Genomic DNA, 72,089 nt, shown 5'->3' with positions numbered 1-72,089 from the left:
AGGTCATGAATTAGGTTGAGATTACACTGAGTTTCTTGTCCACTATTGGTGGGAATGTAAATTAGTATATCCATTGTAGAAAACAGTATGGAGATTCCTCAGAAATCTAAAAATTAGAACTACCATATCATCTAGCAATTCCAGTCTTGGGTGTATATCCAAAGAAGAATAAATCATTATGTCAAAAATAATATTTGCAGGCTGGGGATATAGCTCAGTTGGTAGAGTGCTTTCCTCACATGCATAAGGTGCTGGGTTCAATCCCAGCACCACACACACATACCTAATAATAGAAATAATAATATTTATATTCCTATGTTTATTGAAGCACTATTCACAATAGCTAAAATATGGACTTAACCCAGATGATGTGGTGTATTTACACAATGAAATGTTATTCCGTCACCAAAAGAATGAAATATCGGCACATGAGGCAGCATAGATGGAACTGGCAGTCATTATGTTAGGTGCACAAAGCCGGATGCAGAAAGAGACATACTGTATGTTCACACTCATTTGTGGAAACCAGTAAGTTAAGCTATAGAAGAATGTAATTGAACAGTGGTCACAGGAGCCTGGAGAGGAAGGGACGGAGAGAAGGAAGTTCAGTAAGGGCTGGGCTAGGTGGTGCACACCTGTAATCCCAGCGACTCCAGAGTGAGGCAGGGGAATTACAAATCGAAGGTCAGCCTGGGCAACTTAGCAAGACCCTGTCTCAAAGCAAAATTTTGAAAAGGGGTGGGGATGTAGTTCAGTGGTGGAGAGACCCCAGGTTCAATCCCGAGTACAGGAAGAAAAAGAAACAGGAAGAGGAGGAGGAGGAGAAAGGAGAAGACATTGTGCAATAAGAGGCACCGAAAACAGAGTGGAAGAATCATCCCTGGTTCTTCTGTAGTAACTACTGGGCAAGACAACCTTTGATATATTTCAAAGCAACTAGAAAAGGAGAGTACAAATTCCCAACACATACACATGATTAATGGTTGATGAGACAGAAACGCTTATCACCCCAATTTGATTATCACACATTATGTACATGTATGGGATTACCATAATGCACCCCAGAAAGACATGTACAAATTAAAACAAAATAAAAATGACAAAATGACTAATAAAGGGGAGGGCAAAGAACACACCGAGTTTCTAGAGCTTTCCTGTGTACTCTGAGGCCTTGGTAAAGTCCTTTAATGTCTCTGAGCCTCAGCTCCCTCCTCCATCATAGGTGATGTTGGAATCGCATGGTGTTTGATGTTCTCAGCATGTGGCTAATGCTGCCCAAAGGGGAAACAAACACACTAAGCACCTACTTAGATTAGGAGAGTATTATCCCTGTGAACCCTGCTGGTCGGGCCCAGTCCCTACTGGGAGAGCTAAGATGATATAAAATGATTCTTTACAAGAATCCTGGGTAACTTCCACCACTGGGTAACTTGGTCTCTTGCCTTAGGACGTGTTCCAGGAACAAAAAAAAGCATAACAAAACATCAACAAGAAAATAAGCCCGGGAGACAGGGAGGACCTCGCCTCCACTCCCAGGGTTCTCTTGGGTATTTGGGTGACATTGACTGCCTGGGTGTGGTCTGCTGCCACAACCAACAAAGGAAAACACAATTCTCTCTGGGTTGACAAAGAGAGATTGGAAGGCTTCCAGGCCCTTCTTCAACCACAGCTGTGCAGGAGGTCAGTTGCTGTCCCCTGCGCCCTCTCAGGTCCTGCTTTGCTCTGGAAGGTCAGTTTCGGGCTCATTCCACTTTTCTGCCCAGCTCTTCTCGGAATGCTACAGGTCACAATGCTGCACCTTGGCAGAGGTGTGTTCTCCTCTCTGGTTTGGAAGCTTGGTGGACTCTTCTGATTTCGCAATTCGAGTCCTCACGTTCATTCAAGAAGGTGCTGGAGTGTCCAGTCGTGGTCCCCCCTTCCCCTGGCTCTTCTCTCACTGCTGCTGTTCTCTCTGGACCTTGTGAACAGGGGGTCCCTTTTAGTTCAGTTCTCTCATTTTCTTCTCTGCCTTATTTTCCAATGTTTTTTTCTGTCTATCTAACTGATAAAATTATTTTGTGGACCTTAATTTTTCATTTCCTCTATAATTTTTTTTTATTTCAAAAAATAATCATTTTTAGCTAACTACCCATTTTTTCTTTTTTCTTCTTTTTTTTTTAAAGAGAGAGAGAGAGAGAGAGAGAGAGAGAGAGAGAATTTTAGTATTTATTTTTTAGTTTTCAGCGGACACAACATCTGTTTGTATGTGGTGCTGAGAATCGAACCCGGGCCGCACGCATGCCAGGCAAGCGCGCTACCGCTTGAGCCATATCCCCAGCCCTCTTTTTTCTTCTTAAAGCCAGCATTCTGCTTTTTATTTCTTCATTTATTTCGGTCCTCACATTTCAGACTGCTTTCACGACAGCTTTGCATTTTTTTGAGTTTTCTTCTTGTATCGCCTAACTTCCTCCAGACTGTTTTCCTGCTTGTTTGGATATCTAATGTTCATTCCAGAGAATCTCCTCAGATGCTTAGGGACCTTAGTTATCTTCTTAATCCATCAGGTAATCATGGCTGCAGTCAGAATAAACTGGAACTTTCAGTAGCTTAAAGTCACCGTGCTGGTGATTCGCTCCAGGTTCGCATCCTTCATGGATGGGTAAGCAGGTTCCTGCATCACCCTCTCTGGAGGGTCCGAGTGCTGTTCGTTGCCCAGCAGCTCACACCTCTGTGCCCCAAAGCGCAGGGAAGGAGCACAAACTGATCCTTAGGGCTTCTTTTCTGAAGTTTCCCAGCACATCTAAGTTCACCAGAGCCAGCGTCAAGGCTCCACATGACAGGGATGGGTTCTCCTCCCTCAGGACCGGCACAATGCCACCACCTATGGCACCTGCTCCTGTTACAGATTGAGGCACTGACAGGACAACTGGGAGTCTCCAGCACAAGAAGGTGGGCTTCACCATGGTGTGACCTCCCCAAGCTGTTTCATAGAGAAAACCCCACGTCTTAGGCCTCCCAAACTCACTAGAGAAGACTCTTCAAATCTCTCTTGATGATGTCAATAATCTGAAGTCCACACTTCAGTGCCCTGGAGCCGGAGTGAGCAAAGAAGGAGCCAAGACCCAGCTTTAGCTTGGAAGTTTTACTGATCCCTTCATTTTGTGTTTTCTTGTACTGTTGCTCTTTTAGACGTTCTCTCTATTTTATCCTTTCTTAAAAGGATAAAATCACCTCCCAGAGTGGGGAGGGTAACTTTAAGGACAGGGTAGGGAGATTTCAACTGCTTCTATGGACGGGTAAGCGTACCACTCTTCCTCCACTCCAATTTCTTCCAAGGGACGGGCAATGTATTTGTTTTCCGGGGCTGTCATAACAAAGTATCCCAGACGGGGTGGCCACCATAGCAGTTTGTTTTCTTATAATTCTGAAGGCGGGAATCCAAGATTGAGATTGCAGTAGGGTTGGTTTCTTCTGAGGCCTCTCTCCTGGGCTTGTAGATGGCCACCTTCTCCCTGTGTCCTCACATCATATCTCTGTATATCTCTGCAACCTAATCTCCTCTTTTCTCCTCAATTATTTAAAAACAATACAAATAATCATAAAAAATAGGAATAAGTTTAAGTAGGACCCCAGTCCTGTTGGGTTAGGGCCCACCATATGACCTCAGTTCAACTAAATCACCTCTTTGAAGATCTTATTCCCAAAAAAAAGTCACATTCTGAGGTACTGGGGTTAGGACCTCAACATAGGAATTTGGGGGGGAAGGAATTCAGACCATAAACAAGCAGTGGAGTATCAGGCTATTTTGGTTCCCTACGGGCTAACTTAAATCTAGCTTTTTAAATTTAAGATCACTAAATTGCTGTCCACCTTCCCAAACGTGCTTATCTTTAACTCTTCTCAAGTCTTTGACCTGAAGGGATTTATGCCTTTTCCTCATATGCCTGCTTATTCTCATTTTGGGGTGGTTTCACAAAGCAGAACAAATAAACACTGTATTTCCTCCACCATCTCTCCTCAGGTGTCTCTAAACTACTCTATTTCTTAAAGCAAAAAGACTTATATTTTATAGATTGGAACTCCTTTTAAAGCTAATATTTAGAACTGTATAACAAAAGCCGTTTTCTCTTTTGCAGTGCTGGGGATGAAGGCCAAGGCCTTGTGCTCAACAGGCAGCTACACTGCTCTAAGCCACAGCCCCAGACCCTAACTTAATCTTCTAACATGAAGGAATCATGCTTTATTTACCAACTTAGTTTATGGATTTTTTTCCTAAGTTTTTAATAAGCTCATGCTTTGGTGGTCATCAAAACCAAGAATGTCAACTCTTGAAACCTTGTGTTGTGGTGTGAACTGATAAATACAATCAATAATAGTGTAAGTTATAAGTTATAGATTAGTAAAAAAAAAAAAGATAGATTATAGATATAAGATTTTGATAAGATACTATAATTATGAAGCAAGAACTGTCATAGACAGACCTAAGACTCCATTTTGCTGCCTTCTACAAAAAAAAAAAAAAAAAAAAAAACTGTTGAAAAACTGAAATAAAAGCTGTTTTCTTATAAAAATTGTTTTCATGTACTTTGTACCCCACAAATTGTTCCCTACTCAGGATGCAGCAGTGGTCGTGATGAGCTACATCCTGGGTTTAGGTGCATTTGTGGGTCTACATGACTTTGATATAGATTCTTGCCCTTGCCGACCCCTGCTCAATCTCAGGATACGGTTGTCTAGCACCTGCTTGAACCTGGGAATGTGGTTAACTGAAGTGCAAAGCTGATTGCCCCTTTTCTAGCTTCTGTACTTGCTTGCTTGCTAACTGGAAAATTCCAGTCCTGCTTAGGGCTCACAGGTCCCACTTACTATTGTCTTAATTTCTGTGATTGGCTTGCTTGCATGACGCTAAGGAAAGCCCCTGAGTTGTGGTTTTTGTCTTTAAGTTCCCAGGATACAGGCCAGGAAATTGCTGTTCTCCCACAGAGCTTCAGTCTCTACAGGTGGGTGACAGTCCCTAGCCAGGTAAATAAAGCTCTCTTTGATTTGAATTCGGATGTAGAGTGTTTTCTGAAGCGACTCCCCATAACACTTTCTTGATACATTCCTCAGTTCACCAACTTCAAGACACCGTTCAATGTAAAGAACAGCAGAAGGGCAGAGAGAGTTTGCTTCTGTACCAGAGGAAAAGGAGGCTGGTGAGGTTGAGATGGTGGCTCTTTCCAAGTCTTTCTAAACAATTTGACTCCATAGGCATCTTGGAGATCTGATAGAAAATTAAAAAAAGAGGTGGAAGAAAGATCAAGCCAAGGTTAAGTGTGCAATGTGACTTCAATGATTTAAAAATAGTCATGGGAAAAATAAGAATAAGATTCACAGGGCAAGCTTAAAAGTGAAGTTATTTGCACTATTATGTATTTCTGGTTTTTTTGCGGGGGGGGGGGGTGGTTTGCGGTAATCAGCTAGTTTGTAAAAATGAAAAAAGCTTACTTTTTTTTTTCCTAAACTTTGTTCTAAAACAACAACAACAACAAAAAAAAAATGAACAGAAGGAAACCTACCAAACTATGGCACTTAGATAGAGAAACTATGGATACAATTTCTCATTTGGGCTTCTACAAGTTTACAAAGTTCTTTTAAGCATGTTTTGGGCCTTTAGGAGCCCAAGACACACTGGTTAAGAAATAGACAAAGAGGACACATGGAGATATGGTTGTCTAGTACCTGCTTGAACCCAGAAGATGGGGAAGGATTTCCATTGGTAAACACTAAACTGGGAGACTGGCTTAAAAGTCACGTTTCTGGGCTGGCTAACTAATTAATCTAATTAAATGGAAATTTACCAAGCATGAGCTCTACTTTGCCTTGAGGACCAAAATGCACTTGGAATTGGCTACTGAGATATGACAGACTGGAGCTTTGTAGTCCCTAGCACCCAGAGAGTTACCCCAGCCATGTCCCCTGAGGCCCACGGTGTGATCCAATGGCATCGTATTCCTGCTGCTAAGTGACAGTGTCTAGTTTTGAGGCAACCAGGGATGGAAAATGGAAACTTGCTAAAGGAACTGACTAGGAAGTTGCATGAAAGGTTGTTTAAGTGCTTGAGCAAAAGTGAAATTAGGAATAAAAATGTAAATGTGCATAAAGGAAATCTGGGTAACCTCCGGAGCACACTCTGAGGGGTAGCTAGAATTTTCTCCAGGTTTCTGGAAATCGTGTCTTGCTGCCAATCAGGGATTGTGTAAACGGTAGGTGTGTGTACCTGTTTCAAGATGAGTACTTGATCCCGTCAAAGAAGGGGCCCTGCTCTGGGATCAGGGATAAAAGGCGTCTCAACCCAGAGCAAATCTCTGTCTTCTCATCATTGTCTTCACTGTTAACAAACCATAAAGGCCTCTTTGTCCCTTCTCATTAAATGTGATCCCTTTAAATGCAATAATGTTCCCTGAACATAATCCTATTTAATATTTACCAAGACAAAGATCCACATAAAAAAGGAATAGCATAAAACAAACCTTCATCATCCTTGGATGGGTGGACCCAAATTTATTCATTTTACCCAAGGTTCATTTTACCTCATCTGTTTAAAGAGGGACTGTTCTCTGTTTAAACAAACAGAGTGACTACAGGACCCTGGGACCAAGGCTCACTGTATTAATGATGCTTTGCAGTGCTACAGAGATTTCTAGAAGTTCTTTTCTGCGTTTTACAAGCATTCAAGCTTTGGCCATTAGAGTCAGCATTCATATTCCTTCAGAATCATGCCCCATTCTTCTATTGGTCTGAGTCCAAAATAACACCTTTCTTCTTTAGCACAGAAGGAGTAAAACAACTTACAAAGATCATATTCACAAAGGATAATAAAAAGAGTGAGCCAGTATCAATTGCAATACAGCAACAAATAGAAGAAGACAAGGCCAGTAATTCAAAGGCAGGAAAAAAGAACTAATCAACTCACACCCTACCTGCTGATGCACAGTGTCAGAAACCCAAGGTACTAGAAAATAGAAAGCCAAAAGAAATTAAAGCTCAGACTGACCCACAGAAGCGCAAAGTCAATGGGCTGAAACTTCCTGAATTTCTGCTTTTTCCCAGGCAGAGGCTAGGCCTTATAACCAAAAATATAAAAATGGTGGTAAACACTGGGTGGTGGAGTCAGAAGTGATTTTAACTTTCTTCTTCCTCTTTTTAGAGTAGTTCCCAAATTTTGTTTTTTGTCAGATACAAAGTTAGAAAAATGACTTTACAAATCAATATTAGATAGATAAATTTGCATTTCATCAAGCATTTCAATGAATATTTCCTGCAATTTTCATAGACAAGTTTTTTTCCAAAACTTCTTTCTTCAAGCTCTGAGAAAGTCTGAGATCTACAAAAATAAGAAATGTCATTTCGATAGAAGTGGAAGAACAAGTTTTGAGCATTTGGGGATCTGGGATCTTCGGAGTTGTCAGTAATTCCCTAGTACGAAAAGCAAAATCCTCCTGAGTCTTCATGATTCATTTGCTTGTTGAAGCTGGGGAAAGGAGACTGGGGCACTTCCCAAGAACCTCAGATTGCATGAAAGCAGGCACCTAAGAGTTTCCCAGCCCTGAATATTTAAGGAGGACACCATAGACTTCAAGAAGACAGAGCCTAGTCTCATGGGTGTGAGATCAACCTCGAAACACCCTTTCCCTGTTTATCAGCCCTATCTGGAACCTGCCACCCAAAGATAAGATTCATATATTCTCCTTTGCTCCACATTGACTTGGAATATATTCCTCCCTGACTACATTTGGTCTTCAGGTCAGAGAGGAAAAGAAAATTCATATATTGTCATTGTAAGCTTAAAAAGGCAAAAGAGAGACAAAATGTTCTGGAGTATTATTCCTTTCCCCAAATGTATTTGTTTTGCTTTTTTTTTTTTTTTTTTGTGGTTGTTGTTACTGTTCTGGGATTAAATCTACTTATTTAATTATTACATCTCCCTGGCAAAAACTTGTGACTGTATTCCGCAAGGTTAACCTGAAGGTTAATGAAAATGTGGACACTTTTATAGAAACTCTTACAGTTGCTAATGAATTTCTGCCAAGTCAGGATAGAAAATAAGATGTAAAGATATGTCCAAATTGGGAGTCTGGCCATTATACCAATTCCATGCCAAGTCACATCCTGGGTGGCGCTGTCTGCCCTAATTGAGCACGGTGTAACCAAGGAGGTCAGAAGCAAGAAGCCAGGAGGGTCAGCCCCTTTAACAGCTTTCCCAGCTTTACCCATCTCCAGACAAGTGAAGGTACAGTGAGAACTTCTGGGACTCAACATTTCCAGGGCTGACGTGGAGTTCTCATTGGAGAATTGCCTGGGTCAGGCCTGTGGAGGACAGGCTACGCCCTGCCCCAAGTCACTCCATTTTATAAAGCAGCAATTTGCCCTGAGCTGCTCCATTTTGAGTGCAATGCTAAGGCAGGATGACCTGGTAACTTACCCAGGCAAGTAAAAAAACACCAAGGGTAGACATACAGAATCTCCTGAAGAGAATAACCCCGGCTACACAGCACAACCATAAGGCATGAACTGATAAATAGTTCAGTCATGCTAACAAAAATGACCACCTGTGAACTTATCAAATTAAATCAGAAGCCCACGGACGCATGGGCATATGAAACCCACATCAGGGAAACCAGACCCAGGAACATATCGGCACACCAGACCACGCAGCAATGCGATTCCTTCCCAGCTGTTGTGAGTGAGCTATGTCATTGACACAGACCAAGCACATGTGTGTCTTTCCACAATGTCAGAATGTACTGAACAGCAAAAAATTCCCAAGTAGACCACTTTCAGCCATAGCAGTTTATAGAACACTCGTGGATCACCTGACAGTCATACACTGGGCAACCACAGGTCTTTTATCCAATCTTAACTACTAACATCTATAACACTCCAATCACATATCACACTTTATACAAATAAATATCTACATGTATATAGAGGAGACAGAAAGGCTAAGCAAGGGTTAAGGTGGCCACAGGGGTTCAGGGGGCTGAACTAAGAGCAAAGGCAGGGAGCAGGTACTGTAGGTGGACAGAGATTAAGACTAAGTATAAGAACCAGCTGGAGAACTTGCTCAGGGTGCAGAGCTGTCGGAGCATGATACTCCTTCAGGCCAGGGTCCAGACGGATGGCAGGTTCAGGGTGTCAGCTTAGAGCATCAGCTTGAGGTGTCAGCTTGGAGCGGGTTGTGTGTCACTATCACGGGCAGGAGAGGCTGTGCTGCGCTGACACCTGAGGACACAGGATCAGAGGTTCTTGCTGTGGCAATTTTCTTGCTAAGTACTCTGACATTTTACTCTGAGTATTTGCCATCGCTTTCCTTTAGATATTCGGGTTTTATAAGATCATTCTGAACAGGGTCCCATTTATAAACATTCTTTGTGTGTTCTAAATCCAAAGTAGATAATTGAAAAGTCATGTAACATTATCATGGTCACACCGACTGTTCACCTTTGTCCCACTTTTTTGTTTTGTTTTTAACGTTTTCTCGTGCATGACTTCATTAGGTCTCACCTCCTCTGCAAGGTGAGAAAGGCATTATTTCCATTTTATACAAGAGAAAATATCAGAACGGTGATGTGACTTGCCTGCTCTAGGACTCCTTCTTGTCCCTGGGAAATATGCCCCAATGACTAAGAAGCTTGGTGACATGAAAGCAAACTGGGGGCCACCACAGCATTTCTTTACGTCTTGGGTTGTGTTTCTCTAGTGGCTCCTGACAAGGAGGACTCTCCATGTGTCTACCCCGGTGCTGAGCCCGGCGTGAAGCACGCTACACCAGGCCCTTTAATATCCTCAGCATCTGTAGAGTAGGTGCCGCTCCGCACCCCACTTTACGTGTGAGCTCCCTGAGGTGTGGACAAAAATGACTGGCCCATGGCCCTGGCCTCCCAAGGAAATCCCTAGCTCGCATTGGAAGCTAGGTCCTGGGTCCACACCACTTCCCGCCCCTCTCTGGCTTTCTCTGCCCACCTGGGCAGCTGGCCTACAGCTATGCTGCCCACGGAGAGCTTGATCCGGGACATTTTTCCTGGGATGCTGTAGCACCTTTTGTGTCCAAAGGGACAGCACCTGCCACAGGACAGGGTCTGCTGCACGTTTGGGTGGACTCCTGGGCCTTTTTGTCTTTAGTGCTTTCCCTGAGCTCTGGGGTGTGTTGTACCCGTCAGGCAGGGAGAGATACAGGGTTTGGACTGCACTGTCCCCACTCCACAGGTGAGGACTCTCTCGGAAGCTCATGCAATGGCGGGGAAATCTCTTTTGACTAAGCACCAGAAGACTCACATTTAAGATCTAGACTTTACTATCTGTTGACTTCAGGCACTTTTCCTCTCTGGGCCTCTAGTTTCTCATGCGTAAAATGGGAACCAACTGAGAAACAAAGGACACCATGCACCTGAAGGTCCACTGGCACCTCTGACGTGCTGCACACACATGCCATGGCTCCTGTGGATCCACTCCTCCAAGATTAAGGATGAGGCTCCGGATTAGAACCAAGCTCCACCGGTTCACAGTTGTGTCTCTGGGCACTTGGTCTAAGTTTTGTCCCTTCTTTATTTCCTTTTAAAGGGAATCATAGTAGCAGCCACCTCACAGGACCGTGGTGAAGATTAAGGGAGATAATGGTTCTCTCAACAACGGCCATCGCTTCTCAGCCTTTTGACCAAAGTCCTGCTGTAAAAATGTCCATCCCAGGGCCTGGCACCAAGTGGCCACAGATATCTGCCCTTGTTGTTGCTCTTGTGTTGCAAGTAGTAGGATCATTGTTTCATTTGGTTTCAGGGGAGAATTTTTTGTTTGTTTTTATTCTTCAAGGCCCTTCATCGGACCATATGAACAAACACATTTCCTGGAAATGTTCCCAATGTTGGGTGACAGTGAGAAGCGCCTGCATTGGCAGACAGAGGAAGGGAGACAGTGTTTTCTGAACGCCTCCTCTGAGATGTTTCTGGGCTAGATGCTTTGGACTCAGAATAACTGGGCAGGGAGATCTTACCCTGCTTGCAAGTTTTAAAAGTTAACATTTCCTTTTGCCACTAAGGACATTTCTGAGCCATCCGTTAAAGTCCTGTGTGGGGTGTTGCTGGTAAGTGTCTTGCTCAGAGAGCTCAGATCTGGGTGAGCCATGTTAGTTAAACTCCAAATAAGTGACTCGATTTGACCCACATCACACAACATCCAGGAGACAAATCCAAAAGTCCTCGAGCCTGGTAAAGCCCATGTCCTCCGCTCCCACCTCCCCTAAAAATGATGACCACCTGTTATATTTTTTTCTTTTACCAAGCTGTATACATTTTGTTGTGCTCTGTTTTTTCTTTCATGTGAAAATGATGGACTTTAATCACCACTGAGGATAAAAGTAGTAAGCACTGGGATATTAGGATGGAAAGGAACAGATTTTCCTGAGCTGTAAATGGCCATTTTGTTTATTATATCACTGATGTCATCATCACCAAAGAGCCACTTTCCAGAAAAAATTTAAAATACATCAATTTTTATAATGCTCCCTATTTTTGAGATGTGAGGATGTGAAACAAATGAGCTTCTTGGATTTGAAGAAATAGGGTAGAAGTTTGTCTTAGTTGGGCATTTTTTTTTTCCTTTCTAGAATGTTCATATACCCATCCATTGAGCTCACCCACTCAGCAATATATGTCCTCTCCGGTGCTGGGTTTTCTCTCACTTGCTTTTACTGAAAGACAATAATCAGTCTTCAGCAAAGAAATGGAACTAAATACAGAGCATACAGGAAAACTGACCAATCGCCCCTCCATGGCAGCCCCAATATTTGTCAGTATTTGCAGCAGAGCCAGCAAGTGGCTCCCAGGTTATGTGTCTTTAATGACTGGTTTGAGCCCAGGTCAATGCCTGTAGTGAATCAGAAAATGGAAAAGCCTGGGTTCCTTGATCAAGTTCAAACTTGGCCTTGCTTCTCCTGACTTTCTTGAAAATCAGGTGACACCCATGTTGTAACACAAAAACATGGTTTTCTGCAAATGGATTTAACATCAGTAGCCTATCTTATAAATCTCCCCCATATGACAATGAATACATTAAAAACTCAAAAATATGTGACAGCCTTGCAACCAGCCCAATCAGACGTCGGGCCTCAGGTTGGGTAATATCTTGAGCTACCACGGCTCAGAATTTTCTTTTATTAAGTAAGGAAAAGGTGTCTGAGTTTACAAGTGTCTGAGGGGTAGAAGGTCCCATCTCCCTGAATGGCAGACCATTGCAGTCCCAGGAGTGAGTCCTGCCCTGACACCAGAAAGCAGAATGAAGGTAATCTAACCATGAGCCCCTGAGCACTCTGAGTTCCAGGCACTGCTCTCCTATGGGATCCTCACCCCAGGCTTGGGAGAGAAGAGCCACTTCCTGTATTTTGCACACAATGAAACAACTCTGAGAACTGAAGTGACATGATCAAATTCTCACAATCAGTTAATAACAAAATTCTATCTCTAACTCCAAGTGGGAATCACCAATTGTCCCACCGGCCTGGGTCTGAGAGGGATCTTTGATGTGGGACTTTCAGTGTTAAAATTGGGACAATCTTGGGCCAACTGGGAAAATTAGCTGCCCTGTGTTCAACCCAGTGCTCTTTCTACAGACAACTCTATTTAAGAGGTTGCATGGCCTGCTGTGAAATGGTCTGGTCATCTGACCACTGTGTATAACAGGAGAATTTTAAGTGGCCAGTTACAGACTAGCTAGTTCCATCATGCTTTATGCTAATCTCATCATGGTGGCCCTGTGTCACAATTAGTGATGTTGAACTGGGCTTTGACCTAGATTTATTTTGTATTTCCAGTCTTTACACTAAAGGTTTAGAAAAGGTACCTATTCCTCACAAACTAATGGCCAGGACAAATGGGCTGCCACTGAAATTCTGTGAAAGAAATGGGAGGCAATCACACTGCAGCTCTCTGTGCACTCAGGGGCCTACATGTTCCCCACTGATTTGCTGGATTAGAGCAAAGCACTAACACATACATTCCATGACTGCAGATTGCATCAGACAAGAGCTACTGCAACGACCACTCAACTGGGGACATAAACGTACTTCGTAGAGATGATCTTACAACTTTAACTGGAAAGAATGTCTTGATTACAAAAGATGCACCTGAGACTGGGAAAACAGTAAAACCTGGCTTCCTTTGGTGAAGCAGCACGATCCAAAATGGTGGACACTGCTAGTTGGCAGAGACCGGTTCTGCTGGATTTAGACCATATTGTATTGGATGCAAAACTCCAGACCAATTTGTTGTAGGATATATCCTTGACTCTGATTAATACTTCAAGGGTTTGAATCATGCTTGTGTCTTTTAGCAAAAGTGGAAAAACCAAAGAAAAGGCCTAGAATGAGAGTCAAGTTGAGGAGTTTGGGAACGTGGGAAGTCCCATTGACACCAACAAAAAATAAATGGTCAGAGTTATAGTTCTGTGGTCATCTGCATAATAGACATTTTTGCATGGGAATTCGGAGTATTTTTTCTGTTTTTGTTTTTGTTTTTTAATATTAGAAGTGATGCTTTGGCCATCCTGAATTCACCATTTACATTATGAGTGGATAGACCATTAGATTCCTATAGGATGGGTTGTTTTTACTTGTGAATAAAAGAAACATCCTTTAAAAAAATAATGAGAATGTTCTTAGGTTCAAAGAGAAGATATACTAGTTTATTAATTGGTACATTAATATATAGATATTCATGAATTCATGAAAAGCAGTAATTGAATATTGTCAGTTATTGCACCAGTAAAAAAACATAAGCAGCACTCAATTTTTTTATGAAAGTATCTAAAAGGTTTTATTGCAAATTTTGTTGTAAATTTTATTGTATTTGTGAACCATGTCTCCCTGACTCATGTTAGCCATGTTTCCATAGTATTAACTAAATTTTCCTATTTTTTGCAATTATTTTCCTCAACCCTGAGAGAGATGTCTCCTTAAATTGCGTGCCCTATGCTTTTCCCATTTACTCTTCTCCTGGCTTTGCTGTATAAAATGGACTTGGAAATACTCTCACCTGGCTCTCAAGTTTCATATTTGCTCTGAAGTTTCTGATTCACAACATACAAGCCCACCCCATTCTGGTGACATATGAACTTAATGTCTCAGTTGTTTCAAAGTAACTCAAGGGGCAAGCCCTGTGTTGACATCTGCGTCTTCAAACACTCTATCTTTCATGCAGTTTTTCATATAATTCTACAACATAATTTATTCTGATACAACATTTCTATCAGGTGTTCTTTAACCTGCATGTCGAACTCCCTATTCCACTGGAAGATGAGACTCTGTTTTAAACCATGAAAACCACAGACATTTTCATTCCAAAATATCATTCCAAAGAGTGCATGTCCCATATTATAGCAATAACATAATTTTGTTGATCTTCAAATAATTTAAAAGCACTGGGTGAGGCTCTTGGGCGGGATGCTTCCATGAGTGCCCCTTGACCCACAAGCACAGGGACTGTGACCCAGAACAGTGAAACCCAGGAACCTCAGCGCTGAGAGAACTTGTTCTGGGAATCCACGCTGGTCTTTAAATGAGTGAAGTGTGTGTAGATGGAGGATGAAGGTGAATGATTGTTGCACACTTACCCTGTAACCAGGATTAAATGGCAGACATGTGCCCCAGCCAATGGCTGTTTCTCCAAAGCCCATTCTCACCTCCACCTAAAGGAATAGCATATTTAGTCGGTTCATAGCTGGCCAGAATAAAACCTTCATTTTCTAGCCTCTTCTTTGGATGGGTGCAGTTATGTGAGTAAGTTTTAGTCAAAGGGTGTTAGCGGAAGAGTCATTCTTTCCTTCTTCTTGCCACTTAGAACATGGGTATGAAGACTGGGGAGTCATTTTGGGCCAAGGAAACCAAAGGATGACCTTATAGAGATGAGGAAGGTGGCTAGGTCTCTGCAGACCTTGCAGCACAGAGCTGCATAGACCACTGACGTCAGAACTTCTCCATGACAAAGAGAAATAAGTACCTTTCAGACTTAGCCCACCCTGACTATGAGTGTTCCAACACTTACAGGTAAATCCAGTTTTCACTAAGCCTCACAGCGACAAGGTAAGTTCTGGTTATTGTCTCATTTTAGAGATGAGCAAAGTGAAGCACAGAAGAACTTAGAGCCAATGGGTGAGTTAGAATTCTCACAGTCTGACCTGTTCCACCCCCTGGGGCCTTCAGCTCTCATACATTTCTGTCTCAAATTGGGTCTCTGCAAGGCAGATCAAGGTCTAGAAAATAATAAGAAATTAAAAGCAGCCCTTTGATGAATCCTTACAGAAAGCTGGACACTGGTAGCCAAGGACCTAGGAAGTTAAGTACCTTGGCCAAGGTCACATAACTCACAGCAGGTGAAGTGGAACCCGTGCCCAGGGAGCTGGCCCAAAGCCTCACTCAACCACTAAGTCTGACTGCCAGACAAGAGGATTCCAGCCAGAAAACAGCGTGTACTGAGCAGGGATGGCAAGAGCCAGCACTGGGAAGCGGGAAGACCAGGGCGGAGGGGGTGGGGGAAGGTGGCCTGAGAGTGGCTGCAGGGGACAGGGCCTACAAGTGTCTCCCAGTTGCCACCAGCGGTCTTAGGCACCTTTCTTCTTTCTGCTCAAGATAAAGGGTGGGGGCTTCTCATTTCCATCAAGGAGAGCTGCTCCCCTTTATTGCCAGAGCAGGGGGTCCTGGCCAGGACAGCAGGGGACTGGACCGGCAATGCCAGGAGAGAATACTGAACTCCATCTGCTTAAAGGATGAAAATGGCAGATGTTAAATTCTTAGGTGGGGTGCAGGGAAGGTTCTCTTGCCACATTTTGTCACAGGTAGAGGGGATGGGATGGGAGACAGCTCTTAATCACAGGTCCTAGGATACCTGGTTCATTTCCTTCAGGGGGGAAATTGCTGGCCTTCTAGGGTGATTCAAAGCTTGGGAGAGACTGTGGTTGATCCTGTGGGTAGGCAAGAAGGCCATTCCCCGCCCTCTTCTCCACTACCCCCAGGTCTCAGGGTCTCAGCTTCTAATCAAGTTAGTTTGTCAAGCAATTTCCTCCATAATAAAAATGGACTCCAATAACTTTCTAAAAGCTAACATTGATAGAGCTATTTATATATGCTCAGCACTCTTGAAGAATTTTACATGCATCATCTCATTTAATGCTCCAAGCAATGCTTACAAGTGGGTATTAGTATGGCTCCCATTTTACAGACAGAAAGGCTAAGTTCTGTTCTGAAAATTTTACTTATATCAGCTCTTATACGCCAGACAGATCTGTGCAACTGTGTATTTGAGGCTGGCACAGCAAGAAAACAGTCACCAGGATCCCTCCATCATCCATGTTGGTGGCTTCTATTCCCAAGAACAGCCATGGACATGTTCTGGCACAGCCAAGGGTCCACAGGCCAATCAGTGTAGTAACTGGTGGTGTTGTTATTGGTTAATTTCCAAACTGTTTTCTTGCCCTCCTGGAGAACCTGTAAGCTCCTGACCGTCTTTAGTAAATTTGCTTTCAGTAAAAGTTGGATTCCGTGGTTGCAGTGAGATCGCTAGGTGGTGTGACTTATTGAGGTACCTGATACAATGAATGTGAGTTTCCTTTTCTTGACAGGTCTGCATTTTGTATCAAGCTTTTAAATGTTTTTGACCTGCTAGTACACTAAATTACCATGTCATTTGCTAATAACCACACATTTTGCAACATCATTACATCACATCCTCTAAGGCTACGGGTGAATTTTCTTAACAGGAAACAAAGACGGATCAGTGTGTGATTCTCAGCCTGAGACTCTTACTAGAAGAGCAAAACAATAATCTTCCTTCTTTGGTGTCTCAAAGGAAAAAGGAGTGAAGATTTCCAGGTGTCCAACAGGGTGCAACTCTGGACTCCTCTCAACATCCACTCCTACCTCCCTCTGATCCTGTGGGCAGGCAAGAAGGCCATTTTGACTCACTCCACCTTGGGGCAGGGGTGGGTGGGAGATCCTCTGGTCTTTGGCACTGTATTAATGGTTTAATATGTTCACTAGTGCTTCCTCTAAGCCCAGAAGCAACTGTTTTTAAAAGAAGAATTGTATGAAGTTGTATTATTTTTCTATTATTTGTATAATTCTTTTTGTGTGTTTTCAATATATTCAAGACTAGAGAGTCACAAGTGTTAATGAACTAGCCCAGTGGGTCATCCGCCCCTTGATTATGTGGTTCTCCCCACCTTGTGCTACTTGCATTCTGAGCAGGGAATGAGAAGGGCAGTGTATCTACTGAATCAAGTTCAAGGGTGCTCTGTCGGGAAGCAGTTCAAAGCCTTCTGTGTTTTGTGCGTGGGCTGAGGGCCAGCTAACACTGCTTCTCAGGTCAGCCCCCTACTACTGAGTTCTTGATGGACTGTTAAAAATTATATATTAAAATGATGACTCAGTAGTAAATTCTTTGCTTTTAAAAACGGTAGAAAACATTTAGTTTAAAACTGCTTTTATAGAACACCTTTAAAGTTACATAGTCCTTTAGGTGTACTTCACCATTTTACTTTAAATATTTTTTTATTTTTCCTACATATAAATTATCCAGTATGTGTAACTACTTGCCATTTAAAAACCAACCAAAACAGTATCCTGTGCAGTCCAACTGAGATACTCAAGCTACAGATTTAGGGATTGTTGTAAGGAGAAATGGGCGCCCAAGAAGTCAGTCTACACTGCAGTACTAGAGACTATCCTTTGCAACAGAAAATGCGTAGCCCAGGGTTGAGCTGGTTTCAAACAACACTAAGAGGCACAAGGAGCTGCCAAGACAGAGCCAATGAAGTAACATGTTTTGCCAAATTATTTGATAGCTTTGTTAGTCAGTTATATAAGAATGCTGAATGCTGTAATTACTGGGCACTGACAAACACTGTTCTTGTAACAGGGCATACACAGAAGTGCACGCGCGTACACACACACACACACACACATTCTCATGTGCTTACCTGTTCTTGTAATTATTCAGCCTCAAGTATTCAGCATCAAATTTCAGAAAGGTATTTGAAAGTGTGCCTTAAACATTATAAGGTTGGGAACCATCCCAGCCTTAGGAAGTCAGAAAAGCGACATTCTGGCATAGGTCATTTTGACCGCCTTGGGGTAACTATGAAGGTGGGTACAAGGAGGGATGGTAAGAAAATTTCCTAGTTCAAACAATAATGGAGTATGAAGACAGGTGATAACACGTTCATGAGTATAACAGGGAGTTTACAAGCAACCAGTGATCCAGCTGTCACTTATAAGAAGAGGAATGTGAGGCATCTATTTGCAGGAGCAGGTCCTCAGGTCTGGAGATGGCTGCTTAGTCAACAGAAAGAAACTCAAAGTCAGAATTGCAGGGAGTGAGAAAAGCAGCAGGGATGGGGCACCTGGGTAATGAAAATACAGATACGAAAGGTGGTGAGAGGAACGATACCCAGCCCTTGAGCCACCTCTGAAGCTCCCCAGTGCCCTCGGCAACTCTGTGTGAAGACCTTGTGGCCAGCTTCCTCTGAGGTCTCCATTGGCTCTGAACTTGACCACTAGTGTGGCTCTTCTTAAGGGACGTCTCATAAATTGGTTTCTACAGTACTCATGTCATCTTTGGAAGGAGATGTGAAGGAGAATATCTTTCTGACACAGGCAGCCACTTCAGGGTTGTGCTGGTGAACAATGACTCTAGTAAGTCCACAAATCAGACACCAGACTTGATGATGTTTTCAACAAATCAGGCAAATTACTTAACAGTTTCTCAATTTTCTTTCAAGTTGTCTCAATTGAGTTTATTAATTCTGATTCATTACATATATTTTTTAAAAATTCAAAAATCTCCAGATGTTGATATTAATGTCTGGTTGATTGGAAAGGACCTGTTTCTGAAGACCTTCTGCAGGTGGGTCTCATTGAAACTTGGAGCAAGTCTGACTTTCAGTCAGAACTGGTTCCAAACACCACATTCCTGTCCAGTCAAGACCAAGTTCCCATTGAGGACATGCCTATGTGGAGAATGGGCTCTTGAAGACTGCACTGACCACAATGGCTGTAGCTGCGAGGACTCATGAAGTAAACAGGATTGTCCACTAGGGGGAGGCAGAGAGCAGCCCACCTTGCCTCGTGGTTGGGTATATACAAAATTCTAGGCTTTTCAATTTTTGTTCTAGGCTTGTCAATTTTTGTGCTAGGCTGCCAATTTTTGTCATAGTCTTTAGTACTCACCAATTTTAATGGGGTAAATTAATAGACTTTAGCAAGAAAGTTGAAGTTAAGAGAGGAGGTTAGGTAGGTTGCTTAAGATCACAACATTGTGCGAAAATAAAAACCAGAAATGCCTGACCCCCTAATTGATACTGTTTTCAACAAATCAGGCAAATTACTTAATGGGTTCTCAATTTTTTTCCATGTTGTCTCAATTTAGTTTATTAATTCTGATTCATTACATATATTTTTTAAAAATTCAAAAATCTCCAGATGTTGAAAATTCAGCAGCATATTTCTAAATCACTGTGAAATCAGAAAATATTCTTAGTGGAATAATAGTGAAAGGAGACATATCAAAACTTAAGAACTATAGCTAAAGCAGGGCTCAGAGGAGAATTTGTAGTACTGAAACATGTATTAGAAAGCAAACTGAAAATCAGTGATCTAAGGTTTTGTTTAAGAAAATGAATAGAGAAATTAGAAGGAATTTGTATATTTCTAAAAATTAAGAAAAGAGCAAAAACAATTAAATAGAAAAAACAAATCAACAAAGCTAAAGATTAGTACTTTGAGAAAGTAATAAAATTGGTAAATCCTAAGCAAGACAGATCTAAGAAAACATAAATTGCCAGTATCAGGAACTAATATATTTTATCTACTACATGTATGAGACACTAAGCATGAGGGGGAGGAGATTTGGGGGGAAAAAGTTAATCTGTTTTGAAGCCACCCAGAGAAATTGCATTCCAGATTCTATTATATTCAACTTAATCCAACACACATTTGTTGGAAAAGAACATAAATCATTGCCAATTTGATCTTAACAGCTAGACAGAAAGAGAATATATACTTTGGAGTTAGAGAGACCTGAGTGCAAATCCAGCCTCTACCTTGATACAAAATGTTTGACTTTAAATAATTATGCAACTTCTCTGTGCTCCCATTTTCTCATCTCAATAAAGGAAGATAATAATACCAATTTATGGGTGTTGGGGCTGTGGGAGGAGTTAGAGATGAAGCACCATGTACACCTGAGACTTAAATCCTTCTGAGCACTTTCCTCACTATGACCCAGCACCACGGGGTCTAGAGTTGACCTATCAGAGGGAAGGGAACAAAAATAGATCATGAGACAATGGCATCCATTTGGAAATGTAGTGTCTCTGAGAAGCTTGCCCATTTATTTTCTTTATTTTTCCCGGTCTAATAGGAGAGGTTTGCCGCAGTCACTATTCAATAGCAAGGAGGGGCTGAGGTGTAGCTCAGTGGTAGAGCACTAGCCCAGCATGTGCTAAGGCCCTGGATTCAACCCCCACAACCACCACCCCAAGATAGGGAAAAAAGGATGTTACCAATATCAAAGGATCACATAACATTAAAAGGAAATAACTTAATATAAAATTTTCATTCTGATTTTATAACACAGTTTTTTTTTTCTTGATTATTAGTAGAACACAATAAGAACTATGCCTATAACAGAAGTTATTTTAAGACTTTGGGGGGAAAGGTGCCCATCTCCCACGTTGACATAGTGATAGAGGATGCTCCCTCCCCATGGCTTCGGCTCTCCTCCAGTGTGACTTCTGAGTCCCGCACAGGGTGTCTACTGCAAGGAGTCACAGATCTAAAGCAGCCGTGGCTCAGATCTTAGAGAGATCTGCAAGATGGGTGTTCAGGGTTTTTCACACACTGGACAAACCTGGCGGGCCTAGGAGAGGAAAGCAAGACAAGAGATTAAGAGGCAGTTGAATACAACAATGAAAGAAGCCCTGTTCCCAGCAACAGAAGTACACACAGACCACTGAGCTTCCACACACGCCCCTCTCTGCAGGGACACAGAGAAAGGCCCAGTCCTGGAGTGAATGACTGGAGAGTGTGGCCCAGTTGAGTTTCCTTTCACTTGTAAAGCCATAGAATAAATACCAAGAGGGGGTGTTGGATGGTAACAAGTGGAAGCAAAAACAAACACCTGGCTCTAGTGTGTCCCAGACATGTACTTTCAATGTAGCTGATGCTCAAGAAACCACAGAAGCAGCCACTGGGATCAGGGAAGTTCAAAGTTTCTAAGGATGATGGGGGGGTGGGGGGCTTGGGAAAAATGGAGGAAATGTGATTGTGAAAGGGGGAGGCATGGGGGCAGGAAAGATGGTGGAATGATGAAGCCGGATTTAAAGTTAGGTAGTTAGTGTAGTTAGATAAATCGGGTCTAATACCCAGTGAAATCTAAAATGGAGGCCATGCTGAGAATGATTCCAGGAAACGCAGGACAACTCATGGAATGTTAATGAAGTCCTGAAAAGGCCCTAGGCCAAAGTCCATCCCAGAGAAGTGATAATCCCATCCCAAAAGGTGATAATTAAGCCCACCTGTGTCCCACCCCTCGGGCCTTCCAACCTACATTCCATCACCAAAACTATAAAAAAGGGAAACAACCGCACTTCCACAGATTCCACCTCTTGGGTCCCCTTCTTCCTCCGGGAGAAGTCTTTTCTGCTGTCCTTTAATAAACTTCTAATTTCTACTCTGACCTTGCCTCGGCGTGCTTCTTTGGTGTTATTCTTCAACATTGGGGAAGCAAGGACTCGTCACCGGTCAACAGCGGTAACAATGAGATGGACACGTCATTACCCTGGGTACATGTATGACCGCACATATGGTGGGACGCTACATTGTGTACAACCAAAGAAATGAAAAGTTGCACTGCAATTGTGTACCGTGAATCAAAATATATTCTGCTGTCAAATGTACCTAATTAGAGTAAATTAATTAAGATTAAAAACAACCTTGATTCTATTATGCTTTCTCTACGCACATACCTCGAACCATTTAGTTTTATTTAAATAAAATTTATTTGACTAAATAGGGAAAAAAAAAGTTTCTAAGGATGATTTGCTTTCTTCTCTTCAGAAGCTTCCAGAGCTACTGTTAGGTCAAAGGACCAGAGGCACCACAGGAGTCATGGGCCCCCTGGGAGAGGGCTGGAGGCCACTGGCAGAGGACCACCCTTCCTTTGCATAAAGCAAACTTTCGATAAATGCGTAACAGGTAAATGACGGCCGTTTTCATAAATATGAGCTAATGAAGCCACAGGATGCAGGGAGAGTGGCTGGCACCTGGCTGGGTTGGGATGGACAGAAGTACAAAGTGGTTCATTCAATTACAGCTAAATTTGGTTCTGCTAAATGTGAACCAAGGAAGTCAGAGATCCTCGAGATCAGCTGCCAGAGTCCCAGGCCTTCTAGAGCAGAGACTTGCCCTTGTGATGGGACCTCTCAGGTTCATCTAGAGCCAATTGTCATGACCAGCTGGGCACAGTGGCTCTAACTGTGGTCACTCCATCCTCACCAATATGGTAGCTGGGACTCCCCCACATAGATACATCCTAGGGAACGAGATAGTCTGCTTCCTTAAAGAAACCCTGCTATGGACAGGGAAACTTTTTAGGACATTTAGGATTTTGGAAGCCACCTCTGTTTTTTTTTTTTTTTATTAATGATAATATGAATATTATGATACTATGAATATGGTTCTTAATTATAGTTTCTGATTTGGGGAAATTCAACAGTGGAAAAGAAGCAGCAACTATTCTGTTAAGGTGATCTCTCTCCATAAATACATATATATTCAGATCTGATGTTCCAATAAAATGCACACATCTCTCATAAGTTGGGCAGCATTTGGATGGACACAGAATATGTTCTGAAGTTACAGAGGAGTGTGCCCTGAAGGTTGTTTGTTTACTTCAAGCCACTGGGGACACCAACCAGAGGAAGCATGCTGAGCATTTACTGTCTTTATAGTATTCCAAAAAAGTCGTCATCTCTGTTCACTCACTGGTTGAAACATATGTTAGGAAATTCCGTCTGTAGGACTGTGAATGTGTGTATGGAAAGAAAGGGAAATTCATGAAGGATATACAGCCAAATGTTAGTAGTGTTTTCTCTGTGGGACTTAATAAGGGGGTAATATTAGAACCATGAAGAAATCTCATCTCTGTAAATGTAACTATACTCCTGTTTGTTTATTAAATAACTATACAGAAAAACCTAGACAAAAGTTTACTAAAATCAGAAGGTATATTTGGGATGGAGAGATTTCAACTACAGTCTGTGTACCTCTGGGACATTCATATTGGGTTCTCCTAGAAATAAACAGCTGTCTTCCAAGTCACACAGCTCTTAGCCACAGTGAGGAGTCCTGCAGGTCTGTCTTTCCAAGAGTTATGCCAAATATATTAGATCTCTTGGAATTAAATCTCTTGGATGGAGAAGACAAACAGTGGTTTTGAATATGATCCCCCAGTTGAAGGTCCCAAGATCTGATGCTCCTGTCTGCAAGAGTCCGAGTGGGAGTCAGGCCTAGACCTTCTCTCCAGAGGCAGGAGAGAGCTCACCCGGAGCACAAGTGAGGGGAGATGATGAGTCTTAACAAAGAAGACTTCTGGCCACTAAGGTCAGAAAGGGAGAAAAAGACAGAAGAGTACAGGGGTAAGACTTGTCTTCTTTCCCCATTTTCTCCTAGGCTCTCGGACTCCATTTTCTTCGTGCCAAATGCCTTGAGTAACTGAGCCTGGCCGGGGGCCTGTGGGCTTCCTTCATGGTTGCTCCTTTGTTCTTTCCGTTTAACAGCTGCCACGTGCTCATGGATTTCCTTCTTTCCAGATAGGAACCAGCTGACCGATGGGGAATTCGCACCATTTGGGAAACCAGAGCCATCAGCATGAATCCCTTAAATCTGTCCTTCGGCTTTTATGATGTGGTTGGTGACATGAAGACACAGTAAAAATATTCTAACACTCCAGCTTCTACATTCTTTGAAAACCTTTTTATCCCTGCTTTAGTCTTGCTCTAAGCTATGACACCAGGAAAATCGCCAAGGAGGCCTCTATCACTGTATCCCTACCTATGTGATTGGCCACAACTACTTAGAAATGAATGAGGGGGGTCCCGGTTTTGAAAAGAGTTATAGGTCACTTTAAAAATACATACCTAGGTGAAATTTAAAACTTTTCTCCAATAAACATGGATCACATAAACTTTCTTTTAAGATTTTTACATTTCTTAATTTTAAAAGGACAAATCTGGGTAGATTGCCATGTGGAAGCTTACCAAGGATCAGACATGTACACCCAGACCCAACTAAGGAAATTTCACAGGTAAATTTGTGCCAAATCACAGGGATTTTACAACTTAGGAGAAAGGTCTTGGCAAAAACATGCTTCTGCTCCCTGACATCTAGCAGGTTTCCAGCCCTGGACCGGGCGGCTTGCTCCGCAAACCAGAAAATGTGCCTCCAAGGCTGGGTCAGCTTCAAGAGCAAGTCACTGCTTCAGGGTGACTTGCTTCAGGGTGACAATGAGGAAAGAGGCCCATGGGGGTAGTGACCAGGTGAAGGCAACTGGCTAGAAAATCCTCCAAGTGAGGCTAAGAAGAGAAGGAGAGATGGCCAGATCCCCTTAAAGCCCCAGGAGAGACTCCCCAGCCTCCTAGCTCAAAAGAGAACAGGAAAAGATGAAATGTCTGCAGGAGGTAAGCAGCCCTTTCTTCAGGAAGAAAGACAATTACCTGTAGTTATTCTGACAGACAAATGTCATATTCTTCTTGTTCACAATCAATTTCAGCTCATTCAAGGAGGACCCTGAGCATGAATCACTGAGGAAGAAAGAAGAAAATGTTAAAATAACGAGACTTCCTGTTATTTTCCTGAGTCTCTTAGTTTCTTTTCTAAAACCCTGGATAAAGAGGAGAAGCAGAAGTCCACCTCTAAGTGGCCCTAGTTGAGCAGGTGGGAAACTGCTAGTTACCATTGTTGGAGATAAAATTAGTTGTTGGGATGAGCTAAATGTAGAATACGGCCCCGTTCCTTGAGCCAGTCTGTTCCCAAAGTATTCGTGAGACTGTGAATTCTTCTGTTGGCCGACATGTAAAATATCCCTTGGGTACAAAGTAATAAGATGTACCTGGGACCTTTTCCAATATCTTGCATCACCCAGGCCTGTACCGTATGAACTTTCTCTGGACGCAAATTAAAGATTTCCACACTTCCAAAAATGCTAAGAGAGAAGAGACAAAGAACATTGTCAATCCTAAACTCAAATTCAAGGACATCCCTACCTCCTGTCAAAAACCAGAAAGCTGGACACATTGGGTGGACTCCACCCTTGGAATTGCCTTAGAGACAGTCACCATTTCTTATTAACATGACCCCCAGTTAACAAAGATTTTCAAGATAAGATTTTTAGCCTGCATTTTCATGCTGATTTTTGAAATTAGTTGCTACTCAAGAGTGACTCTTGATCTACTTTGTGAACATCACCAGAAAGCTGGTGAGAGCTGCAATTCAGCCCCCTCTTGCCTGGTTAATCTTATTCCTGCTTTCGCCTGGAGGGTGATTCACATGTTCAGCCAAATCTGAGAAGCCCTGCTTTGAAAGAGGCTGATAATCTGCTTAACCACATTTCTAAATTCTTCTGTATTAATTTCTGACAGATGCCACTCCTGTTCTGAGTAGCTGGATCCCTAAGATCAGATTATAAAATCTTGGAATGTTACCAGTTTCACCCAAAACCCCACAGAAGAGGAAGTCAGAAGAAGACGAAAGCATAAACATTCCTTTGTAGAATTAAATATAAAAAAAAAAAAAAAAAAAAGAAAGAGAGAGTAAAAGTAATTTAGGTCACTTATGGTGCCCAGGGCAAATTAACACAAGCTCCTGTCTCTCCAACAACCACACCAGGGCAAGATTAGAGAACAATGGCCAAAAGGTAACAACCCGTCAGAGAAGGAAGGCCCGTCACATCACCATCATCTTTTCAAATCCGCATATGAGGGTCTCACAGAGGTTAGGTGCCCTGCCTAAGGCCACACAGGTCATATGGAATGACCCCTGGAGTCCTGGCTATTAACCACCGGTGTCATGCTGGCAATGTCTACAAAGAGACGATGAAGGTCAGGAGCCCAAGCCAGTGACCCATGTGCCCAGTGGTCGTGAATTAGGATTCAAACTCTTCATGGAGTAGAGAGGAGCCAGGCCATTCATGGATGGTGAGGATTTGGACAGGGAGAAGCAGGGAGGGGAGGCAGGTGTCCATGCATCCGAGAGCAGCATGGACACAGGTGGAAATCGGGAGGTGGAGGATAATGATAGAGGAGGCTGAGAAAATGGCGCCCGGCCTTGAAACATCATGAGCAGGGGCTCTTGACAGTGCAGTGGCCGTCAGGAACATTAGAAGACGTCAGACAGAAGAGAAGTGAGACAAAAGCAGTGACCCAGAAAGACAAATATGTTCAGAGAATACCAAATATTTGCCTTTTTTAGCCCAAATCTTCAGAACTGGTCTGAAACATAAAAAGCACAATCGTTCTAGCGGTGGAGTATCTCACAGGAGGCCATGGCCAACCATTGCAAATAAGATACAAAGAAACGATTACCTGTTCTTGTCAAAGGGTTCAGTGAGGGATCCATTGAGCATCACTTGGACCACACCACAGGCAGCTTCTGCAAACTTAAAACAGTAATAATAATGCTCCCCCCACTCCTCAGCATGTAAACTTAGTCCTCAGTCCCCAGCAACTCCCTCTAAAACCATGCATGGTATTTATTAGCTGGCTAGGGAGGGAACAGTCTCCCTGGTCCTGAACAGGATGCCCAGTCTATAGGATTTCCACTCCACGCCACTGGAGGTGTGAGGCTTCCTTCACAGCGGGGTTCTTCAGCCATTTGAACAAACTGTTGAACAATGAAGTTTCATGCTCACAGGGTTGCTAAATTCAGCAGTGCCGAATTTGGAAGTCCAGGGGAGAAAGAAGAATGTCCCTGGAGGAGAAAGATGAGGGGGTCTTCGTAGTATCCGGCACTGTGACTGTGTCATTTTACTTAGCAGGAGCAATGTGGGCGATGCAGGAGGAAAGGAAAGGGGAACATCAGGGAAAAGAGAACCAAGAGAGAGAAGATGATTCTGAGGCCTGACAAGGCACAGAGAGAAAGGGGGTTTGGACAGATGGATGTGACTGAGCAAGGAGGTGGGTCTCTCCATGCAGCAGATGCTCAGCTGAAAACAACATGAGCACAGCAACCTCTATGCTTTCCCAGGAGACATGGCGGACCTTGGCACCGGCTCAGATGCCTTCTCTGAACCCTGACCCCATTGATGTCCCTTCACATTATCACGCATTGTAATAATGAGCTCAGTGTCATTTAGCTCCCAGTACTGAGTGCTCCATGAGAACGGAGAGCCAGCTGTCCTCTACAGCCCTGGGTGCTGTGTACCTGCTGCATGACACAGAGTGGACACTCAGTAAAAATCTGAAGAAGGAAAAGAGGGAGGGAAAGAAGCAGCCAGCGCTTGGTTGCTCTGTGGAGGAGACTAGGAAATAACAGGGTTGTGCAGGTCAGCGAAGTGGTGAACCAAGGAGGAGGGGACATCAGCAGGTGAAGGCAGCTGAGAAGGGAAAGGCCTAAGGGTCTAAGAGCAGTTGTGGACACTGACATTGGGTATAAAGTTAGTTTGTGAGGCACCATGCATGCTTTGCCAAGGAATCTGGACCCTGCTCTGCGGGTGACCTTGGCTCCTGAAGGATCTGAAACTGGACTGTGAAATCCAGTGCTGCTCTGTCTTGCCACCATGAGCAGAGGGACAAAGGCCCAGTGGTTGTGACTAATCACAAGTACCAACTCAAAAGCATGCTCACGGGTACGAACCCTGGACCACCCAAGATGGAATTCTCAAGGTATAATTCTCAAGACACCCCCCTCCACCACCCCACCAGGGAAATGTTGGATCAATGTGCCTCAAAATCACATTACTTGGAAATAAGGAGATGAGACAAAAATTTGAAGTACCAAGAAGTGTTGCTGCTATTGTCAAAAAGAAAAAAAAAAAGAAAGAAAGAAAAGAAAGGTACAAAGGGCCATCTACACACACCCATGAAAATTTGGCAAAGATAAAGGCACAGGTGTCTATATGGTTCACCAGGTGCCTCTAATCCTCTTCACCTCTGTACTCCTGGCACCAAGGACTGAGTGGGAACATAAGCAAGTACTCAAAACATAACATGGCTTTGGGAGTTTTTAATATTAGCACTGTCCTGAAACATATTAAATAGCAATGAAATAAAAAGAAAGTATTCTCAGAAAAATTAAGCAAACAAAAACTCTGCAGGGCCCTTTATTTTGTTATGGTATGTAGTAGGTCCTTAACAAATATTTATTAAGTGGATGAATTCCAAGTTACTTAAAAGTTCAGTGGTATTTTATTTAAATATGGCAGCAACCCAATGGAACAGGCTTATTTTGACCTCCATTTGACAAATGAGAAATCTGAAGGTCAGAATAATTAAGGATGCACCCAAGTTGAAATGTTTTCCTTCTCATACTTCCTTCTGGGAGAACTAGATGGGAATGACATCAAAAAGACACATCAGGGATTTTCACAAATATAGTGCTATGCTTTGCATGTTTGTCCCTACCTAAACCCCCCCCCACCCCACAAATCCATATATTGGAAACTAAGACTCAGTGTATAATATTAAGAGGCACGCCTTTAAGAGGTGATTAGACCATAGAGCTGTGCCCTCATGCATGGGAAGACAGTTCTTTTAAAAGGGCTCAAGGAAACTAGCTAGTGCTTTCTTGTCCTTCTGCTTTCTGCCATGTGAGGACACAGCAACAAGGCACCATCTTGGAAGCCAAGAACAGCTCTCAGCAGATATCCATTCCACTGGACCTTGACCCTAAACCTCCCATCCTCTCGAACTTTGCAAGATAAATGTGTGTTCCTTATACATTACATACTCTTTGGTATTTTGTTACAGCAGCATAAATGGACCACAACATGTGCACTTAACACATACAAGTCTCCATTTTCCCTAGCTCCTCAGATGTCTATGTTTAATTCTGAAATATTATACTTAGTTTTAATTCCTCTCTTTTTTATTTCTTATTTTTCCTTTCCTTTTTTCCCCCTTCTTCTACTTGCAAAGAAGTTTTTCCTTGTCCAACTTGCAAAGAAGCAACTTATAGAAAAAAAAAATAAGCCCAGTCAGCTTCAAGTGAAGTCAGAAATAGGGAGTGAGGGTGGTGGTGAGTGTTTCTTAAGCCAGGTTCTGGATCTAAAGTCAGAAGACTTAGGATAAATGCTCAATCTATCATTTGCCAACTGTACATTTAGTAGATTACTTATGAACTTGCATTTCTGTTTCAATGTCTGTAAAATGGGCTCAATACTCATGGAACTTACTCCACAGGGTTCTTTTTTCCCTCCATAGGGTTTTTGTGAGAAGGAACATTTTAATTCATGTAAAGAGTTAAGCACAAGGCATGTGGTCTATAAATGTAGATTATTAAAACTGTTCTAGGAATCTAATCATTATGTCAGAGGATTAAACCAACCCCTTGCTTCCTGGCACCCACAGCCCCAAATTGGATAAGATCAGGAACTATTCAACTGGAGCCCCCATAGACCCTCCATGAATGTTCTAAAATTGGGTGTGAAAATCTACTGGCATGTGTTTCTGAACCCTTTCCTCAGTAAAGAATCCTACAATTTCAGTCCTAAAAGGATCTATGACCCAAAAAGTGTTAAAACCAATCACTGTCTGGATGACATCTTCAAGTTCTCTGATCTCAAAATTCTAGAATTTCATGACTGGGTACTCACCTTCTGGGAAACTGCTTTCCAGAACACTGAACCAGGGTTGTTACTGCAGTCATTCCTCCAATGAGGGCAAGATTGATAGTTCAAGTCTAAAATCATAGTTTATAGAAGATCATTAAAGTGGAGAAGGAAGCATATCAATCAGTTCCTTTCCTCTCTGGTCAGTCACTGCGGAGCACTTTTCCAACAGCATCCCTGCCAAATAGAGGCTTGGAGAATGGACACAACTCGACCTAATTTAACTAAGTGTCCCCTGAATCCCTTCCAAGTTCTTACCTTACTCTCCAAATTCCAGACGGGAACACAGTGACAGGTTTTGAGTCATTATTCTGGGAAATGGCCGTGAAAGTTCACCCAGCAGAGAAAAGCCCCCATTGCTATCCCCAAGTTCAGGAAGAATGAGAGGGGATACCAGGCCTTTGGGGGTCGCTCTCAGCAATCACTTCTCTGCTTCCTGATAACTCTCTTTTGTTAGAGCTTCCTTCCCTGCCTCCGTAAGTCCTTGCACTTTTGGGCTCAGATGGCCTCAGAGGCTTTCTCTATGCACCCCATCAAGAGAGGCCGAGGCCTCAGTGAGGCAGGAGACACAGGGCAGGGGATGGATGCACAGTGCCTGTGATGCTTCTCTCAAGGATGTCTTCCTTAATGCACAAACATGTAACGGGGATGAGGTTCTGGGGACAGAGAGGTGAATTAGTTAGGAGTCCTGCCTTCAGAGAGCACAGGATGGAGTGACATCCAACAACCATGCCTGGTTCAGAGACTGCGCATCACCCCCAGGAAGGTTAACATTGAACTTTGTTTTGAAGGAAGAATAGGCATCTTCAGACAGGCTCCACGCAGAGAGAACGTGTGCAGAGGATCAGAGCTCTAAGGCAGGACAGCCCAGTGGGTTCACAGCAGTAAAGGGACCTGTTATGGCTTGGATCTGGAATGTTCTCCCAAAGCTTCTGGCTGAACACCTGGTCCCCAATGCAGCAATGTTCAGAGGTGGAGCCTTTGGGGTGTGATTGGGTCACGAGGCCTCTGACCTCATCAGTGGATTAATCCACTGATGTCTGAACAAACTCCCAGGAGGGGGTGGAAACGGTAGGTGGTGGGCATGGTTGGAGGATGCAGGTCACTAGGGAAGGGCCATGGAAGGCTATTTTCTGCTCTGATGCCCTTCTTCTCTCTATCCTCCTCCCCACTCCTGGCTGCCATGGGCAGAGCCACTTTCCTCCTCTATTCCCTTCTGCCATTGCTGTTCTGCTACCCCTCAGTCCTAAAGCAACGGAGCCAGCTGACCACAGACGGAAACCTCTGAAATTGTGAACCAACATAAGTCTTCCTCTTCTAAGTTATTTACATCAGGCATTTTGGTCATAGCAATAAAATAACACAGGATGAGAAAGGGAATGAGGGAGGACGAGGCATTTTATACAAAAGTACATACAAGAGGAAGTGAGGGGAAAGGGAAAAATAATACAAGGGGGAGAAATGAATGACAGTAGAGGGGGCAGAGAGAGAAGAGGGGAGGGGAGGGGAGAGGAGGGGGGATAGTAGAGGATAGGAAAGGCAGCAGAACACAACAGACACTAGTATGGTAATATGTAAATCAATGGATGTGTAACTGATGTGATTCTGCAATCTGTATACGGGGTAAAAATGGGAGTTCATAACCCACTTGAATCAAAGTGTGAAATATGATATATCAAGAACTATGTAATGTTTTGAACAGCCAACAATAAAAAATTAAAAAAAAACAAAACAGAGGTCAGTCAGGTCATGTCAAGGAATTCAGACATTACCTGAGAGGAAAAAGAGAACATTTTAGGCTTCCAGTAGGAGACAGATACAATCACATTTTTATTTTAGGAAGAACCCTGTGGTTGCCAGATGGAGGCTGACCTAAAGTTTTTCTTTTCTTTATAAAGCACCCATCCTCAGGTACTTTGCTCTAACAATACAAATTGAACTATGACAATTAGGTAGGGAAATTGTATGAAGACAGGATCTAGATCCCTTTCTTGTGTCCCAGAAGTCAGGAATTGTGGTATTTGCCTGTTCCAATCTGAACTTGAAGAAACACAATTCTACTTCCACCTTCTGATGGGTAGACTTTTGTTTCCCTATAGATGTGTTACTTCTACCTTTTTATGGTTGAATTATGTCCTCCCCAAAGATATGTCGAGTCCTAACCCCTGGTACCTGTGAATGTGACCTTATTTGGAAACAGGATCTTTACAGTGCAATTAAGATGATGTCATTTGTGTTACTGGGAAATAATCCAGTTATAACTGATATCATTATAAGAAGGGGAAGTTTGGACAGAGAGAAGAGAGAGATACACAGAGGTAAGGTGATGTGAAGACACAGAGAGAAGATGGCCATGTGTGACAGTAGCAGAGCTAGGAGAAGTATATCTTTAAGTAAAAGAAAAAAAGATTAGAAGCTAATAAAGTAAGAAGACTATTGTAAAGCAAACAAATGAAGTAAAACTATATTAGGTTAAAACATTTAGAGAAAAAACTGTCAGAATATGGAAAATTTTTTAAATTTCCCTTCTTCTTTCTACCATGTGGAAATGCACCAACAAGGCACCATCTTGGATTTAAGGGGAGCTCTCGCTGGATGCTGAGTCTGCCAGTGCCTGGATCTTGAACTACTCTGACTCCAGAACTACTGATGGCCAAGAGACAGCAGCAAGGAAGCAGGATAAGAAGTCTCGGGCTCCACTCCCCCATCCAGAAAGTTCAATCACTCTAAAGACCACAACATCTTCTTGAAGGCTCCAGTACTTGGAAACAAGCCTGCAATGCCCACATTGTCCTCAGAGCTGAAGGAAAACTGCATTGGAAGGGTTCTAAGAAGAATGATCTCACTTCAACTATGCCACCCCTCTCACCTCCCAGTTCAGCACAACAGATGAAGAGCTTTGTCCTGGGCTAATGGTTTCTACAGGGTAACAAAAGAACTAGAAGCAGTCATCAGCTTCCCTAGCACGGACACCATTCTCACCTCATGGGTAACACTGAGGGTAAAGGCAGGGGTGGATCATTTGGGGTCAAGTGGAAACAAAGAAAGAAGACAGAGTCATTGGCTGACACATGAGTCTCGGTGGCACCTCGGTATTTCTACCAACTGTTTCCCAGCCAACTTCACTGCAAAGCTGAGCTGCTCACCTTCTGAATCACACTGGGAAGTCTAACCTAGCTTGAAGCATTTTCCCACCTGGCTGGTGTTGTTGGTGTATGCTCTGAGGCTGGGTAGGGGAATGCTTTCCCATTTTAGAGAAGCAGAGTGGAGCTGCTTGACCTAGAAGTCAAGCCGTGGTTCCACTCAGTCAAGAAGCCTCTCAATAACCTCACCCAGACGGGGAGGCTCCCACCTCTGTGCATTTTGGAGAAGCACTGACACTAGACTTGTTTGACCTGGAGGACAGTCTTTCTGAACATAGTGATATGAACTAGATATCAATAGCAGGAGAAAATACATATGTATTCACAACTATGTAGAAATTAAACAACATAGAAATCAAACAACATGGTCCTGAACAACCCATCAAACAATGAAAAAATTAAAAGGGAAACTAAAAATATCTCAAGATGAATGAAAACAGTAATACAACATGCCCAAACTTAAGAGACACATCAAACTGAGTTTTAAGAGGAAAATTTACACCAATAAATGCCTAGATCAAAAAGGAGAAAGGGCTGGGGATATAGCTTAGTGGATAGAGTGCTTGCCTCCCATGCACAAGGCCTTGGGTTCAATCCCCAGCACCACAAAAACAAAACAACAGCAAAAAAAAAAGGAGAAAGGTTTCAAATAAATAATTTAGTGTTATGTCTCCAGGAACTAGAAAAAGAATTAACAAATTAAGCTCAAAGTTAGTAGAAGAAAGGAAATAAAATAAAGAGCAGAACAGAAATAAATGAAATAGAGAAAATCAATAAGACTGAGAGTTGGTTTTTTAAAAAGTTAAATGAAATCAACAAACATTTATCTACACTAAGAAAAAAAGAAAAGACTCAAATAAACAACATCAGAAGTGAAAGAGGAGACATTACAACTGTTACCACAAATATAAATGCTCATAACTGACTACTAGTGACAATTACACACTAACAAAGTGCATAACCTAAAAGAAATCAATTCCTAAACAAATACAAACTATAACAACTGAATCATGAATTAATAAAAATTCTGAACAATTGTGGCACCTTTGTCTAGTATGAGATAACTGTGTTTATGTGAGTTTGTCTCTGTGTCTTTTATTCTGTACCATTAGTCTATGTGTCTGTTTTGGTGCCAATACCATGCCATTTTTATTATTATGGCTCTGTAGTATAGTAAGGTCTGGTATTGTGATGCCTCTGGCTTCACTCTTCTTGCTAAGGATGGCTCTGGCTATTCTGGGTCTCCTATATTTCCAAATGCTTTTTCTAGTTCTATGAAAATGTCATTGGGATTTTAATAGGAATTGCATTGAATTTGTATATTGCTTTTGGTAGTATGGCCATTTTGACAATATTAATTCTGCCTATCCAGGAGCTTGGGAGGTCTTTACATTGTCTAAGTTCTTCTTCAATTTCTTTCTTTAGTGTTCTGTAGTTTTCATTGTAGAGGTCTTTCACTTCTTTTTTTTAGATTGATTCCCAAGCATTTTATTTTATTTAGGTTATTTTGAAGGAGGTATTTTTCCTAATGTCTGTTTCAATGAATTCATCACTGATGTATAGGAATGCATTTGATTTATGGGTGTTGATTTTATATCCTGCTACTTTGCTGAATTCATTTATTAGTTATAAAAGTTCTCTGGTGGAATTTTTTGGATCTTCTAAATACAGAATCATGTCATCAGCAAATAGTGATAGTTTGAGTTATTCTTTTTCTATTTGTATTCCTTTAATTTCTTTCTTCTGACTAATTGCTCTGGCTAGAGTTTCAAGGACAATGTTGAATAGAATTGGTGAAAGAGGGCATCCTTGTCTTGTTCTAGTTTTTAGAAGGAATGTTTTCAATTTTTCTCCATTTAGAATGATGTTGGCCTTGGGTTTAGAATAAATAGCTTTTACAATGTTAAGTTATGTTCCTACTATCCCTAGTTTTTCTAGTGTTTAGAACATGAAGGGATGCTATGTTTTGTCAAATGCTTTTCCTGCATCTATTGAGATGATCATAATGATTCTTATTTTTAAATCTATTAATATGATGAATTACCTTTATTGATTTCTGTATGTTGAACCAAACTTGCATCCCTGGGATGAACCCCACTTGATCATAGTACACTATCTTTTTAATAAGTTTTTGTATGCAATTTGCCAGAATTTTATTGAGAAATTTTGCATCTATGTTCATCAGGAATATTGATCTGCAGTTTTCTTTTCTTGATGTGTCTTTGTCTGATTTTGGTATCAGGGTAATATTAGCCTTCTAGAATGAGTTTGGAAGGGTTCCCTCCTTTTCTATTTCATGGAATAATTTGAAGAGTATTGGTGTTAATTCTTCTTTGAAAGTCTTGTAGAACTTGGCTGAGAATCCATCTAGTCCAGGGTTTTTTTTATCTCATACTAGATAAAGGCACCAAAAACATTCATTGGAGAAAAGATAGCCTATTCAACAAATTGTGCTGGCAAAACTGGGACCCATATGTAACAAAATGAAATTAAACCCCTATCTCTCACCATGTACAAAACTCAATTCAAGTGGATCAAAGACTTAGGAACTAGAACAGAGACCCTGCGACTAATAGAAGAAACAGTAGGCCCAAATCTTCCCCATGTCGGCCTAAGATCTGACTTCCTTAACAAGATCCCTAAAGCGCAAAAAGTAAAATCAAGGACCAATAAATAGGATGGATTCAAACTAAAAGGCTGCTTTTCAGCAAAGGACACAATCAGGAATGTGAAGACAGAGCTTACAGAATGGGTGAAAATCTTTACCACATGCACTTCAGATAGGGCATTAATCTCCAGGATATATAAATAACTCAAAAAACTTAACACCAAAAAAACAAATAACCCAATCAATAAATGGGCTAAGAAACTGAACAGAAACTTCACAGAAGAAATACAATCAATCAACAAATATATGAAAAAATGTTCATCATCTCTAGCAATTAGAGAAATGAAAATCAAAACTACTCCAGTCAGAAATGCAATTATCAAGAATACAAGCAATAATAAATGTTGATGAGGATGTGGGGGAAAAGGCACACTCATACATTGCTGGTGAGACTGCAAATTGGTGTAATCACTAAGGAAAGCAGTATGGAGATTCCTCAGAAAACCTGGAATGGAACAACCATTTGACCCAGCTATCTCACCCCTCGGTTTATACCCAAAGAATTTAAAGTCAGCATACTATGGTGACACACCCACATCAATGTTTATAGCAGTTCAACTCACAATAGCTAAATTATGGAATCAACCTAGGTGCCCTTCAACAGATGAATGGATAAAGAAAATATGGTATATATGCACAATGGAATACTACTCAGCCATAAAGAAGAATGAAATGATGGCATTTGCAGGTAGATGTATGAAGCTGGAGAACATCATGCTAAGTGAAATAAGCCAATCCCAAAGAACCAAAGCAGAAAGTTCTCTCTGATATGTGGATGCTAATTCACAATGTATCATTGAGTTCAGTGTGCCAGCATTTTGTTGAGGGCTTTTGCTTGTTTGTTCATCAAGGATATTGGCTTGTAAATATCAAGAGAAGGATAGAGTTACTTTGGATCAGGCAGGAGGGAGTGAAGGGAGGGGAGGGGGTATAGGGATAGGAAAGATAGTAGAATGACTCGGACATTATTACACTATATGCATATATGACTACATGACCGGTGTAACTCTACATCAAGTACAACCAGAAGAATGAGAAGTTATACTCCATTTATGTATGATGTGTCAAAGTGCATTCTACTGTCATGTATAACTAATTAGAACAAATTTTAAAAAAGAACCAAAGTAAAATAACTCTGAACAGACCAATATTAAGTAATGAGATTGAATCATTAGTTTAAAGTCTTCCATTAAAGAAAGCCAGGATCTGATGCTTCACTGCTGAATTCCACCAAATACTTACATAACTAATACCTACCCTTCTAAGCTTAAAAAAAAAAAAAAAGAAAGTGGAAGAATACTTCTAAAGTCTTTCATCAAGGCCAGTGTACCCTTATTCCAAAGCCAGGCAGGGTCTTACAAGAAAAGAAATTTATAAGCCAATATCCTCAATGAACATAGAAGCCAAAGTCCTCAACAAAATACTGGCACCCTGAACTCAAGGGTACATTACAAGAGTCAGCCCTCAGGATCAAGTGGGATGGATCCCTGGGGTGCAAGGATGGTTCAACACCCACGAATTCATAAGTGTGAAGCAGCACGTTAACAGAATGGAGAGGAAATCTGTATGATCATCTCATTGGTGCAGAAAAAGCTATTTGACAAAATTTAACATCCTTCCTGATGAATATCTCACCAAATCAGTCTGTGGACAAGGACAGACTAAAATCAATATTAAAAGAAAAGGAAAACTAAGAAATCAATTTTCCACCTTGGGCCAGAAAAAGAGGCAGAACAACGTGGCAGTTAAGAGCACGGAGTTTTCAAGTCAGTCTTCCTGGGTTTGCTCCAGCCCTGCCACCTGCCTGCTGCAAGTCACTTATCTCTGGCCTTGGACTTCCCATCTGTAAAATGTGATCACCACAGGCCCTCGTGGCCTGAGAGGGGTTAATACTCATTCAACATGAAGACCATGAGCACTTTGCAAGTGCTCAGTCTTAGCTCTTATTATTAACTTACAAAGGACTTTCACTGATAAGAAAACAATGAGCACCCCATTAGAGAGTTAGAATGTATGAACCGGCCTTTTACAGAGAAAATGAAAACATTTACCCTGTGTGTGTGTGTGTGTGTGCGCACACACACGCTCAATATCCCACACACAAAAAAAATTCAAAATAAATTGAAGTGCTATTTCTTTATCAAATGAGTCAAAAAAAATTTAAAGTATTAATAATTGGTATTAATGATGGTATAGGTAAATAAACAATCTCATATATACTCTTGATAATAGTGTAAATTATTGTCACCTTTTAAATGACATTTTATCAGTTTCTATCACAATTTACCCTTTAACACTAAAATTCCACTTGTAGAAATTAACCTTTCAGTAATACTTTCAGCTTGCAGGTGTGTGTGTGTGTGTGTGTGTGCGCGTGCGTGCGCACATGTGTATACAAAGGTTTCTTCTGATAGTGATTATAATAACAACAAGCACTAAAATAATCCTAAATGTCCATCAATAAGATTGGTTAATGACGTAGCCTTTTACATCTGGCGGTGTGCAGGGTCTGGCAGTGTAGCTCAGTGGCAGAGAGCCTGCGTACCATGTGTGAGGCCCCATGTTCCATCCCTAACACCGCAAAAAATCAAAAGGAGAAAGAGAGAATGTAGATATCCTTATACCTAAAATTAATAAAGTAAATTGCAGAACATATGTGCACATTTTAAACATCTGTGTTTATACGAGCATAGGGAAAATTCTGGAAGGATATGTACCAAATTGTTGACAATACTTATCCCTTGAGAAGTGATGTGGAGGTCGGAGGTGGGGGAAGGATTCAGGGTGACCTTTGCTTTTGACTTTTACCCGGTTCTGTAACACGAAAGTATTCTTTCCAGTAAGCAGGTTTCATTTTTATAAATGACAATAATGCAAACCTGGGATGAAGAAGCTGCAGAAAGATAAGCATTATAAAATAGTCAAAAGCAACAACAACAACAACAAAATAAGAAGTATAAAGTAAACAATATCCACCACATAAATAAAAAAGAAAGAAATGAAAGCAGGTTCAACAGGCTTGAGTGAGTAGAGAACACCTTTTCACAGCAAGGCACTCTGGGGCTTTCTGGGCAGGAAAAAGCCACAGCTGAGAGATGACAGCAAAGCCAGACCAGCCTGAGAAGGGAAGGGGCCACTGCAGCCACCACGGGGTTCTGAAGCACAGGTACATGGGTCCCTCTGAGGCCTCACCCTGCTCTAGAATTCTTTGGTGCTGAAGGATGCCCTTATGGAAAACAGAACACCAAGAATTTAGAAGCCGGCTGCTTAAGCACTCAGAGGAGATCAAAGAAGCAGCCCCCAAACCTGACGCTGACTCCTCACGGGATCAGAGATTCTTCCTGGGATGCATTCTCATGGGCCAGAGGAGCTGTCTTTAAAGGCAGAGACAGTGTCACGTGGCTGCCTGTGATTCTTCCCTCCACACTGGCTCCTCAGGGCCCCTCGCGGAGCATAAGGCTCCTCTACCCAGTATGTCCCTGGGCCATGCCACGTGGCTCCAGTCCTCACCAGAAGTGCTGGGGTCTCCACACCATGTGAGGTGGTCAGCCATGTAGCCCAGCAGCGTGTCCTCCAGGGTGAAAAGCTCCTGCTGCACCCCTGTGTACTGATGGACCAGGTCTTTTAATTTGCTCCAAAACAGAGTCTAAGAAAGAATGAATCAACCCATATGGAGGTCAATTTAGAAGGTTAAAAAAAAAAAAAGTCCACATTTTTGAAATGAAAGAAAACAGAAGCTATCAACAAATCACATATAGCAAGGGCAGGGATTGTTGTGCCTTGTTGCTTTCTGTGTGAAAGGGAGTGTGGCTGTGTGTGTATTTGTGTGTGTGTGTGTGTGTGTTTTCTAGGTCACAGTGTAAAATGAATTTTTTTTTTTTGAGTTGTAGTTAAAAAAGGCTGGAAGCTACTGATCAAAATCTTATAATTAACATGGGATAGGATCACATCTGGAACAGACATTAGGGAATTTCAATATTTCTAAAGTTATTGGCCAAAAGAAAATTGTTTTGCTTATGTGCTGTTTTCTGGAAGAAGAGCTCTTTAATTCTTAAAAAGCTCAAGTCCTCCCACTTTCCCTCAAATCTCTCCTAACCCCAATAAAAAGCAGTGTGTGTGGGGGGGTGCTTTTTAAGAGTCTACCTCAAAAGTGAAAGCAGTCAAATTTCAGAACAGTATTCTGTCCCATAAACCTATTCATTCCTAGCAGGAAGCAGTGGAGGGCAGTGGGCTACCACAGAGGCCCTGGCGTCTGGCTCCTTGTTAAAGATGGTCATCATCTGATCAGCCATTGGACCTGGGGCAAGCAAAGCATCACTAAGCCTTCCTTTCTATTCCTGCCAAACAGTAGCGATGGTGACTGTAACAAGCTCATGTGAGGCTGGGGAGATTAAAGGAAGTAATGCAGATAGAATTTCTGAGCATGTGGGTTATTTGCCAAGCACCTCCTCTGTGCTGAACATTGTGCTTGGTGCACCAAGGAGAAGAGCCTAGTGACTCCGGCTCACTCACCTGGGATGCCAGGCTGTAATTTGTGGATGGACTTAATGGCTTCACAAAGACATCTTCTGGCACAGGGGATTTTTGCCTTAAACACTGACTTTAGAAAAGATGTGCCTACAGCTGACCTTTCCTGGTATAGTGAGTGCATTACAACACAGGCCTCTCTGGGTCCAAGTCTTGTGTATTTACACTTCAACCAGCTTGACCAACATGGGCAATCACTGGTCACTTAAACTCACCAAGCCTTGGGTTTCTCACAGGTGAAATGGGGATGCAGACACCTGCTCAGGCCTAAGAAGGTAAGGGTTAGCTGTGCCCTTTGTAAGCAAAAAGAATAAAGTGAAAAGCACTCTTCAAATGAAAATTGGCATGTCTACTATTTATTTATCTGTTATTTATCAAAGGCCAAGGGAAATTTTGTAATTATATAATTTTGGGTTATTTATGTTTGCCTTTAGGTGTTTGGTTTGGTGTTAGATTTGTTTTGCACGATTTGAGGCCAATTCTCCTTTCTTCCCTTTGTGGCCCATTTCTCTCTTACCTTCCTTCCCCAGATGTCCTAAACCCTGAGGATATCTCAGATCCCTACTCGCCCCACAAACTCAAACCCCACCAACCACACCCAGATTCTAATGCCTGAATATTTCCTCTTCCCTCCCTCATTCTTATCCACCTTTGGTCCTGTGACCTCTTCCTGCTGACTGCAGTCCCCAGTTTTAAAAATTAATCCCTTGTCCAGGTTACCTACCTTGTTGCAGGCTATAGTTTGAGTGTCCAGCTTAAGTAGTGGTTGGTAGTCTTCTTTTGTGATGTTGCAAGGATTCTTGGAAAGAAATGCACTTTTAAATGCATCCAGTATCTTTCGGCAGTCTTGATCTCTGTGAGGTAAGTCATGAGAAATAAAATAAAACATAGATATATATTTGTAAAATATTTTTTGATATATAATTACAAAAAATTATAGTTAGGAAGCAACTAATAGGTGCCAAGTACTTTGTTCACATCATTTAGGAAGCAACTACTGGGTGCCAAGTACTTTGTTCACATCATCTCACCTGACCTGTGCAACATCTTTGTGAGGTAGAACTAGCCTCCCTACTGAGTCTCAGTGAGATCCAAATGACCTTCCCTCATTCACACAGTCTGCAAGGTGGTAGAGCCAAGATTCAGATCTGTGTGCCAGAGCTGGAGTCGGTCATTAGTGCTCTGTGGACTAATTGTTAGAGGAAGTTGAGAAGATCATGCAAAGACACCTAGTTTTCTCTTTCCCCACTTCACACTGTTTAAAAATGTTCCAGGATGCCTATTGCCTTCAGAAAAGTCCCAGTTCCACATTGAACTCTCCCTGAGCTTCCCCATTTCTTTGCAGGCACAATGCCCACCGTCTGCAATCCTATCCTTTGCCATATCTGCCTACTGAAGCTTATCCACACTTCATGCCCATGCCCTGCTGTGAGCAAGCCCTGAATATGTGACTCTGCTGTTCCCATAATTTGGGCAGCCTCCTGACCCACGTGTGCTTCTCCTGCAATGAGGAATAAATGAATGTGAAGCCGTCATTCACCCTTGGTTTAAGGACTTCTTAAATCATAGCTCATCTTAAAGGCCCCTTTCCTTAGGGAACCCTCTGCTCCCCTGTGGACAAGTAAGTCTGCTCCCCCATGGTTTACTTCTAACTCATCCTGCTTCAAAAGAAAGCTAGCTACAAACAGGCCAATCTGCCCAGAATGTGAGTGCCTCTAACACTAGGTTCAACATAATGCTTGCGGATTGAGTGGAAGACCAAATATGATTCCTGTGATTCAAAATATATGTATGATTTAAAGAAGATCTCACTTTCTGAAGTGGAGAAGTAAGGAACTTCAAAATTCTGCTCCTCTATAAAAGCAATAGGAACACTAGCAAGAATTATCACCAACCAATTTTTCAGAACTCTGGAAATTAAAGTTCGCAATAATCCAAGAAGTGTGTTTTTTCTTTTTCTTTTTCTTTCTTTTTTTTTTTTTTAGGCGAATCTTGGTTGGAATAGTGAGCCTTGCAGCTTGTTAACTTGGCTTACTGACATCTCACTCTCCCCAGTTCCATGTAGCCTTGAAATCCAACAGCTCTTCTACCTATGAAAAAACAGCCGCCGGCCACTGGGGTGTGGAGCAACACTGAACTCCCCAAATGTCCCCACCCCCAGAGAACTGTCTCTATTGGACCTGTCTAAATGCTTGCTGAAAAGCCCATGTCAGGACTTGGCTTTCTTTGACATGATTGAGTTCAGTCTGGGTGAATAAAACTACCTACCGAGAGTTCACGAAAACAATCCCTGCAATTATATAAAAGCAAGTGCATAAGGTAGCGTCACTCACTGGGGCTATTAAGACAAAACCTTAGAAAGAAAAACTGGAGAATCAAATATCCATAGGAATGACAAGAAAGTCTCCCCAAATAAGGAATAGCTAAAACTCTATAGGAATTATTGTGTGTTTTTTTTTAATAAAGAAAAAGTCTGGAGTTGAAAGCAACTAGCACTGAACTGCACATTTTACTGGAGGGGCCAACATCAGATTTGAGCTGGGAGAAGACATCAGTGAACTTGAGATCAGAGACACAAGCATAATGGGAACTGCAGAAGAAGAGGAGACAAAGAGGCAAGAGAAACTGTTCTTAAAGAAGTAATGCCCACGAACTTCACAAATATATAACTAAAATTATTTTTAAAAGACACAGAATAAAAATCTTTATAACCTTAGATTAAGCAATGTTTGCTTAGCTATGACACCCAAAGCACAGTGACAAGAGAAAAAAAAAATTGTTGTCATACTTCATGAAAACTGAAAACTGTTGTATATCCAAGGACACCACCCAAGTGAACACAGAGCTCACAGAATGGAGAAAATGTTTTCACATATATTATTCTTGATTTGGGACTAGCTTCCAAAATAATTGAAAACTCTTACACATCAATGATAAAAAGCTAACCCAATTAACAAACTAGCAATACACATCTTTTCACAAGAGATATGAAATTCACCAAGAAACACATGTAAAGTGCTCGACCTCATTAGTCACTAGGCAACTGGAAATGAAACCCACAAGATGACACCTCATACCTCATACTCATAAGGATGGTGTGAGGGATCCACCGTGCCCAGCCCCCACTCGCAAGTTGGAGTCTTAACCCCCAGTACCCTGGAATGTGACCTTATTTAGAAATAGGGTGGTTGCAGGGTGCATGTGATCAGATCTGAGGAAACTTCTACTGTTCTACAACACAGTAGTACTCCACAGTTGATAACAGTTAATTTGTGTATTTTAAAATCATTACAGAGAGGACTTTGAAGGTTCACAACACAAAGAAATAATAAGTTTCTGAGGAGACAGACATGCTAGTTACTGTGATCTGGTCATTACACTTTGTATACTTGCATTGCAATGTCACACTGCACCCCATAAATACATATAATTACGATGTGTAAATCAAAAATAAAAGAAATAGGGTCATTGCAGTCAATGTAGGGGTGGGACTCTAAAAAAATTCCCAGGCAATTCGGATGCCCTATTAGTTTGAGAACCACTGTATTTGGTATGAAATACAAAATTCAACAGAAATTTCTTTTCAATGTCTGGGCAGGTCATCTCAGCTTCATGAAAGTGATATCAGGAAACTATTGTTGACCTGTCTTTCTCCATATGTTTTATATATCTAAGGTGAAAAAAAAGTAATAACACATTGCACTTCAATGTCATTCAAAATTTATGGGGCATCATCCTGGGCAGTTTAGAGAAATGGTGTTTTGGCGGCTACTTTGCTTAAGGGATTATGCTTTCATTCCATTAATTAATGCAGTGGCCATCTCAAGAACTTCCTGTTTTGGATTCCAGCTCTGTCATAAAACTCTTCTATGTCTTTCCTCAGCGTCATGTGTAAGACTTAGGGAAGACAAAGAATAAGGCATAAGAATTTTCCGCTGCAAAACATCTGGCAGGAAAGAGAAATGACCACACAGAGTACCTGCCACGTACCAGATGTTTCCAGGTGTGTAAGGTTATTTAATCACCCTAAACACACACAGCTCTAAAATTGCTTTTGTGTTTTTTAGGTATAAAGAGATCAGTTCAGGAAACTACATCAGAAGGATTCAAAAAATCCCAGGTTAAAAATTTAACAGTTCCTTGTTTAGAAGGTGCCAAGCTATGGAGCATTGGAGTTGAAGGTGACCCTGGAAAAGCATTAACTGACTCTTTCCTCTCTCCTTCCAATGGACCAGAGCCTCCTGTGTGTCTCACAAATAAGAGCAAATGTGAAAGGTGATGAAGAGCTTGGAGACAGGTCTTACGAGACTATTTTTCACCTCAGATGTACAAGTCAGACTTAAATATGCACTGAAATTGAAAGGAACCAGGACTGCAGTGGACAGAGATGGCAGCTGATCTTTCTGGCCAAAGAAGCAGGGTGGAAGGGTCAGGAGTCATTTCTTTATGTCCCATATGTACATATATATTTTTTCTTTCTGTTCCTAACTTGGAAGACTTGGTCAAGAGAGTTCCAAGGATGCCTGCTGCCTGGGAAAAGGAGGCTGTGAGCCGGCAACTGTGGGCCCAGTCACTGTTCCCAAGGGCTCAGTCTGTGCCTGAAGTCCTCAGCTCTGGCCACACTTGAGGATCAGCTGGAGAGTTTGGGAAAAACAAAGTTCCTGGGTCAGACCAACCAGGTCAGAATGGGACAGTGGACGAGAAAGGACCCTGAGATTTTATAAGAAGTTCTCCTAAATGATTCTAAGAGTCAACGAGGACTGAAGACAAGGGATCTCATGGACCCCTTTCATTTCACAAGTGACAAACAGGAAGTTCAGAGAGAGAGAGAGAGAGTGATGGGCCCAACTTCACCCAGCTCTTCAAGGCTAGGCATTAGTCGTTGGGCGGCTTTGTTGATACCCACCTGGTTCCCCAGCACTCTCCCGTGTTCTTTGATTCCCACCATCTCCTCCCCTCCACCACCCACCACTCCCTCTACTCCAACTTGCCTACAGCTCTCCGCCTTAGTCATCAACACCTCATCTCTGCAGTGACCATGACGGCCACACAATTAACACTGACCAGGGCTTTCTTCAGATGGGTGTCTGGCCATGCCTTTCTTTGGCAATTCTTTGGATTCTTATTTACACAAACCTATCATTATCATCTTCTTTTAACTTATAAATTCAGAAAACCAAATAACTTGCCCAAGACTCCACAAGTATCCCAGCCAGAATTTGATCCTTGGATCACCCACATCCTGAACCCATACTTTCAACCGTAAGGCTATCTCAGGTGTGGTCTATCCCACGCGTGGCTCCTAACGACTAAGGCAAGCCCCCGAGATGGTTCTAAGGGGAAAAGGTGATTTGTAATATGATTTTGAACTGCTCAGATATAAGATCCTAAAACTTGGTCATCCTCAAAAGTTTTCTGTTAAAAAAAAATATATTTCCTGCTGATGTTCATACTCCATGGTGCAGATGCCCCCCCTTGCTCTCACCACCAATAAGAGTGTGTCCACACTCCCTGCATATGGACTGCTGATCATGTGACACCTTGAAGAAAATCTGAGCTTTTCTAATAGGGGTCTCCCATTTAAGTATATTTGCAAATGAAAAAGACAGGACATGCTGCCCGTTATGTCTATGCTTGAGACTTTGTGATTTGAGGAGGAAAAAATGAAAACTACCCAAGTCTAAGCAAATAGAAATACTGTTTTACTTCCATACCTCCCCTGTTTCTTTTATATTTTCAATTGTAGTAAAAAATAAATAACACACAGTTTATCAGTTGCTGGGACTATAGAAGTGCACTACCAAGCTTGGATGGCTTTTATTTCTTTGTTTTTGTGGTTCTGGGATGGAACCCGGGGCCTCCTGCATGCTAGGCAGGTGCTCTACCAATGAGCTCCATCCCCCAGCCCTACCTTGACTGTTCTTAAGTTTCAAGTTTATTGCCATTAAATACATTCACATTGTTTTTCAACCAATCTCCTGACTTCTTCTCAACCTAGAAAACTGAAACCCTAGGTTTACTCACTAAACACTAACTCTCCACGCCTCCTATCCCCAGCCACTGGCACCCACCATTCTAACTCCTGTTCCTATCAACTTCACGACTCAAGCAGATTCATATTAGTGGAATCATGTAGTATTTGCCTGTTTGGGATTGCCTGATTTCATTCAGCATGACATTTAAGGTACATCCACGACACAGCATGCGACGAATTTCCTCCCTTTCTAAGGCTGAGCAATATACCCTGGTGTATAAGCACCACATTCTGCTGATTCATTCAGCAGTCGATGGGCACTTGGGTTGTTTTATGCACCCATCCTTTCATTTCACATTTGCTGAGGGCCCACTGTCAGACTCATGCCAGGGGCTATAAAGACACTTACATATTACTTCTGTCCTCAAGGGACTCATGACAGAGAGCAGTAAAAAGGGGGGAAAAAAACTAATTAAAATTGGCACATTGGCAATTTGCCCATGGCATTAAAACTTGAAAACACAATAAAAAGAAGTGGGCCATTGTCTACTATAGAGTATAGAAACAGACCCATCTACATTTATAACAACCGTGGGTTTGATTTCAGCTATTTTCTAGCTTGTGGTGGGTTCCACAGTGATTCGAAATGCAGCCAGCAAAGAGGATGGTCGGGTGACTCTGCCCAGCAGGATATACACTGATAACTTTATAACAATGTACTTACACAGAGCTTGGGAAAGCTGAGAAATGGTAGTTTACTTTTAAGTGAAAAAAGTAAACTTACAGAAAATAGAAAAAAAAATGTGCCCCCAACTGTGAGTTGGAGTGAAGGAGAATGAAGGGGAACATCTACATTTACTCCGTATCTTTATATGTTGTTTGCTTGTGGCAAAAATAGATTCATCTGTTATGCAAATGATCTAAAAAATGGAGTTTAATTTTTTTAAAGATTAACGAACCAGTCTGATCAAAACCAATTTTAAAACTGGAAAAAAAAAATCCCACAGTAACCAAAGTGTGTTTGAAGGATAGTTATCTCTGGATACTGAGAGTATAAGGACTGTTTTGTGACCTTCTCTTTTCGTCCTTATATTTTCAATTTTTCTATGGTAAACATATATAACAATGTGGTAATAACAAAATTTTCATTTTGTTAAGTTGCTTGTGCAATTAGATTCAAATGTTTGAGATTCCTGGAAGGTCTTAGAAAATGGGAACATTTTAGAAGATGCTAAACCAGACAAGGTTACTCACGCCTTGACTTAAGAGGCTGAGGCAGAAGGATTGCAAATTGGAGGCCAGTCTGGGCAATTTAGTAAAATCTTGACTCAAAATTTAAATAAATAAATACGTAGGGCTGATGTTGTAGCTCAGTGGTAGAACACCCCTGGGTTCAATTCTCAGTAAGAAGAAAAGAGAGAGAGTGTGTGGAGTATGATGGATGGAAGGAGAAGGGGAAGGAGAGACCCTCCTGGTATTTCTGTGCCTTTCCCCTCTGTCTTTTGGCTGTGCTGTGCCTCTTCTCATCCCTTATCCAGTTAACCACGCCACATAACCAGGAAAGGCGTAGTGTGGGTGTCTACACAGCATATGCTGGGTTCTAACGATGTGATGGGCATGGCAGGGGGCTAAGGCTCAGACGACTTCCTTGCAACCCTAAGCAAGACTAGATTGCCAAGTCACACCGTACCCAGCATCAAAGTTTGCACACAAGGTCAAGGTGACAGGTAATGAAGAGGCTCAGGTGAAACAAGGAAAGGATGGTCCACCTTGAGAAGCCCCCTGGGCCTGCCTTCCTTCCTGCAAGTGCCACGTGCTAGAATCCAGCCCAGAACACTGGGTCAGGTCACCACGGGGCTTTGCAGGTGTCACAGAGCGGAAGGACTTAGGTGAGAAGCATCCTCATTTCACACTCCACAGAGACCTCTACAGCTTACAGGATTCTCCAGGGAGCCGTGCCTCACAGATTCTGAATTTATTTCCTGGAAGTAAGCCTTCGGTCAAGGACATCCTGAACACTAAGGGAACTCAAGAACTGAGTCTCTGTTTAGCCCCTGTGGCCAGCCGTCCACCCTGAGGTCCAGACGACAAGGAGAGTGGGCCAGTCTATGGCCTTCCCCCTTTCCTATGGGGCAGCCCTCCCTGTTGGCCCAGCTGCTCTACCTCCTTCCGGCCCAGGCTAAGGCACACGGGTTCCATGTGGAGATCTGGAGATGAAAGAGCAGAAGAAGCAGCGCGGTCCCTGACCTTCGGAGCTGGCCTGGCCTCACGGCTGGGCCTCAGTGTCTCCAATTTGACAGGACACGGTGGGCTGTGACATGGGCACATACAAGAACAACGTCCAGCCCACAATACTGGGCCCACAGGCCCTTTTGTCATCCCTGATGGAGCCACTGCTACTTCCTTGGCTATTGCTGCTTGGGCCTTCCTTCTTCCTGGATGGTGGACAAGATTTATTAAGACAGTATATCCAGAGTGACCCCCGTGCCCCTGCTTCCTGGTAGAAAGCAAACTAAGCCAACCCCCTAGAACCTTCCCCAAATCTCCCCAGATTAGCCAGACTAGCCCAAATCCTGTAAGTCCTCCCAGACCCCCTCCTGCCCTGGGAGTCCCTGGGGTGTGTTCTCCCTCCTTACAGAGAGCAGCAAGCCCCTCTGGCCCCATTCCAGTGTGTCTCCAGTGGTCTTGAGTTGGGGGCACGGACAGTAACAAATGATCGTGAATGGAAACAGAAACGTCTGTGAAAACAGGAATGGCTTATTGTGTTTATGACTGGCAGAAGCTCTATAAGCAACTTCTGCAAGGCAGGAGAAACCTTAATCTGATAGCAGTTTTCTGCTTTGTCCCTCAGACGGGGACCTGAGACTTAACACTGTGGGTGTCTACAAACCATATGCTGAGTTCTAACACAAACATCAGGACAGAAGGTCTGTGGCATGTCCTCCCCTTTCCTCCCACTCTACTCCTGTCAATAGATCCCAGACCTCTCACTCACCCCGTCTGCCACCAGACATTCCCTGCAGCTCACCTCTCACCCTCTCCTGGTCCTCTGACATCACCCAAGGTAGGTTGACTCCAGGTTACCAGAGCGGGAGGAAGAAAGGGAGCCAACACTGCCACACAGTGTTCCTCTCATGCCAGACCCTCCACTAAGCACCAACTTACACTGACAGTTCCCACTCGCCCCACTCACCCCTAGGGACAAAGCCCTACCCTTGTCCCTCAGTTTCAGAAGACTGAAGCTCAGTGTACCTTCCACCCGCCTGAGGTGGCGAAACTGCCTTACTGGCCAAGCTTTGTTCTTCTCCCTGGACAATGCTGCCTCCCACAGGAAATTTAAAATCATGGCCCTCCCTCCAAGGAGAGTTGGTTCTAACATAAATGAAAACCAAGGACTGGGGAGTCATCATACGCAAGGTTCAAGATCAGAACAGGGCTCCCCTATTCCCCGGCACCAGGATAAAGTGAGTGGGGCAGAAAGAGTCGAAGTCTTATGCCAGGGTGAAGAAACATTAGGTGGTTAAACCCGGTTTGTACTGTCCACACAGCCTACTCTAGATGTTCAACTGTGCCATCCCTAAACAGCAGCCGTATTTCAAAGTCCCCATCAATCAAGCCACATCACCTTCCTGTGTCACTCATGTGCGAAGCTCTCACTCTAATCCGCTTCCCTAAAAGCACCTGGATCTCAGCTAGTGACATGCAATACAGGAATTTTCCAGTTGTCCAGTCCTGCTGGGAGGGCTCTCTCTGCGCAAGGCAGGCAAGCCAGTTCATTCAGCTACTGAATTCTCCAATGAGGCCACTGGAGCCTGTTCTTGGGTCAAGCCTGCCACCTTGTGGGAGAAGTGAGTGAGTGACGAGGGTCATGAAAAAGGTAGAACTTGGGAAGTATGGTGTCTTATAAGATCAGCAAGCTAATTCTTCAGGTTGAAGGGAAGTTCAATCCCCAGAAGGAAGGAAGGAGGTTGAGGAGGAAGGAAGGAAGGAAGATAGGGAGGGAGGAAGAAAGAAAGAAGGAAGGAAGAGAAAAAAGGGAGGGAAGGAGGGAAGGAGAGAAGGAGATATAATTAAATAGCTGTTGAACATACATTATGTTCTAGGTGCATTTATGAGCACATAGGATATACCAGAGAACAAAAGAGACAAAGGTTCCTGTCCTTGGAAGAGTTTACATTCTACTAGAGCAGGACTAACAATAAACAATAAATATAATGAATAGTGAATTATACAATATTTGGTTTTGACAGACTTTTTTTTGGGGGGGGGGGCGGGGGGCGGTCACTGTGACCAAAAGACCTGACAAGAACAACTTAGAGGAAGAGAACTTTATTTGGGCTCTCTGTTTCAGAGGTTTGATCCATGGTCAATGGAGTCCATTGCCCTGGGCCCAAGGTGAGGCAGAACATCATGGTGGAAGGACATGGCCACGGAGCACTGCTCCACTCATGGCAGCCAGGAAGCAGAGAGAGGGAGAAGGTACCACAGGGCAGATGCACCCTTGGAGGGCATACCCCCAAGTGACCCGCCTCCTCCGGCCATGCCCCACCTGCCCACCTCACTAGGTTACAGCTCTCATAATCGAATCACGTCACCTCTGAAGAGTCTTGCCTAGCACAGGAGCTGGTGGGGGACACCTCATATCCAAACCATAACAATGCTCTAGAAAGTTATAAAAGTTTTATGTGAAAAGGGGGGAAACGGGGAGGGTAAGAGTCGGGAATGGTGTGGGAGGAGATGGCGGTGTGCAGCCTTAAGTAAGGTGGGGACAAAACTGAGAAGAACTGAAGGAAGTGAGGGGCTTAACCACACAAACGCCCAAGGGAAGACAACAGTCTGGCAGGACAAGCATCCCCAAGGCCGTAAGGCCTAATCTGTTCAAGAAACATCCAAAAGATGGTGTGGCTGGAGCCGAGTTAGCAAGGAGCAGGGCTTTTTCAGTCATTGTAAAGAGTTAGACTTCTACTTGAGGTGAAGTGAGGAGCCACAGAGGATTTTGAGCACAGAAGGACATGATGTTGCTTAAATTACAAAGAATTTCTCGGCCTGGTTTGTTGAGCGTAGTCTGAAAAGGGGAGAAGGTAAGTGTAGCTAGCCCAGTAGTCTGGCAAGTGACAAGTGACACATTCTGGGTTCACGGTGGATTTCTTAATGAATTGGGTACAGGGTATTAGACAAAATGATATGGGATCAATGATAATTTCAAGGTTTGAGGCCTGAAACACCGGAAGGATGGAGTTGCCATCAGTTAAAATGGAGAAGGATTTGGGTGGAGGGAGCACTGACCAGGTGTTCAGTTTTGGACATGCTGAGCTTCAAAAGTCTACTAGACACCCAAGTGCAGCTTGGAATACACAGATAAGCACATGAGTGTGAAGCCCAGAAGGAAGAAAAAGCCGTGAGACCATATGAGATCAGTGTTCAAAAGACAGAGAATATGATCAAGAATGGAGATTTGAGGATCACCAACATTAAGATGTTCAGACTAAAAGCAAGCAACCAGGAATTTGGACAAAAAGCAGAAGAATGGGTTTTTCTGAAAGCTAAGAGAAGAAAGTATACTAAGTAGGAGGAAGTGATGACGGTGCTGGATGCTCCTCACGGATCAGGAAGATGAGGCTTGAGAATGGACCATTTGAATGATTAGTAAGGACCTTTACACCAAGAGCTGTTTCAATTTCCAAATGTAATGGCTGGTGACTGCAGGCAGGGGTGTGTGGGGGAGTCGCCTTTCATTATTGGTTCCTCGTGTTCTTCCATTTATGTCAAATCATGCATTTTGAGAAATTATTTGGGGGAAGATCTTGGGAAACACTGCCTGTATTTGAGCATATTACAAATGCATCATCAAGACAGTGATAGCCTTGCATTATCTTTCCATGTTCTCACTTACCATCCCCATTTCAAGACCTAGAATGCCATTTCTTAGGATATTAAGCAGGACAGTTCCTTGCTGATCATCTCCTTGAATGAAAAATTCCCCAAATCTCTAAAGCCAAACAAATTCTTAAGAGAAATTCCTTTTTTTTTTTTTTTTGGATCATTCTATAACTCCTAACTTCAAACTCTGATATTCACTTAAAACTCATTTATCATTTTTGTCATTAAAATTTCCAAATGTTACAAATATGAATTTACAAGATACAATAAAATATAACTTGATTTGTTTTTATGTTTGCATTATTTTAGTCAATAAGTGCTTATTGTGTTTCAGGAAAAGGATTATGGTCTTTAAAGGCACAGAGATTAGCAAGACACACATAGCCCCCACCTTCCAAGGCCTTTATTAGTGCACAGGGGGTATAGACATTAAATAAGAGATTTCAATAAGGTGAACTGAGTGGTTGCCATGGGGATGCATAACATTGCATCCACCCTAGGGTAAGATTGTATCATTTATGAAATGTGTTTTATGAAAAGAAATTTAAATACCTCTACCTTGATGAGCACTGGTCCTTGGCTACCCCTGACCTCAAATTGTACTGCTATGTCCTTAACCCACTATGTGCCCAAACCATCTCAAATACATTAAGTTTATTTCTGTTTAGAACTTTTGGATACATTATCCGAATTCAAAACTTATAGCATTCCTATACACCAGCAACAAACAATTAGAAAACCTAGTTATATTAAGTTGTCTATATATATACATAAACTCCTAAATACACACAAACACATACATATGGGTGTGCATGTACTACCCATATCTCTACTTAAAATTATAAAAATGTTCAAGTAGAAAATACTGAGCCATAAATTTAACAAGTGTATGCAAGACTTTGAAATCAAAACATTTCTGAGAGAAACGTAAAAACATCTCAAAGACACAGAGAGGCATACCATATTCACGATTTGGAAGACTCAAAATTAAGATGGTAACTAGAATATAAAGCTATCTATAGATTTAACAGATTCCAAGTCAAAATTTCTACATATTCTGCTAAAACTATGGACACACTCATTCTACATTTAGTGAAAATACACATAACCTAGCCAAAGCAATGAAAGAAAGAAAGACAGACTGAGAGCTATTTGGCTATTTGACGTCAAGGCTTAACAGACAGATTGAGTGATCTAGACAATGGTGAAGGAATAGATGTGAATCTAGAGAATTGAAAAGAGTTCAGAAAGCAATCTATACTTGCATGTGATACTCAGCAAAGGTGTCAAAGCAATTCAACGGGGGAAAAAAGAATCTTTTCAATAATGATAAATTTTCTTATGTGGCCAAGTAAAGAGGAAATTAACCCTTACTTTATCCAATAAACAAGACATTAACTAGAAATAGATTAAAAACTTAAAGCATAAGCAATGTATTTTTTAAAAATAGATTGAATCTTATCTAGGTTAATAAAGGAAATCTTTCTTCTAAAAATCTCCTTTAAAGAAAGTAAAAGGCCTTTTATTTTTCCATATGAATTTCATGATTGCTTTCTCTATTTCTACAAGAAATGCCGTTGGGATTTTGATTGGGATTGCATTAAACCTATAGAGAACTTTTGGTAATATCGCCATTTTGATGATGTTAGTTCTGCCTATCCATGAACAGGGTATATTTTTCCATCTTCTAAGATCTTCTTCTATTTCTCTCTTTAGGGTTCTGTAGTTTTCATTGTATAAGTCTTTCACCTCTTTTGTTAGGTTGATTCCCAAGTATTTTATTTTTTTTTTTGAGGATATTGTGAGTGGAGTGGTTGTCCTCATTTCCATTTCAGAGGATTTGTCGCTGATATACAGGAATGCCTTTGATTTATGCGTGTTGATTTTATAGCCTGCCACTTTGCTGAATTCATTTATTAGCTCTAATAGTTTCTTTGTAGACCCTTTTGGGTCTGCTAGGTATAGAATCATGTCATCTGCAAATAGTGATAATTTAAGTTCTTCTTTTCCTATTTTTGTGCCTTTAATTTCTTTTGTCTGTCTAATTGCTCTGGCCAGTGTTTCGAGAACTATGTTGAACAGAAGTGGTGAGAGAGGGCATCCCTGTCTTGTTCCAGATTTTAGAGGGAATGCCTTCAGTTTTTCTCCATTCAGAATGATGCTAGCCTGAGGTTTAGCATAGATTGCTTTTACAATATTGAGGTATGTTCCTGTTATCCCTAGTTTTTCTAGAGTTTTGAACATAAAGGGATGCTGTACTTTGTCGAATGCTTTTTCCGCATCTATCGAGATGATCATATGGTTCTTATTTTTAAGTCTATTGATGTGGTGAATGACATTTATTGATTTCCGTATATTGAACCAGCCTTGCATCCCAGGGATGAATCCTACTTGATCATGGTGCACAATTTTTTTGATATGTTTTTGTATCCGATTCGCCAGAATTTTATTGAGGATTTTTGCATCTAGGTTCATTAGAGATATTGGTCTGTAGTTTTCTTTCTTTGAAGTGTCTTTGTCTGGTTTAGGAATCAGGGTGATGTTGGCCTCGTAGAATGAATTTGGAAGTTCTCCCTCTTTTTCTATTTCCTGAAGTAGCTTGAAAAGTATTGGTATTAGTTCCTCTTTAAAGGTTTTGTAAAACTCTGCTGTATACCCATCCGGTCCTGGGCTTTTCTTAGTTGGTAGTCTTTTGATGGTTTCTTCTATTTCCTCAATTGATATTGGTCTGTTTAGATTGTCTATATCCTCCTGACTCAATCTGGGCAGATCATATGACTTAAGAAATTTATCAATGCCTTCACTATCTTCTAATTTATTGGAGTATAAGGATTCAAAATAATTTCTAATTATCTTCTGTATTTCTGAAGTGTCTGTTGTGATATTGCCTTTTTCATCCCATATGCTAGTAATTTGAGTTCTCTCTCTTCTTCTCTTCGTTAGCATGGCTAAGGGTCTGTCGATTTTATTTATTTTTTCAAAGAACCAACTTTTAGTTTTGTCAATTTTTTCAATTGTTTCTTTTGTTTCGATTTCATTAATTTCAGCTCTGATTTTCATTATTTCTTGCCTTCTACTTCTTTTGCTGTTGTTTTGCTCTTCTTTTTCTAGGATTTTGAGATGAAGTATGAGATCATTTATTTGTTGGTTTTTCCTTTTTTTAAGGAATGAACTCCAAGCAATGAACTTTCCTCTTAGAACTGCTTTCAATGTGTCCCATAGATTCCGATATGTTGTGTCTATGTTTTCATTTATCTCTAAGAATTTTTTAATTTCCTCCTTGATGTCCAAGAAACAAGTAGCAGTATTTGCCTCCAAGGAAAGAGAAAAAGAAACTGGAGGAAGGGATATTTTATTTTATTTTATTTTCCATTTTTTAAATTTGTTTTAATTAGTTACACATGACAATACAGTGATCTTGACATATCATACATTTGAATCAGATGGGATATAATTTCTCATTTTTTTGAGTGTACAGGTTGCAGAATTACATTGGTCATACAGTCACATATATACCCACAACAATAATAATGTCTATTTTATTCTGCTGTCCTTCCATTCCCCCCTTCCCCTCCCCTTCCCTCCCATCACTTCTCTCTACCCAATCTAATGTGAAGGAAGGGGTATTTTAACTGTGATGTTATTTCTTTAAAAACTAGGGGGAAAAAGTAAAGCAAATACAGCAAAATTTCACTGTCTACGAACTTTGCACAGTAGGTAAATAGGTATTTGTAATATTTGTAATATTTGTAATATTTCTCCATAGACATTTCAGTGTGTTTAAGTTGCTCCTAACTTAACATTTTTCACACTAAAAATTTGAGAAGAGACATTGACTGAGCAATATGAAAGAAAGATATGAAAATACAGAAAGAGGAAAAGGAGGTCCCTTATGGGTGAAGAATGAAGAAAACTAGACTTGGTAAATGGAAAGTGTACAGTTCTCTGTAATTGATATGTTCACATCCTGGGATTCCAGAGTACTTTTAAAAAGTAAGGTATATAAAATCATTAAATCAGGTCTCCAAAATGTCATCAGTTGTCCTTGATCTAAATCTCAATCATTCCTTTGTGGATCTCAATCTCTCCCAGTTTCAATGCTGATTTCAATCTTTCTTTGCCCTTGAAGAATTACCAAGGAGATTTAATGACCGCTACAAATAAATCCATAAGTAAACTCTTATACCTAGGAAACAAGATAATTAGGAAGCAACTTTACTATGAATACCATAAGATTTAACTGATGCCAAAGGTAGTTATAATAAAAGGAATATCAAGGAAAACTTGGACCATGGTCCAGCAAAAACATACCTTGGAGGAGTTTCTAATGTCCTTTTAAAACATCCAAAGATCAACTATGTAGAATAACCTTCTGTAGCATGGATGCACCTGTTTGGCACATCCTAACAGGAAGTAGAAAGTAGAAAGTGGAGCTCAGCTGTTTTTTAAAACTACCACAGCATAAAAGAAATTCAAATTGTCTAGAAAACTAGGCATGCTGAGTAGTATTTAAGCAGTAAGTATTTTGTGGATCTCCTTAAGCTTTACATATGTATTTTTAAAGTATGGTATTCTTCACTATTTATAATTCTACTTTGGGAGTTAAGTGACTTTATATTCTTCTCTATTTTTTCATTTTCCCCAAATGTCTTACAGTGGGTATATTTCACTTTTATCATCAGGAAAACATCAGTCACTGAAGGGAACAACAATGTTAATCTCCTGTTCCAGTTATGCCTCCATTTTTTTGTTTGTCTTAAGAATAAGATTTTCACCATCCTCTCCACCAGAGTGTATATCTATTTGTGATATTTTGCTAAAAAAAATTAAAATGATCTTCTAATCCCTATGCAGATCAACTACAGACATCCGTGAACATAACCATCTCTCCCCTTTTCACCCCTTGGTCTTTGAAACACACAAACACACACAGGAAGCTGATTCTTGGTTTTTCTGTCACTCTGTTTCCTGTTTTTCTCCTTCAGCACCTCATATCTATTCTTACCACCATTCCTCATTTAAGAAAACTCATGTCTTTGTGGTTTTCTGATCTGATCCATTGCTAAGAGGTTCTTTTAAGGGCAATAAAGCCTGGCTAATTATAAATTCATTTATTGAAAAAAAAAATCTTCGCTGACCCTTATTTAACAGACTCACAGTACTACTCAGCACTGTGGGCTCTCTATAAAGCAGCCTGCAACATCGTCCAAGTCACTCTCTACTATACCTAGCAGCTGTCAGCCACTTGGTTGTCAGACTTTTCAAAAATATGTTTATGCTTGGCATTTTTGTTTCAATTACATAATTTCCTTAAATTGTACATGAATTTATAAGTGGCAAAGAAAAAAATTCTTCCTATGAGAATTAGGGGCTTGGTTAAAATGACCATGAGTCACTTCAAAATGCTACTGAATTTGATATTGGCAGGCCAATTGCAAAAGACTGTAGGAAATTCTAGAAATCTAGAAGCCTTCTTGGCTTAGATGACTTCTCAGTCTACTTAAAAGCAGATACCTCTCAAACAAGCCACAATTTCTTTCATCTTGAACCCCTGCTTATCCAACCAACCACTACCTTATTTCCATTCTTTCCAGCAAAATCCTTTGCAAGCATCTCTGTGCACAGTCTCCAATTTCTCTCTCTTCCCATCTATTTTTTTGGAATTCATTCCAGACAGGCTTTCATGTCGACCACTGCTTCTAACTGATCTTGTCAATAATCAGTCCATTGGTCCACTTCCAGTCTTCATCGTGATTGACCCCTGAGAATCACCTGAATGAGCGGATCACTCTTCCTCCTTCCAAAATGTTTTCTTCTCTACACAGCATGGACTTTCAAATGTAGATCTTCAGCCCCGACCTCTCCCAGATCCCAGATGCACACAGTCCAACTCCGGTTCAACATCTTCACCTGGATGGCAATGGATAACGCAACACCAACATGCACAAAACCAAACCTCTGATTCCTGTCTCAACTCGCTTCACCCTAGTATTTCCCTTTTTTGAGATGGTAATTGATTTTCCTAGCTCAGCTCAAAACACCTGGAGTCTTTGTTTTTTCTTCTTTTTTCTCTCACATCCCATATGCAAATCATATGGGATCTACTATCAAAATATATGCAGACTTCATCCACTGCTCTCCATCAGCCATCCCTGCCCAAGTCACAATCACCTCTCATCCAAATTATGATAAGACCTTCTAAATGGTTTGTGGGCTCCATCCAGAATGAGCCTTTAGTTAAGGTGCCAGACACCAGTACATAGTCACTTAACTACATATCACTAGTGTCACGTATCTTGTACTTTAAGGGGCAGAAGAACTAAAAAGAAAGCTTACATCACTTTTTGTTGGTAATAATAGTTATACATACATACAAATATATAACAATTATATACAACCCATACAAGGAAAGCAAACATATAACTATTTTACTGTCATCTGGAACCAAGATTTCCAGCATAAGAGAAAAGAAATACAAACAGTATGTTAAATAAAATCCTCTCTTTGCTTTGCATTGAAGTTGTATATATGAACTCATAACTTAATTGTCACTTCTAAAAAAGAATGTTTTCTATGGATATCCTCTAAATAGACCAGAAAGTTTTGTCAACCCAGAAGCAAGGAATACTCTAACACAGTCCATAAATTTTGTTTCCAATAAAAATGATTAGGATTCTTTAAAGAAATGGGCAATTCCAGTTTTAGGGAAGAATATTTACCAGATGAACCTGGGGCAATTATTTTGACAATTTATTTTTGACAAAAAAAAAAATTTGTCAAAAATTTTTTGTCAAAAATTTTTTCATTAAAAGAAAAGCATAAGAAAACAAAAATAAAAGGCAATAAACTCAAAAACAAGTAGGGTCATTAAAAATGTCCTAGAATAACATGAAGGAACCCTACTGGCCAAAGACGGAAAAGTTTAAAGAATAAAAAAAAAGAGTGACAGCAATGAATTGACACACTTCAAATATATAAAAGTCTGTGTGTTTATAATGATACTCAAAAGAGAAATCTGTTGATCATCTCTAGAAGTCGATGGAGCCTCAACTCTTGAGTCTGTTGTGATACTGAACTTTAGGTGTCAACTAATGACTGAATAGATTAAGGGATTCCAGAGGAGGCCAGCCTGTGAGACCGAGTGGACGAGTGGAGAGACCCACTCTCTAGGTGGCAGGCACCATCTACTCAGCCAGAGGCTGGGACAACAGGTGCGGATGAGCTGGTCTCTCACCCTGAGAGCTGGGGCACACTCCTACCTTGGACCTCAGACCTCTGGGCTCCCAGCCTTTCGACTCCAGGACTTTCAGCAGCAGCAGCCCTGTGGTTCTCAGACTTTTGGCCTCCAACTAAGAGTTACTGGCTCCTGTTGTTCTGAGGCTTGCAGGCTGGGACTGAGCCAGGCACCTAGCATCCCAGGGTCTCCAGCCACAGTCTCCAGCTGTGGAACTTCTCAGTCACCACAGTCACATGAGCCACCCCCTAATAAATCCCTCCAGAGCTTCTGTTGCTCTGGAGAACCCTGGCAATAATTGTAATATTCTGTAATTCTGTAATACCCTGTAATCGATACATATCAATAGTCTGTAAATAATCAATAAAGTATAATACTCTGTAATCAATAAAGGAAAAGAATCCAGCATCTATCCTGTCTTTCTTATGGACTGTCTCTCAGGGGAACCAAACACTGAATGAGAGAAAACTCTTTGTTTAGAAGAATTGGAGTATGTAAGTGCAGAAAGAAGATTCCAGTTAGAAAATATCCCCGTGGTAATCCCTACAAAAATAATGGATCGTGGCACAGTCCTCCACTGCTGCTAAACTAATTAATGGGAAGCTGTTGTGGAAATTTATAATGGATGGGTCGGGCACAAAGCACCCAACCTGGTCCATCTCCCAAAATGAACCTCATCACGGCCTCCTGGTAAGATCTGAAGGGAGGGCAGCTCTCTCTAGGAAGTATCCAGTTCACACCCAGTCTGATCCTACTCGAATCCACCTCTCACTGTCCAGGTAAAAATCGACCAGAGGAATCTGCTGAGTAGCATCACGAAGATGCAACTGGCCAAATTCAGAAGGCAGGAAATTCTATGAGACGCATTTCCTGGTCTTTTCAACAAATAAGCCTTTTAAATTGAGTAAAAATGGATGCAAAATAAAGGAAAGTTAGACGCATGTCAGCATCAGGCAACATGTGACTCGGTTCAAATAAATCAATTATCAAACTACATTATAAAGAAGATCATGCAAAATTGAACACAGGGTAGATATTGAGTGACATTAAGGAATTATTTTTAATTTTGTTGGTAAGATAATTGTATGATGGTTATATCTTTAGCATTTGTTTGATTTTTCATAGAGATATAAATTGAAGGATTGACAGATAAGGTGCTATAATATCTGAAATTTGCTTTAAGTACTTTAGGGGACAAAAAGCCAGGAGACAGGTGAGATAAAAACAGCAGAGCATTGATAATTGTTGGAGTCAAGTGACAGGTGAATGGGTGTGGGTTGTCTTTAGTCTACATCTGTTTAAAGATTTCCATAACAGAAAGCCCCACATACTGGCTTCTTGCCGGTTTCCTGGGCCTTTGCACATGCTACTATCTTTACCTGGGATATACTCCATAGACGTTTTAGGTTCTTCTCTGCCTCTTTCTTTAGGTCTTCACCTTCCAGTGAAGCCTTCCTTATTTTACTACCATACTTAAAATTTCAAACATCCCTAGCTACTCTCTCCCACCTGCCCTACCACATATTTTCTTGTTTTGTTCAATGTCTCTCCTTTTGAGAAGTTAAGTTTCCACAAATTCTAAGAATTCACTATGTTCTGTTCACTACTATGTTTCCAAGATCTAGAAGAGTTTATGAGACAATAGGAGCTCAATAAGTACAGTTGGCTCTCTGTATCTGTGGGTTGCATACCTGTGGACTCAACCAACAGCATAGTGAAAATATCTTAAATTGTGTCGGTGCCGGACACATACACTTTTTTTGTTATCATTCTCTTAACTATACAGTAAAGCAACTATTATGTAGCATTTATATTGTATTAGGTAATATAAGCAATCTAGAGATGACCTAAAGTATAAAAGGCAATGTGAATGGGTTACATGCAAATACTACACCACTTTATTCTTCAGCATCTGTTAATTTGGATATCCTTGTAGGACCCTGGAACCAATCCTCCATGGAAATGAGGGAAGATTGTATTTATTGAAAAAAAAGTTACAAAAATACTTAAAAGTTAGAAGGAAGGCAAAAAAGATGGGCAGTGTGTCCTTTTGGTGTGATCCTGGTATGCTACTCTGGTTTGAACGTGCATCCCAGAGGGCCATGTGCTGGAAATCTGGTCCTCCATGTGGTAGTGTTGAGGTGGTAGGACCCTCAAGAGGTAAGGGAGGCCTAGCAGAAGGGCACTACCCCCAGGAAGGACTAATGCTGGTCCCTTGGGATGAGTCTGTTTCTATGACTACAGGTTACTACAAAAAGACGAAGCCTGGATGCTCTCTGGTCTCTGGCTTCCTGTTTCACTATGAGATCTCTTCCACTCTTGATCCCACCCTTATGATGCCACCCGCGATGCTGTGATGTAGTCAGAAGGTCTTCACAGAGCCCAGGAGCAGCAGGCACCAGGCTCTTAAACCTCCAAACTATGAGCCAAATAAACCTCTTTTCTTTATACACTACCCTATATCAGATATTTCATTATAGTAACAGAAAATGGACTAAGATATTGTTTGACAGATTTACTTAATAATTAATTATATGATAGAATATATATTTGTTTTCAATTACTGTTTACTATTAATTAATAGCGCAAACCTTATGAAGTTAGATGCTAACCTATAGATATTATCTTTTAGAGATGCAAATAATTTTTGTAAGATTAAAAAAAGAGATACTTCCAAAGTTTCTGTGGAAAATTAACCAGTTCTAAACCTAGCTAATATACCAATATTAAGTCTAATATACTTTTTTAAATACTTATGAATATTTAGTGCTTCAAAATGTTCTTTGAATTGAATTTATTATTTTACTAATCCCCTCATAAATTAATAAATCTTTAGTGTGTATTGATTCTATATGTTGTGAAAGCGATGATCTTAATTTTTTTTGAAATTTATACTTTATAAAATGATTTCAAATTGTGATGAACCCGGCAAATTTGGCTGACATTCTTAACTTCTTATAGTTAAGCTGCATTAATCAACATTCTGTCATCATAATAACATAACTGAGACAATTAACTTATAAAGATCACAGATTTATTTTGGCTCTGGAATTTTGTCTCTAGAATTTCCAATTGTTTGTATGAATTTTTCATTTTGTGCCCATAAATTTTACTGAGTAGACCTTAATAAAATGCCCAAGTCATTAAAATGGGAGGCATGGGGAAGTAAAATTGGAGATTACCTCTGAGAAAGGCTGGAAATTTTGAAGAGGAAGGAGAAGCAAAATTGAAAGAGAATCTTTAAAAATTGTCACATGAAAATAAAGGAATTGGTCAAGAGAGCCAACATGGGCCCAGAAGGGATCATTAGAAGATAGGGAACAAGCAAGAGGAGTTTTCTCTAAACCTTTCACTGTTCACGTTCACCTTCAAGCGACCTGAGAAGGACATAGGAGGGCTCAGTCTAGCAGCTTCTGCTAAGACACTAACAGGGGTCCGGGACAGTGGCTCAGGTGGAGGGCTTGCCTAGCACTCCTGGGTTTGATCCTCTGCACCTCAAAACAAAGAAACAAAAGCTGGGGGCGGGGGGGGTGGTGGACTGTAATATGATGAGCCACCTGCTAGGCCACTGGGGCATCTGGCCTCCCTCCTTCAGGTCCCCGCCCACCCGTCTTGGGCTGGTGATGGAGAGCGCTGTCAGGGAAACGCCTGCTCCCATCTCTGCACTCCTGCCCAGGCAGTCTGCAGTCCACAGCCTTCCTCAGGGCCGCAAGTCCTCGTCCACAGGGACTTGGACTTGTCCTTCACCAAGACAGGAAGATCCGTGGAACTGAAGTGACGCTGTCCAGGTACCTCGCTAGAGGCCCCTCTGCCTCTGGGTGCTGGCTCTCTATTCCCTCCTGCAGAACCCCTCCACCACTGCAGGTCCTCCCACCCCCAGGCTCCTCCCACATCCCCTGAGTCCGACTCTCACGCAGACCTGATCCATCTGGAAGAAGCTCAGCTTCATAACCAAGGACCAGCCTCAGTGCCCATCTACCACGCTAAAGACCAGCAGGGGCTGGCAGCCTGGCTCAGGGCACAGTGTGCTCCCCATGCACAAGGCCTTGGGTTCAATCCCCAGCAGGAAATAGAATAAACCAGACTGGTGGAATATGAGATTTGTAGATGATAGGAAGTTCTTTAAAAAAAAAAAAAAGAATAGCCAAAGAAAATGAACAGGCAATGAGTTAAATGCCTACAACCTGTAAAGAATCCCAAGAAGCTACTCCATGAAAGCCAAATTAACAGTCTTTATCCTAAAACAGAAGTTGATGGATTTGAGGATAATGATATTGAAAAGTTCATTGGGGAGGCATATTTATTATGGATTGGTTTGTATTATGTATAATATACTGGCTTGTCTGCCATTCACTTGATTCAACTAAATAGCGCTTATTACATTCTAGGTAGTATTCTGGGTCCTCCAAAGATATCACTGACCAAAAATTCCTAAACTCAACAAGGTTGTATTGCAGGAGGCGTGTGTTGGATTTTTATCATTGTAAATCTAGTTAATAGAAGATTGCAAAATAGAGCAACAGACACATCAGAGGAGCAAAAAAAAACAAAACAAAAAGACCAGAAGGAAATGACAACAAAAGGCTCACATAAAAATGTGGAGGGTTAAAGCCAGGCACAGGGTTCATGTTACCCACCCCCCAGCCATTGAAGGGTAGAATTTGTTCCTTTCCCCTTGAATCTGTGCTGACCTGGTGACTACTGGGACCAATACAGAAAATAACACCTGGAAATAAAATCCGAAAAATTAAAACAAGTGTATGATGATTAAGTTTAAGTGTTGACTAGGCCACAGTATCCAACATTTGGTCAAATACATCTGGTTGCTGCTGTGAGGTATTTTAAAGATGAGATAACATTTAAATTAATAGACCTGTTTTAAAGCACGTAATCCTCCATGATGTGGGCCTCATCTAATCAGTGGAAAGTCTTAAGAAAAAGGCTGAGGTCCCAAGAGAAAAAGGGAAATACTGCAAGAGACTTCCTTCAAACTCAAGCTGCAACATCAGTTCTTCCTGGATCTCCAGCCTGCTGGCCCAACACAGAGATTTTTGGATTGTCAGCTTTGACAATCGCAACAAGCCAGTTTCTTAAAATCTCTCTCTTATTTTATCACATACTATTTCTGTTTCTCTGGACACCCTGACTAGCACACTATAGCATTAGCACAGATGCTGGGTGGCAGGCAAAAGAAGAAAGGTCTCCAAGGAACCATGAGTGCCCACCAGGTGGCTGTGGAGGAACCATGTAGAGAAGAGCAGCAGGACCTCGCCACAGGGTGACACGCAAATTTGTGACATGCTCCATATTTTCTAGACATTGTTTGGCCAACATTGTCTGGACATCTCAATGGCACTTCATGGTGTAGTTTAAAAAAAATAAAATAAAACATTTTAAATGGAAACAAAGAGAGGAAAGCCTTCTTGACTTCAAGCAGAATCAAGAGCAAATGTTTCTAAGTTAGGATTTACTAGGTGTGAAAATAAAACTGTCAATCCCAATCTTTCCTGGTACACGAATACAAAATCAGAAATGGCATCAAGGTCGTAATGAAGCCCAGGGTGCTGCCAATAAAATGTGCTCCTAGGTGGCTCTAAGACAATGAGTGGTGTGTGCACATGTGTGTAGGTAATATAAATATTACCTACTACATATAAGGAATTCCCATAGGGCCAGATAAAGAAGCAACTCAACAGAAATGACCACAGGTTGAATAGGAATGTACAAGAAAAGTATAAAAGTACAAATGCTACAAGATGCCTAGACTCACACTAATCAAAGAACAATCAGATGCTATTTTTCTCATAATTAAAAAGTTGAAAATACTCAGCAATGAAGAGATTTGGGGAAAGCACGCCATCTGACAGGTGGATGTGGGATTGTAAAATGTACTCCTGTTTTGGAGGGAATTTGGAAATACCTGAAATTTGAAAACAATTACAAATATAAAATCTGCATGAATTTCCCTTTAAACCAAACAAATCTATCACTAGGAATGTGTCTTACAGACACTCCAAACTGTACACAAAGGTAGACTCACGAAGATGCTCACTGGAGCATGTTTCTCCCAAGCAGAACAAAGCCTCTGTGATGGCATTCACTCCTGTATCAGCAGTGGCTGGATCACTGCCTACAACACAGTAAATGCTCAACAAATAATTGTTGAGTGAATGAATGAATCAATGGATTTAAAAATTGGAAACTGACTAATTTTCTGTTGAATGGAAATGATTATATCACCATACAGATATGATGCGATGTTAAAAAGAATGAGGTTGACCTATATATATTGACATTAAAAAATCTTTGAGACCAAGGGTTGGGCTGGAATTATGGCTCAGTGGTAGAGCGCTCGCCTTGCACATGTGAGGCGCTGGGTTCGATCCTCAGCATCACATAAAAATATATAAACAAAATAAAGTATCGTGACCATGTATAACTAAAAAAAAAAAATTTAAAAAAGAAGAATGTAACAAAATAGAAACAAAATACATTCTATCATTGAAGGATTGATTTACTGGATTGTAACACAAATACATAACACAAGGCACCCATTTTAAACAGCCTTGGTCTATATTTATTGCTGTGAAAAGGTGCTTGAGATGTTGCATTTCCAAAACAATGACATCCTAAGCACTTATTATAGGACAAGATTATGCCTCTTATTATCTGTCACATTTTGTCTATGTGGTGAGTCCCCTCATTCAGATTTTCATTTTTGTAGCTAGAACACCGTGGCACCAATTGGGTAACTTTTCCAAGATCACAGTGTGAGAGAGCCAAGGTTTCAACCCAAGCAGTGTGATTCCAGAGCTTATGTTCTTAATATAACCAAGGACAAGGTGATTCTCTGTTCTGGCTAAAGCTCATGAACTCAGCATGCTTATTAGTTGACATCCCCTTTCCACTTCAAAAGTCTCTAGACAGTAAATCATACAGGCACTCTACCAATGGAACCTGTGTGGACAGTACAGGTCAGTGGCCAAGAGTTCAGTCCCTAGAATCTAATTTGGGGCAACTTACTCTGTAAAATGGAGATAAAATAGGAACTACTCCACATAGTTGTAAAGGATTGAACAATTAAATTTTTTAAGTGCCTGGCACACAGTAAGCACCTTATTACTATTAATCCATTTATACAAAATTGTGTTTGTGTGTATGTGAGTTTGTACAGAGGAGATGTTTGGAAGGATGCTTACCAAAATAGTAGCAGGTGAGAATTAAAATTAGAATCCGAATTAAAAGTGTATTCTGATGGCAGCTATCAAGAATACAAACAACAAGAAGTATTGGCGAGGATGTGGGGAAAAGGAACCCTCATACATTGCTGGTGGGACTGAAATCTGTGCAGCCAAATCTGGAAAGCATTATGGAGATTCCTTGAAAAACTTGGAATGGAACCACCATTTGACCCAGCTATCCCACTCCTTGGTTTATACCCAAAGAACTTAAAAACAGCATACTACGGGGACAATGTTTATAGCAGCACAACTCACAATAGCTAAATTGTGGAATCAACCCAGATGCCCTTCAGTAGATGAATGGATAGGGAAACTTTGGGATATATATATATATATATATATATATATAGATATATATAGATATATATATATATATAGATATATATAGATATATATAGATATAAATAATAAAATATTACTCAGCATTAAAAGAGAATAAAACCAGGGCCTGGGTTTATGGCTCAGCAGTAGAGCGCTTGCCTAGCATGTGCGAGGCCCTGGGTTTGATCCTCAGCACCACAAAAAATAAATAAACAAAATAAAGGTATTGTGTTCAACTACAATTGAAAAATAAATATTAAAAAAGAGAGAGAGAATAAAATCATGGCATTTGCAGGCAAATTGATGGAGTTGTAGAATATAATGCTAAGTGAAGTAAGCCAATCCTAAAAAAACAAAGCCCAAATGTCTTCTTTGATATGAGGATGCTGATTCATAATGATGATGGGGGAGAGTATGGAAGGAATGGTGGAACTTTAGATAGGGCAAAGGGGAGGGAGGGGAAAGAAGGGGACATGGGGGTAAGAAAGCTAGTGGAATGAGTTAGATATCAATACCCTAAGTACATGTATGAAGACAGAATGGTATGGAAATACTTTATGTACAATCAATGACTTGAAAAATCATACTCTATATGTGTAATATGAAATGAATTGCATTCTGCCATCATATATAACAAATTAGAATAAATATATAATTTTTTAAATGTGTATTCTGATACTTTCAAACTGGATTATGATTTAAATAAATACTAATTTATTAATATTTAGCTGAATATATATACATATACATATATGGCTATTCTGAACAAATGTATATATATCTCACATATTCTGACAACATTACAAGCCATGCAATTTTCATGTGAATCTATCTTGCTACACGGATGTGCTCATCTAAGCAATAGTATGGATTTGCTGAAGATAATTGAACAACCAAAATTCTTTTAACTCTTAAATTAATATGCAATTTGAGGCTGGGAATGTGGCTCAAGCGGTAACGCGCTCGCCTGGCATGCATGGGGCGCTGGGTTCCATCCTCAGCACCACATAAAAAAAATAAAGATGTTGTGTCCACTGAAAACTAAAAAATAAATATTAAAAAAATTCTCTCTCTCTCTCTCTCTCTCTCTCTCTCTCTCTAAAAAAAAAAAAGATGCAATTAAAAATTAGATTACTTTTGGTCAGTATTCAGGTTGGATTTACTTGATTTAATTAATGCTGTTAAAGTGCAACCTGAAGGAAAGCCTCAATTTCTAGTTTCTCTTTCAACAAAGCATTTAAATATCTGTAAATAAAGCACCTAACGGGATCTTTGTCTGTACACATGAACAATTTGCGCTTCAAACTTTTGATCTGCTGTGCGCACTCTCACCCTCCTGCACTGAGTTGGGGTCCCGGGGGAAGGAGGAATTCTGCCCTCTCCAGCACCCAGAGCAACGCCCCATGCGTGCGTCTCCTTCCACTTTCTATACAACTTTTAAACATTGGTTCTACGGGGGAAAACCAAGCTCTAGATATAGAAATTTGAAAAGTGCTTCCCTTTAAGAGAGGTTAGCAGCTAGGCACAATGAACCGTCTGAGTGGCATTTCCAAGGGTCTGTACAGATTCCCGAGCTGATGATGCACCTTACTTTATAAGTAATGTCTCCGTTTTTAAAGTTGACAGTTTTTGCAGTGTTTAATGGCCACGAGCATCTCGGGGCGCGAAAGAGCTGAGTGTTGTTTCATATAAAGGAATAAAAGTGCTTTCAGCGGTCTGATCCTTCTGACGCCCTCCTCTTTCGCGGCAGGCTCCATCAACCACTTAACCAGGTGTTGCCGGTACCCAGCCGGGGCACTTACCCGGCAAAGGGGCCTGACGGAAACTCGGAGCCAAGATGAAAGTGTCAGCAACTCCCTGCGCCTGCGAGTTAACTCTCGGTCCCTGCAGCAGCGCTGGGACCCAGGGAGGGCGGCAGCCCGGCAAGGGCCGGGGCTCGGGGACCCTAGCCCGGGATGCGGGCCTCTCTGCCAGTTCTCCAGCTGAGCGGGTCAGGCCAAGGAGCCGCGCGCCCTCGCCGGCACACTGAGCCCGAGGCCAGCGCTCCCGCAGGGGCCCCTGGAGCCGTCCGCCCGGAATCCTCCTGGGCACTGCCCCACGGCTCTCAGCTGATCCGCTACAGAGGATGCTTTGTTTCGAGCAATCTGGACAGCTCCCTCGCGCGCGGTGACCAGCTGTGCCCCGCGGGGAGCCCCACCACGTCGCGCCGCGCTGTCTCCAGCGGTGCCTCACCGTGTCCCGCCGCGCCCTGCAGCGCGCGGTGTCCCGCGGTGCTCTCAGATGCCAACTCACCTCAGCTCCGGTCGGATGAGTTGAGTGTAAGTGAAGCATCGTCCCAGGACGATCTCGGAAAAGTGGCTGGTGGTGCCACGCCCGTGCCACTCCAAGAGCTCAGGTGGCGAGCGCACCTTCAGGACCACGACCGCGACCACCACCGCGAGGCTCACCACCAGCAGCCCGACGCCTAAACCAATCAGGGCTTTCTTAGAGATCTGGCAGCAGGGTTCCTCCCCTGACCTCACGGGGCTGAATTCGTAGCTGGACATTGGGCTGAATGCAGGCGGCTGAGCTAAGCTGAAGGAGAGACCAGCTGGAGGCTGGGCAGGAAGAGAGGAGAATGTGGCCGGTCTGAGACTGCACCTCCCCCTGTGCTTTCACTTGTCTCTTCTCGGCTTCCTTTCCCACCCCAATCCCCTGCTTCAAAGTTCCGCGGGTGGGTGGCTGGACCAATAAGATGTCAACCACTTTAGCCTCTGGCTTCCAGACTCCTGAGCTGTTGAACCAGACTCTAAATCTCCGAAGAGGAACATCGCTGACACTGTTACCCTCTGCAGATGCCTGAATAACAGAGTGTGGCCTTACACTCCTTGACCAGCACCTTCTATCAACCTTTCCCTTCACACTTGAGCTGTGTATACTTCCTGAAGTGTGAAGGCACCACATAGAATAAATAAAGGTATTGTCTCTACACATGAAGGGTTTTTATGGACTGTTCTGTGTTCACACAATGCCTTCTCCCTGGGAGTGATTACCCTACCTCTACTTCTTATCTCCAACAAATACCTGCTCCGTCACCTTTAAAGGCCCAACAGAGTCTGTGCCTTTTCTCAAGCAATCTCAGTGACTAAGCTTTAGTTTCCCAACCAGCCTTAGTTGAGTAACTGGGGCAAATTACTTACCCTCTAAGTAACTTTTTGGATGTAAAATGGTGATAATAGGAGTATTTACTTCACAGAGTTGTTACGAGTATTAAGCAAGTTAGTATTTCCTGTGTGTTTAGCACCATGCCTGGCACATGGGAAGTAGTCAGTAATTGCAGGCTATGATCCCCCTGCTCCATGAGGCTGCCAAGGAGATGCAATTTCATAGTCCATGGCTTGTGCTTGGGTTGGTATCTGATTCCATTCCAAGTCTAAAAGTAATCGACTGACCTTACCTGCTGCTTCTTCCTCAGTTGTATATCTGTGCCCTTAAGCACAGACTCATGTGAAGGACTGTGCCCCAGAATTTCCATGGGGCAAATGCTTTCTAGGCAGAGAGAATGGCCGATGCAAAGGCTCTGAGGCAGAAAGACCCTTGACCTGTTCCAGGAGCAGCAAGGACGGTCATTGTAGCTAGACTAGAGGGTGAGGGAAAGAAAATAGGAGAGAAGTTCAGAGGGTAGCGGGGAGCCGGGTCATCTGTGGTTCTGTAGGACAGGGTAAAGGATTCTATGAACTGGGCATTTTACTTTTAATCCATTAGTGGTCACTGAGTGACTTTATCTGGTAGGATCTTTTAAAGGTGCAATCTAGCTTTGGTACTGAGAATACATTGAAAAGGAGGGAAGGGATGAGAAATATGGAGACCAGTTATGATAACTTTGACCGTGAGAAAAGTAACAGAGGGGCAAAGGAAAAAAAAAATCAGAGTGTGACTAGTGTGACTAGAGGTTGAAGGCAAGAGGATTTGCTGATGGACTGACTATGGCATCTGCCAGAAAGAGAGGAGTCAAGGATGCCTCTGGGATTTTTAGTCCGAGTAACTGACCAGAGGAGGGACAGTGTTGCTCTGTCTAGTGATAGGGAAACTGGGGTGAAGTAGATTCGGCTTTGGGAAGAAGGCACAGATGGAGAATTTCGTTTAGATGTATTAAGTTGGAGATGTCCCCAAAAGGAGACGTCAAGTAGCCAATTGGGTTTGATCACCTGGAGTTCCTGGGAGGGATCTGTGCTGCAGTCATCAATACAGGAGGCTTACAGACTGTCCTTAAACCTGGGAGGACAAACAAGCTCATGCAGAGCACGTGTAGAAACAGCAGAGTTTCAGGATCTCAACCACGGGGTGGTCCCATAGTAAATGTAAGGGAGATGAAGGAGTCCCAGCCAAGAGAGCTGGGAAGGTGACCCCTGAGACCATGCAAAGGTGACTTGGAAGTTCGCGGTGGTATGGACAAAAGAAAGCTCACAAGCAGCAAGAGGAATCCCAGCCACAGGCGAGGTGGGAGTGCCAACCCCACAGGGGAAAGTGGAGAACATGGTGTGGTGTGAGGGTCAGTAGATCAATGGATTTGGTGAAGATGCCATGAAGATCTTCTCTTCTGGTTGCTTCTCAGTGAAATGGAAAGGGCCCCAGGAGGAGGGGCTGGTGGAGTTAGAAGGAGACAGAGAAGTGGTGGACTGGAGAAATGGGGTGCCCTGAATGGTCAGGAACTTAAGGAAAAGCCAGTAAACAAGCTTGGGTTCTTTTGCCTAACCATTGTCCACTCTTCAGGGTCAAAGTAGCCAGAGGGTTGGATTTGACGGTGTGGGGTTTGTTGGGTATGGGAGACTTTTAGGCCTGTCACACTGGGTGGCTTAGCAGAAATTCATTGCCTCACAGGTCTGCAGGCTGCGTGTCCAAGATCAGGTATCAGCAGGTTGGTTCTTTCTGAGGCTTCTCTCCTTGGCGTGCAGGTGGTCCACTTCTCCAGGTGCCTTCAGGTGGTCTAGCCTGTACAACTGTCTGTGTCCAAATTTCCTCTTCTTAGAAGGACCCCAATCCTTGGATTTGGGCCCACCTTGATGATCTCATTTTAACTTAGTTTTCTCTTTAAAGATAACTGCTCTGTCTCCAAAAATAGTCATTTTCTGAGGCCATGGCAATTAAGACTTCAATATCAGAATTTTGGGAGGACCTCATTCAGCCCCTAACACTGGCTAAGCACAGTGAAGTCAAGGAAAGACAAGAGTTTGAAAGTT

The 72,089-nt window shown here is 41.8% G+C and overlaps 1 protein-coding gene and 1 long non-coding RNA gene across 3 annotated transcripts; one reads left to right on the top strand and one right to left on the bottom strand.

Moving 5' to 3' along the window:
• The first annotated feature begins 16,789 nt into the window (after positions 1–16,789).
• On the top strand, positions 16,790–24,245 carry LOC117794729 (uncharacterized). 2 transcript variants are annotated; one of them, XR_004618594.2, is made up of 3 exons: positions 16,790–16,943; positions 22,118–22,255; positions 23,872–24,245. It is a non-coding gene; the product is annotated as an uncharacterized lncRNA (long non-coding RNA). The 2 variants fall into 2 exon arrangements; XR_011707952.1 differs by having other exon boundaries at positions 23,732–24,245.
• Positions 20,597–69,676, bottom strand: Cd38 (CD38 molecule). The gene is made up of 8 exons (XM_027939272.3): positions 69,163–69,676; positions 40,945–41,074; positions 39,204–39,339; positions 29,868–29,953; positions 26,641–26,714; positions 25,170–25,262; positions 24,775–24,861; positions 20,597–20,918 (listed from the first exon to the last, which is right to left on the bottom strand). Exons 1-8 carry the CDS (start codon positions 69,414–69,416, stop codon positions 20,858–20,860), a joined length of 921 nt encoding a protein of 306 aa, XP_027795073.2. The 5' UTR covers positions 69,417–69,676; the 3' UTR covers positions 20,597–20,857.
• Positions 69,677–72,089: the final 2,413 nt, after the last annotated feature.

Source organism: Marmota flaviventris, chromosome 7 (assembly GCF_047511675.1).
Source record: "Marmota flaviventris isolate mMarFla1 chromosome 7, mMarFla1.hap1, whole genome shotgun sequence".
NCBI lineage: Eukaryota > Metazoa > Chordata > Mammalia > Rodentia > Sciuridae > Marmota > Marmota flaviventris.
Note: the sequence above shows the minus strand (reverse complement) of the source record. Positions and strands in the feature narration are given on the sequence as shown.

Bases quoted from the DNA above. Each gene is read 5' to 3' on its own strand.
- Cd38 (XM_027939272.3), bottom strand. From the start codon at position 69,416: ATGTCCAGCTACGAATTCAGCCCCGTGAGGTCAGGGGAGGAACCCTGC. The intron at 29,954-39,203 runs GTGAGGACTGGA...CTATGATTTTAG, and splicing joins TGGAGACCCCAGCACTTCTG to ACTTGAACTATCAATCTTGC. The intron at 26,715-29,867 runs GTGAGTACCCAG...TACTGTTTTAAG, and splicing joins GGAAAGCAGTTTCCCAGAAG to TTTGCAGAAGCTGCCTGTGG.